The 68,547-nt window shown below is 56.7% G+C and overlaps 2 protein-coding genes across 2 annotated transcripts; both read left to right on the forward strand.

Annotated features, from left to right (window-relative positions):
* The first annotated feature begins 3,123 nt into the window (after window positions 1–3,123).
* On the forward strand, window positions 3,124–24,989 carry F11R (F11 receptor). Its single transcript, XM_036015585.1, has 10 exons — window positions 3,124–3,281; window positions 22,748–22,816; window positions 22,943–23,050; window positions 23,169–23,315; window positions 23,473–23,675; window positions 23,833–23,935; window positions 24,059–24,166; window positions 24,364–24,376; window positions 24,657–24,705; window positions 24,793–24,989. The coding sequence occupies exons 1-10, from the start codon at window positions 3,221–3,223 to the stop codon at window positions 24,826–24,828; spliced, it is 897 nt and encodes a 298-aa protein (XP_035871478.1). The 5' UTR covers window positions 3,124–3,220; the 3' UTR covers window positions 24,829–24,989.
* A 7,826-nt stretch (window positions 24,990–32,815) lies between these two features.
* CD244 (CD244 molecule) lies at window positions 32,816–59,741 on the forward strand. Its single transcript, XM_028503319.2, has 9 exons — window positions 32,816–33,209; window positions 47,583–47,921; window positions 48,007–48,285; window positions 49,481–49,600; window positions 49,946–50,013; window positions 51,961–52,029; window positions 54,527–54,592; window positions 55,749–55,805; window positions 56,848–59,741. The coding sequence occupies exons 1-9, from the start codon at window positions 33,152–33,154 to the stop codon at window positions 56,923–56,925; spliced, it is 1,134 nt and encodes a 377-aa protein (XP_028359120.1). The 5' UTR covers window positions 32,816–33,151; the 3' UTR covers window positions 56,926–59,741.
* The last annotated feature ends 8,806 nt before the right edge of the window (window positions 59,742–68,547 follow it).

A 68,547-nucleotide genomic window follows, 5' to 3' on the forward strand; every position in this document is an offset into this window, starting at 1 on the left:
TCCTTGTTGCCTAGTGACTCCAGCGTTGGCTGGAGCCTGGCCACTGAGCACTCTGGAGTCTGGGTCTGGTGTCGCCCTGCCTGGCCAAACTTGCCCTTCAGTCCTGCTCCCAGCCGGCTGGACTCCGCAGCAGCTGAGGTGCACCCCCCCTCCTCCCTGATCCTGGCCTTTACTCTCCAGTTTCCTTGGTTCCAGTCTCTTAGGAGCCGGTCTGAGTTTCGCAAGAATTAGAAGAATGTATTTGCTGTCCTCATCCAGAGGGCTTTTACGCTGAAGGAGAAGATAGAGAAACAACTGGATAAAATGTCCTCACGGGATCCCATGAAGGACTCCGGAGACAGAGGCCAGGGGCAACACTTACCACCGGCAGGGCTCTTCCCCTTCAGACTCAGCTCCAGTCCACTCTTGCTGACCAGCAATTAAACCAGAACTCGGCAGAGAGGAGGAACTCCATAAATGTGGAATTTATATCACGATGTTCAGCGATTCCTGGGGGGAAATGTGGAGGAAGAAAGTGGGGGATAATACTCAGGAATGGGAGCATGTTATTATGCAAACAGTGAAGGCTGTGAGTCAGAGTTCCATGTTCTGGGTCAGACTTAGCACTAGTGACCAGTAACTGCACGTTACTTTATTTTTAATTGCTCCAATTTGCACTTTCTTATTCGAGAAATGGAAATTAAAAACTTACGTCTTTGGACAGGCGTGCAAGCTTACCAGCATCACACGTGTACAGCCCCTGCCATGTAAAACGTGGCTTTAGAGATGTGTGTGAGTGTAAACAACAAACACCAGAAGGCAAACAAACAGCAGAGATACTTAACAGAAGAGCCGGGCGTAAGTGCGGCTTGAGGAATTTTCACCAAGTGTACGTAATGCGTGTAACCACCACTGTGGTCAGAAATCATACACTGTACGACTTGAATCATTTAAACTGTTGAGAGTTTCTCTATGGCCAAGTGAGTGGCCAATTTTTGTAAATGTTCTATAAACACTTGAAAAGAGTTTATTCTGCAGTTTTGGGGTGCAGTGTTCTATTATGTCAGTTAGGTTTAGTTTATTATGTTCAAATTTGTATCTGTAGGGTTTTTTCCTGTCTGCTGGTTTTATCGATTGTGTACAGAGTTATCTTCAAATCTGTCATTGTGGTTTGGATTTGTCTGTTTCTGACCTCAGCCCTGCCATTTGTATTTTACGTATTTGGGCACTATGGCATCAGACTGTGAGGACTCGGAGCTGTTATGCTCCCCCCTGAAGGGACCCTCTTCTCCGCACATCCCTCTTCGGCCTGATGCCCGGACACACAACCCCGAGACCCTGGGAGGGGCGTGCCTCTGGCGCGGGTGCCTCTCTTCCTGGAGGCAGTTCTCAAAGGGCCGGCCACAGCAGGATCAACGGGATGAGCCTTTCCTCCTGAAGGGCAGTCTGGCTAGCACAGCACCCACTACAGTAGGTTTGTACATGCACCAAACCCCACCTTCTGAAAGGGAAAAGAGTTTTAACATGTGTGTCAGGGCTAAGGGAACATTGAAAAGCATAGTCAGACGAAGTCAGGAATGAATGTCAGCGTTTGGACTCAGATTGCAAATTTGGATTTGGTCTTCCTTGAGACCCAAGCAAAGTGACCACCAGGCTCAGTTATGAAATTCAGGTATCCGACACACACGTGACCCCTGCTCATCTCCCATCGGAGAGTTTCCTCTGAAAAGCACGGCCCACAGTGGTGGTCCCTTCTCCCAGCTCTCCCCTGCGCCCCTCTACGCTCACAGTTACTTAACTCCGTGCATAGATGTCTCTCTCCAAGACTCTACGTTCCTTTGAGGGTAAAGAACAGAAGTTTGCACTTGGGAGGCACCCAAATATTTGTTTCAATTCAGCGATTTGAAGTTTCTCCTTCGGTTACCTACTGTTGTTTCCTGTATTTGTCTTGGAAGTAGCCTGCAAGCCATTTGAAGTCAGGGATTGTGGTTTACAGCTATTTGAATTAATTCCCCTACAGCACCTATAGGTGCTTGATAACCATTGCTTTAAGTTGGGCAGCATCGGAAGCGGATCTTTGGTCGGAGAGATGTGACCAAAGGAATGAGAGCAAAGATGAAAAAAGCAAAGGATCAAGAAATACTACAGTTTTGTATAAAAGTGTAAACTTTTTTTACTTGCAGTGAACCAACGTTCAGGAAGTTTCCCCACAGGCAGCTTGGATATACTATGATCAATGAAAATCAAATCACAGCGGGAACTAGAAACAGTCAAGGTGTTGAGCGTGAGTTTCAGTTAAAAACGATGTAACTATATGAACAGAAAGCTTTCCTACAAACGTAGCCTCTGGACAGTGGAGCTCAGCATCCAAATACTAGTCACAGTGCGAAAGTCGTTCTGAAACGTAGGGCTCTGCTGAGCGATCAGACGCGTTTGGGGACTCACCCGGTCACTCCGCGACACAGGGCACATGGAGGTCAGTTTGTACCGTTCGGAGCATTTGGTGTGCAGACGCCTGAAGTTCTCCTCGAGAAACCTGTCATTCCTCTTCCCCGCACGTCCCCCTCTTTCCCCTCCCCGTCCCCTTTCCACTGCCTGCGGGCTGCTGCCCGTGGGGTCCACAGAAGAACCCCAAGGTTTGGGGTGGTTTCAGGGCACCCTTCACTGCTCCCCTGGCCCTCTCCTACCCCTGTGCACATTAGTGTGAGGTTTGCATTTGCCAAAGGACGCGACCGAGGTTTCCGCTGCGCCGGGTAAGGTCCGTGCAAATCAGCAAGAAACAAGCCAGGCCCGGCTCCGCGTGGGCGCAGTACCACCAACTACCCTAACCCTGCCCCTGCCCCTGCCCCTGCCCCTCCCGGCACTGCCCCTGCCCCTGCCCCTGCCGCTCGCAAGCCGTGCCCAGTCAGAGACCCTGCTTCTGCAGCGCCGCCCAATCAGGGTGCGCTCACCTGCGGAAGGTGAGGGATCCGTGTCCCCGCCAATCAGAGGTGCCTCGGGCTTGGACTTGCGCCCCGCTCCGGGGGGTGGGCGGTGCTGCACCTGGCGGCGTTGAGTCACTCAGCGGAGCGGCGGATGCCTCCTCCAATCGGAACGCGCAGGGTCGGGCGTCGGCCAATCGGGCGCGGGGGGCGGGCCGGCGGGTTCAACCTGCCGCTGGAGCTCAAACCGCGCGGCTGTGCCCGAAGCTGGGTCTGTCCCCCGGCTCGGCTGCCGCCGGCGCGTCGGGAACCCGGGCGTGATGGGGTCCCAGGGGAAGGTCGGGAGGACACAGGTGCTTCTCTTCGCGTCGGTGATCCTGTGTAAGTTCCGGAGTTTCGGGAGGGATCGGTGGGCTGGGTCGGAGGTTGGAGCCAGGCGCGCCCACGGCCGTGCCCGCGGGCGGGGACGGGTCAGACCGGCCGACCTCGCCCTCCGCGTCCCTCCGCCGCTCCCGGCCCCGTCCCCCCTCCCTCCACCCGCCGCTGTGCGGCTGGCTCCCCTCCCCCACGCCGGGAGTCGCGCCCCCTCCTCCGACACCCACCCGGAGGGCGCTGACCGCTGCGCGCACCCGCCGAGAGGAGCCGCGGGGGTCCGGCCGCTCGCTCCCGGCCGCACGGGCGCGCGGGGGCCCTGCCCACCACACCTGCCGGGCCCCGCCTCCGCGCGCCTCCCGAGAGGGCGCGGGCCCCTGGGACGCGCAGCCGCGAGCCTCGCCGCGCGACTCCCTGGGCCCCGGGGTGTCCTGCCCCCGAGGGGACCCCAGAAGTCCGACGGGGCGGCGGTGGCCGAAGGGGTCTCTGTATCCTCCGCTGCTCTGCGAAAGCGTCTGAGCGCGAAGTCCGAGGAGGAGATAAAACTGGAATCTGAGTTTTCACAGGGAACAGCGCTCCAAGTCCCTTTCTCTAGTCACTACCTGAATGAACGATGTTGACCGAGTGGGTGGCCAGGGGCGGAGGAGCCGAGACCCCGCGGGCGACAGGAGGCCCCTGTCCCACGGGCGCGCGTGGGCCGTCTGCTGCCTGGGTGTGGGTGCTTCTGCGCGCAGTTGTGTGAGCATGTGGTTTGCGGGAACTTCTTTCTGCTCAAGGTCCATGTTTTGGGGAGTGTTCAAAGAAAGGAACCATGACAACCCCTCGTGGTAGTGCCAGGTAGATTCGCTTCCCCAAGTTCACTTTCAAGGGGAGGCCGGTTCCCTGCCGCAGTCTGAGCCGGCGACTGTCAGGCGCGGAAGCTCCCTGGGGGTACCCTTCCCCCCTCCCTTTCCTTCCTCACTTTCTGTATCACCGAACAGTCCCGCACTGGCACCGGCACCGGGCACCGGCACCGGAAGGTTGTGAGAGCGCCGCTCCGAGCTCCAGGGCGAGTCCTCTAGTCTCTGCGGGGGATCCAGAGACCAGGCCTCAGAGGCGGCCCCAGCAGATGGGGCCTGAGCTGACCGAGCGTCCTGAGTAGTCACATCTCCAGGGGTGGAGGAACGGACCCTGTGACTAAATCAGGCTACACGGACGGGGACAGTGGTTTGCTTTGTACTGAGGTTGCAGTGGGAGCCGGGCCCCAGGCTGGGGTCTGGCTTGGCTTTGCACTGTTGGCGATCTCCGGCGGGTAGCTGAGCCTTCTCACTTGTAAGAGAACAGCAAGTGGGTCCTAATCCTTCCCGTCCTGGGTAGTAATAGCTGCATCACATATACACGAAGGCGATGTTGGGCATCCCTTTGGGTTTTGTGAGGATGAAAAGCAGGGAGAGACCCCGATAGATCCCGATGGCAACAGTAAAAGATAAGTAGGGTCTTTTCTTGAGTGTCTCGTCGGTCCTGAACCCCCCAGGATGCCAGAAGTATGTGCGGTGTGCACGTGCCCTCCCTCCAGGGCTGCTGCTCCATGTGGGCCTGTCAGCTGGGAGACGGTCCTGTGCCTGGCCCTCCAGCAAAGGCCCAGCCCCATCCTGGGGAATCTGGTGGGGAGGGTGGCCTGAGCCTTTTGCGGCAACAGTGACCCAGGTGACCTAGAGCACCAGCCCACCCCGCCCCACCGTCCCCTGCCCGCCCTCCCACCCCAGCACCTGTGCTTGAAGAGTTTCCAGCTATCTCCCAGTCAGCGTGGCCTGCGGTTAGAACAGACTTTTGGCGGGGAGGGGAACCCACTTTGTAACTGTGTCCATTGCTCTGCCTGCCCCCCCCCAGGCACTCCAGGATTGGGGAGCTGCTGTGGGTGGGTTTGTGCATCCTCCTGTTTCCTGCTGATGTTGCTTCTAGTTTTGCTGTTCAGGGTTAGATTTGACTTCAGCACTGTAGACGGTGAGTCACTCCTCCAGCCTGCGCCCCTCCCCTGGTGAGGTTACTCTCGGGAAGAGCTGTTCCCTTGAAACCAGGAACCAGAAACTACCTACGGACAACAGCCAGAGCTGGGCAGTGAGTGGTCGCGGGGATCCCCATATGTTAGAGCTGCTGGGACTTTTTTACCCCTTTAAAATGAGTTTATTTAGAGTAGGTTAGTACCTTGGCGTGGTTCGGGAATCGAAAGGATATTAGAGGCCCTGACTGGTGTGGCTCCGCAGGTTGTGCGTCATCAGCTGGGCGTCGCTCTGCAAAGGGAAAGGTCACCGGTTGGGTTCCTGGTCCCCTACGAGCAGCAGCTGATCTTGATGTTTCTTTCTGACATCTTGTTTCTGTCCCTCCCCTTTCTCGAAAAATATTGTAAGTAAGCAACGTACTTTAAAAAATGATACTAAAGAGGTGGGGGCGTCTCACTTCCGCCCCGTCCCTGCTCCCTGCACACCTCCCCGTGGTTCCTTCTGCGCCCGTCCAGCGCTTTGTGGTACAGACACAAGCATGTATCAGTATCCGTTCTCTCCCGTCTCTTACACAAGGAGACATATTGTATACATCCTAGCGTATCCTTCATCTTGGTTATTTCACTGAGTGTGTAAGAGCTTAAGAGCTGAGTGTGTAAGCCCTGGAGAGCTTACCATATTGGTGGGTGTTACAGGCACTGGGGCCCGGCCGTTCACATTCCCTCCCAGTCAGCTGGGGGTCGCGGCACCCGTTCTGTGGACACAGAAGTGGCTGCCACCCCTGCTCAAACACAGACTGAAAAGCTACACGTCTTATGTGGTAGATTAGGAAATAATGGAGCTTGTTTTTCACCTTTGTTCGCATTGAGGGAGAGACCTTGGAGATCTCTAAACTCAAGCTTGCTTCTTTTTCATAGTTCGGGAAAGATCTGAGTGACCACTCATCGAATGGGATTGTGGAAGAGTTTTTGGCATTTTGAGGGGATCGTGGGAAGCGGTGTGAGTGGACTCGCACTGGAGTTTTCCAGGCATTGAGAGCTCATCTGCCTGGGACTCCCTGATAAGCAGAGTTTCTGTCCAAAGTCTGGCTTGTGTCTTTGTTTCTCTAGGTGGGGGGAGGACAGGAGGAAGCAGCTGGCTGGCAGGAAGTCTGATCCCAGGGTGGGGGCAGGCAGGCTCAGCCTTCCTTTGGAATGGAGAGAAGGGTGGGGGAGGGGAGGAGCTGAGCTGGTAGAACTGGAAATTCTGCCGAGAGCGGGCAGGAGGGGGATATGAAAGCCCTCCTGGGTAGCCGGGCCCCGTATGGCTCCCTGCCATCCTCAGAGGGCTGCTGACGTCACCGAAGGTGCAGCCAGGGTAGAGGTTCAGACTTGCTCGCCTATTGTTGGGCTGGCAGTGAGTTTTCCTCCTGCCGACACATTCCTTCCCGGTCCCAGCCCCGCCTCCAGGAGCGCGGGCTGGTGGTGGTGGTGGTGGTGGTGGTGGTGGTCAAATGGGCAGGCTGGAGTGGAAGCCCTGCCCCTGGGTTCTGGTCAGGCAGGGCTGGCGAATCCACTTGGGAATCCAGTAAACACGGGTGTTTGTTGCCTGTGTTCAGAGCACCGTGCCAGAGATCAGGGCTATGAAGAAGCTCTGAGGGAAGCCGGGGGTATTGGTAAAACAATTAGCCCACATTAAGGTAAACTGAGTTCACTGCATCTGGTGGCTGCTGGGGCCCTGGGCCCTCCTCCCTGTCCCCCAGCTGCAGCTCCTTGTCGGCTGGAGGGTCCTGTGAGGCCCAGAGTCTAGGGGGGAAGTTCGGGGGAATTTGTAGAGAAAACCAGAGGCTGGCTGGCTTCTCTCTGTCCTTTTCTTCCCTTCTTTCCGTTTTTTTTTTTTTTGGTTTTTTTTTTTTAAACAAATTCCACCAAAATCATAGCACCCTGGCTGGTGTGGCTCAGTTGGTTGGAGCATCATCCTATGACCAAAAGTTTGTGGGTTCGATTCCTGGTCAAGGCACATGCCTCGGCTGCAGGCCTGTGCGTCCCTGGTCCAGATGGGAACGATCCCAGTGGATGCTTCTCTCTCCCCCTTCCTCCCTCCCTAACAGCAATGGAGAAAATGTCCTCAGGTGAGGAAAACACAGTCATAGCAAGAAAGCAACTTAAAATTCCAATCAGTAACAGGGTGGTAGAGAGAAAACAAAGATTTCCTAACAAAGCAGTAGAAAGAAGTAACTTTTTAAAAAAAAAATTTATTTTATTTTTAGACAGGGGAAGGGAGGAAGAAAGAGAGGGAGGGGAGAAACATCAGTGTGTGGTTGCCTCTTGTGCGCCCCCCACTGGGGACCTGGCCCGCAACCCAGGCCTGTGCCCTGACTGGGAATCGAACCCAGAACCCTTTGGTTCTCATGCTGGCTCTCAGTCCACTGAGCCACAGCAGCCAGAGCGAAAGAAGTAGCTTTTCTGTTGTGGGTTTGACCCGCTTGTGCAAGGGATGGTTGCTGGGTTCTGTTCAGTGGGTGCCCCCACCCTCCGTGACCCCCACCGTCCCTCTGGGCAAAGCTGCCGTACAAGCTGAGGAGGATGCGAACATAACTGGGCTCGCCCGTCTCCAAGGAGCCGCAGACGCACGTTAACCAAGTGAAATACAGAGCAGGCCGAGAGTTAGGGCCCCCAGAAGTCTCCGGCTGTGTGGGGCCCCCCGAGGAGAGGGGCGCCCTGCCACATTAACAATGGAGGAAAGATGGTCCGCAAACGTCCAGTCAGCTTTGAGGTTAGTTTCCTCCTGGGGGTGCTCCTTGAAAGTCACTGTTTCCCCCTTTGGTTGAGTATCTGGCTCACTTGGTCGTAAATACATTCAGAAAGAAAGACGCTTGGGCATCGCTGGTTTCAAGGAAGACTCGCCCCAGCGGTTGAGTCGGGTGGACTTGATTCGGACAAACCTCGTGGCCCCACGACGTTTCCGCGCTGGGAGGGTGCGGGTTCTGACGTAAAAGCAGACGTTGCGTAGTTCTCTCTACCAGAGTTGTGTGCAGCGCGTTACTTCGGGGAGGGGGCAGTTGCCAGAGGAGAGGGGGGACTGGCTTGTAAGGTGTATGATTGCCCAACCACTGTGCTGTACACCTAAAATTAACATGAAGTGATGTTGCATCTAGGCTGTACTACAAAAAAAGAACAGAAAAAGTATGTGTAAGGGCCTCCGCAGTCTCCTCTCCAGGATGGTTTCAGCCTTGCCCAAACCATCAGGAAGGAGAAGGGGGAGCACCCCTGGGGCTACCCCGTGCCAGCCTCGCCTTGCCCCTCTCTCCCAGCCCCCCCCCGGGTCTCCTGCGGCCTCTCCTGGGGACCTGGCTGTCCTCAGCACAGCCAGACTCCTCCATCAGAGCTTCCCCGCAAACCCTACGAAGTAATTCCACTAAGTCAGACGCTGAGCCCAGCAGACTGGGGAGCTGAACCAGGCCCTGCGTCTGCCTCCTTGGGAAGCCACAGCGTCACCACGGCCACTGCCCTAGGAGGCCGCAGCGTGCACAGGTTCACTCACACCCTCCGGGTGCTGCCTGGTCCTCTGTCCTCAGGACCTAATAATCCTCCAGGCGAGGGCAGCCCCACACCGAGGCCGGGCACCTGGACCCGCAGAAGAGGAGGAGGAGGAGGAGGAAAAATTCTGCTGGGTAAACACGCGGCGGAAGCCAAAAGAGCGATGTGAAGGGGCAGAGCCCAGCCCGGACGGGGTGTGTGGGACCCTGGCAGCCTCAGGAAAGGGCCAGGCTGGGGAGGGACCGGGAAGTGGGTAGGATGCCAGATCGCAGCCTGAACAGCCTGCCTGTCATGCTATCACCCAGAGCCTAGACAACCGCCCCCATCCCTCCTCCCCGCCCCCTGGGGCAGTCCCAGCCACTGCCAGAGCCCGCTCGCCCCCTGAAAACTGGGCTTTCTGGGTTCACATTCTAGTGTTAATGGACGTGTCCTCCTGGGGGCTTCTAATGAGCAGTCAGGGAGTTTTGTTAAGCTTGCCATTCTTTCAGGTCAATGTAAAGCCAGCTTGTCGAATTTTGCACGCAGAAGTTAATTTGGACGTTAAAACAGATACATTTTGGCTATGTTAAGTAGATCACTTCTAGTTAAGTCTTCCCATTTCTGGAAGAATCTGCAAGTAAGTAGTCTTTCCAGCAGTAGCACTTCCTCATCTCCACCCTCCCACGCCTCCCCCGCCTCCCCTGCCTCCCCTGCCCCTCCACAAGGATCCTCAGCGGCCCAAGAATCTCCGAAATGGGCCAGAGGAGTGAGCTAAGCGCCCCTCATCCTCAGAGCTGAGTGGAGACTTTTGTTTATCCAGCAAAAGTTTTGTTAAGTGCCCCCGGCAGCCTCAGCCGAAAGCCAACATTGACACCCGCCATCCGTTTTTCTCTTGTCCTGGCTCAGCCTGGCTTCTTCTCAGACCCAAACTCTAGCTCTGCCTCCAGGTCTTTAAAACAGAGAAATTCAGCCTCCATCCTTATAACAACAGGGGGTCAGGATTTCCAAGAAACTTACCCAAACTTGTGTGGTGCAGATCGGAAGCCAATGGGGCACAACAGGCCTGGGTTGGTGCCTCGAGCATCTCGGCCTTGGCCTGCGAGGTGGTCCTGGGTGGGCTCTGCCCTGGAAGCCCACCATTCTACCCACGGCGAGCTGTGATAGTCCGGGTCCCTGCAAGTGAGCCAGCAGAGGGACTCAGGAGAGAAAGACCCAGCCCCACGGGGGATCCTGCTAGTATTGTGACCACACAGGGGCCAGGCCCTGAGCGGGGCTGCCCAGGGCCAGCTGTTGTGTGTGGGTTCTTGACGTCGCGTAGGAAAGACTTGACGGCGCGCGTCCACGTGACTATGAGGGTACGTTTATTAAAGTTGGGGGCAGTGAGACCAGGAAGGCCTCGGCAGCAAAGAAGCAACAGGAGAGCCCAGGCCGGGCTGCTCTTGCTCACTGGGAAGTTGGAGAAAAGATGGTTCGGGGGATTGGCCGGGTGCCGGGTGCCAGCTGCCCGTGGCCCTAGAGCTCAGGAGACAGCGTGCCTGTGGGGGGAGGAGTCGGGGAGCACACACTGGGCCCTTGGTCTCGCAGCTGTATCGTTTTTATCATCGGTTGCCTGGGTGTGTCCTTTGAGGGTAGGTGTCCACTGAATGGTCAGTGGCAGGGCAGTGAGTGGGTCTTCAGTCATTGTAATTGGTTCTGGCCTTGTCCGCCCGGTCTTGCTTCTTTTCTGGGCCTGGGGCTGAGACACAACGGAGGCCTAGATGTTGTCTCCAGGGAGGAAAGGGCAGGGGAGCAGAGGTCACACTGGGGGTGAGGTCCTTGTTTTCCCAGGTTGGCCCCCTGCCAGGCACTCCGCCCTGGTGGCCATCTGGAACCTGGCTGTGAATTGCGCAGCCATTGTGTGCAGCGGTCTGTCTCGGTTTCCCTGTTCCGCTGGCCAAGGCCTTTTCCCGGCTTCCTGCCCCCGGTCTCATGTCCTCCTAGTAAATGTGTGGGGCATGTACAGTGTGTGTGGACCAGATACCCTCACACAGCCCGTCTGCGGTGTCCACCGTGTGGTTATGGCAGAATTTCCCTGCTTGTTCACCTTTTGCTGGGCATTTAGGTTTTCTCTTTCCTGCTGTACTAAACAGCATGTAGCTGTCCTTGTACCTTTGCACTTAACTTGGGTAAGTTTCCCACTTTGCTGTTTGTCGCTGTGTGGTTTGGGGTACCTGTGCTACTCCTCACTGTTCTCATCTGTAAAATGGATGCTAACAGTATTATTCATCTTGGGCTTTTTGCGAGAATTTAATGAGATAGTGCTCACCAGGCACAAGTCTTACTGTGTCCCCTCTGCCATCAGCCGGCGGTCCAGGGGGTCCCAAGACTGTGCTCCGATTCCAGACACGGGGACTTAGGCTCTGCTTCAGTCACGGTGTAAGAGAAGCCTGCGGGATAAATAGGTGTGTCTCTACAGTTTGCCGCAGTCGTTACTGTTACTCAGGCACAGAGCGGTTTTCAGATGTCACGCCCCCAGCCTTGCAGACCCACCACCCGTCCCATGTCCCATCGGGGGAGTGGATGAGCCCTTGCGGGACTGACTGCCCCCGCCCCTTCTCCAGCCCGAGCCCACCTTCCCTTCCACCTCCCAGCCTGGGCCTTCCCGCTGCCCTGGCCCTGTTCTCAGCCGCGGTGCCGCAGGGCGGCGTTTCCTGCGGCCCCTTGTCCTTCCTGGAGGTCTTTCAGACCCACACACGCACTTCAGGGTCTTGATGCTGCTGTGGGCCCTGTTTCTTGCTTGTCTGTTAACTCATTTCACCTTTAAGGTTCTATCGAATCGTTCAGTGCGTCCTGGTGTGATGCTGTCCTTGTATTTCCTGTTATTCTTTACCATCTCCTATTTCCTTTTTTTTTTGTCTTTGTTGCTGCCTATTCTGGCATTGTTTTATTTATTTCCCTTTTTGTGGTTTGGTTATTTTCCTTTATTTCCCTTTCCCACTCCATTGGTCATATTTGCATAAATAAAAATGTATTAAATATGCACTTAATACATATTTACTTGCTACACAAATGTAGAACATAGAAAAGCTGCCCAGGGTCTAATTTCTCAGATCTGTGTAGTGTCGAGTATTTGTAATCTCCCGTTAGAGGTTTGTTTTTTTTTTTTTTTAATATTTTATTTATTTATTTTTAGAGAGGGAAGGGAGGGAGATAGATAGAGAGAGAGAAACATCAATGTGCGGTTGCTGGGGTTATGACCTGCAACCCAGGAATGTACCCTGGCTAGGAATCGAACCTGGGACACTTTGGTTCCCAGCCAGCGCTTAATCCACTGAGCTACGCCAGCCAGGGCCCGTTAGAGGTTTGTAAAAAAATCCTCATGGAGGACATGTTGTTCATTGGTGAGAGAGAGAAAGAGAAACAGAAAAACATCGCTCGGCTGCCTCCCGTTCCAGCCCCGACCAGGGATCAAACCCGCAACCCCTTGGTGTGCAGGGTGACGCTCCAACCAAAGGAACCGGCAGGCCAGGGCTCTTAGGACGTTCTGTATGGGCGTGCTGGGTTACCGTCACTGTCTACAGAAGTAGGGTCGGTGCTGGCTTTGGGGCACATGTGCCGAGGTTGGAACAGGGCAGAGAAGGTCAGCGTGGCCCCGTGTGAGGGTGGCAGGCGGATTCTGCCAGCGTTCCGCCCTGGTGGGCGCTCTCACACCCTGTGATGGGAAGAAACGGGAGTCCAGATCTAGTGTATGGCACTCACTAGCAGAATTGTGACTTTTCACTGTACAAATATGTGTGTAAGGCAATCTGCGAGGTGAAAAAGAGGCTGAGTTATGCCTGGTCTCTTTGTGCTAATACAGTGACGTGCATTCCCTTCATAAACCTTAAAAAGTCAAATAAAAACAGGATCGTATTTTGCATATCTTTCTTTTCCATTTTGGACCTATTTCTACGTCAGCTCAAGCCGACCCACCTCGACCTTTGGGGAGGCACTCTGTCTTCCGTTGTGAGAGGTGTCATGTGCTGGAGCCAGATTGCCTGGGTGAGAATCCCAGCTCTGCTGTGCGGCCTGGAGCCAGTTACTTGACTTCTGGGCCCCGACTGAGTCCTGTCGGATGGGAGCAGCAATGACACTGACCTCCCAGCACGGCTGTGAGGGCCAGTGTTTAGACCCTGGTGTGAAGGGCTCAGTGGGGGTCCTGGCACATAGTATGAGAGAGACCAGCCGGCACCATTTTATTCCAGCCAGTCTTCCCTTCACTTGGTTATGCTCAGAAGTGTGTCCAGAATTCAGGTACGATAAATGGAAGGGATAGGAGAAGTCTTTTTTTTTTTTTTTAAGATTTTATTTATTTATTTTTAGAGAGGGAAGGGAGAGGGAGAGAGAAACATCAATGTGTGGTTGCTGGGGGCCATGGCCTGCAACCTAGGCATATGCCCTGACTGGGAATCGAACCTGCAACACTTTGGTTTGCAGCCCACGCTCAATCCACTGAGCTATGCCAGCCAGGGCAAGGGAAGTCTTTTAAAGGTCTTCAAGAGTTCTGTTGATTTTTTTAAAAAAAATAATTATTTTTCTCTTGTTGAGACACAGTTGGCATACAGCACGGAGCTGGTTGCAGGTGTGCAGCGTAGTGACCCGATATTTAACACACTGTGAAAGGGTCACAGTCTAGTGATAGCCGTCACCATGTAGTTACAGAACGTTAATTTTTTTTTACTTTTTAATTTTTTTAGAAGGAGAGACAGAGAGAAACGTCGATTTGTCGTTCCACTTATTTTTGCATTTATTGGTTGCTTCTTGCATGTGCCCTGACTGGAGGTCGAACTCACAACATTGGCACAGGGACGATGCTCCAACCCACTGAGCTCCATTGCCAGTCGACGGGCATTTGGGGTGTTTTCATTATCTCGGCCATCGTAGAAAATGCTGCAGTGGATGCGGGGGTGCAACCTTCTGTGTTAGCGTTTTCCTGGCAAATACCCAAAGGTGACGTTGCTAGAGTGTATGGTGGCTGTATTTTTAATTTTTTCAGGGATCTCCATACTGTTTATCATGGCGGCTGCATCAGTTTGTATCCCACCACCCGTGCACAAAGGTTCCCTGTCTCCACATCCTCACCGACACTCGTCATTTCTTGTCTTCCTGATAGTAGCTATTCTAGCAGTTGTGAGGTGGTCGCTTGCTGTGGCTTTTATTGGCATTTCCCTGAGCACCTTCTCATGTACCTGTTGGTCATTTGTATGTCTTAGGAAAAATTTTTAAATTTATTTTTAAAGATGTTTTTAGGACTTCCAGCCAAGATGGAGGCGTAGGTAGACACACTGTGCTTCCTTGCACAACCCAAAGAAGGACAGCAACAACGTAGAAACAAAAAACAACCAGAACTGGCAGAGAATTGAACTGTGTGGAAGTCTGACAACCAAGGAGTTAAAGTAGACACACACATCCAGACTGGTCGGGGGCGAGGAGAGGAGTCGCAGCAAAGCGTGGCTGGCGGACCCCGGGTGCGCAGGGTGGCAGCGGGTGGACCGAGAGAGGGGGCAGATTGTGGAGGGGCGCGGTGAATCTGCGCCTGGAGGACGGGCTGACCCACATTCTCGTGCAGATAAACCAGGCGACACTGGGGAGCGAGACAGACCACGCAACCCAGGGTCCCAGCGCGGGGAAATAAAGCCTCAAAACACCGATTGAAAACACCCATGGAGGTTGAGGTGCCGGGAGAGACTCCCGGCCTCATAGGAGAGTTCGTTGGAGGGACCCACAGGGTCCCAGGATGTACACGAGCCCACCCACCCAGGAATCAGCACCAGAAGGGCCCAGTTTGCTTGTGGGAAGTGGTGGAAGGGACTGAAATCCAGCAGAGAGCGGAGCAAGTGCCATTGTTCCCTCTCGGACCCCTGCCCTGGGGAACACCTAAGGCTCCGCCCCTCACTATGTAACAGGCACAAAAGAAAAATGGCCCAAACAAAATAGTAGATCAAGGCTCCAGAAAAAAATACAACTAGACCACGAAGAGATAGCTAACCTATCAGATGCACAGTTCACAACACTGGTAATCAGGATGCTCACAGAATTGGTTGAATTTGGTTGCAAATTAGATGAAAAAATGAAGGCTACGCTAAGTGAAATGAAGGAAAATGTACAGGGAACCAATAGTGATGGGAAGGAAACTGGGACTCAAGTCAATGGTGTGAACCAGAAGGAAGAAAGAACATCCAATCAAAGAGGAATGAAGAAACAAGAATTCAAAAAAATGAGAGGCTTAGGAACCTCCAGGATATCTATAAACGTTCCAACATCCAAATTATAGGGGTACCAGAAGGGGAAGAGGAAGAGCAACAAGTGGAAAACTTATAGGAACAAATAATAAAGGAGGACTTCCCCATTCTGGCAAAGGAGAAATAGACTTCCAGGAAGTCCAGGAAGCTCAGAGAGTCCCAAAGAGGTTGGACCCGAGGAGGAACACACCAAGGTACATCATCATTACATTAGCCAAGATTAAAATGAAGGGGAGAATTCTAGAAGCATCAAGAGATAAGGGGGCAGTCACCTACAAAGGAGTTCCCATCACACTGTCAGCTGATTTCTCAAAACAGACCTTGCAGGCAAGAAGGGGCTGGAAAGAAATATTCCAGGTCATGAAAGGCAAGGACCTACATCCAAGATTGCTCTATCCAGCAAAGCTTTCATTTACAATGGGAGGGCAGATAAAGTGCTTTTCAGATAAAGTCATATTAAAGGAGTTCATCATCACCAAGCGCTTATTAGGTGAAATGTTAAAGAGACTTATTTAAGAAAAAGAAGATCAAAAACATGTAGAGCAAAATGACAGCAAACTCACAATTATTAAGAACTACACCTAAAACAAGCAATTTAAGCAAACAACTAGAACAGGAACAGAACCACAGAAATGGAGATCACACAGAGGGTTAGCAACAGGGGAGTGGGAGGAGGAGAGAGGGGAAAAGGTACAGAGGGTAAGTAGCATAGATGGTGGGTAGAAAATGGACAGGGGAGGGCAAGAATAGTACGGGAAAGGTAGAAGCCAAAGAACTTATAATTTTGACACATGGGCATGAACTAAAGGGGGGGAATGTGGGTGGGTGGGAGCGGGTGTGCAGGGCGGAGGGGAATGAAGGGGGGAAATGGGACAACTGTAACAGCATAATCAATAAAATATAGTTAAATAAAAAATACAAAAGATTTTTTAAAATTTATTTTTGGAAAGGAGGGGAGAAGGAGGGAGAAAGAAGGAGGGAAACAGAACAGGTGCCTCGTAAGCCTTGGGGATCAAACCTGCAATCTAGGCATGTACCCTGACTGGCAATCGAACCCACGACCTTTTGGCTTGTGGTACGATGCCCAACCCACTGAGCCACACTGGCTAAGGCAGCCTCAGCCAATTTTTTAACTGGACTCTTGTGGCGGGCGGGGAGGTTGCTTTCAAGTTGTATGAGTTCCTTATATATTTTGGACATTAACTCCTTATCAGATACGTGATTTGCAAACATTTTCCCCCATTGGCCGGCCGCCTTTCCGGTTTGTCAGTGGTTTCCGTTGTGGCCTTCCCTTATGTAGAAATGTTATCGTGGGAAAGTTGGGGCTGGGGTCAGACAGAGTGCCTGTCACGGGTGCCCTAGACCTCAGGGTCACTCTGCTCCGGCTCCTTTCACAAAATGCCGCTGACCGGGTGGCTGAAACTCAGCAGACTCTCACAGTCCTGCAGCTAGATGTCCAGTGTCGGCGCACGGGGAGGGCTGGTGCCTTTGGAGGCCCCTCCCCTTGGCTTGCAGACGCCACCCCCTTGCTGCCCTTCACGTAGTCCTATGTGTGTGCACACCAGCACCCAGTCCGGCCGCGGGAGGGTGTGTCCTTGGGGCTTCATTCTAGCCTAGCCACCACGGGACGGTGCAGTCTTCCAGTGCAGTCACATTTAGAGGCACTGGCTGCAGGGCTTTCGAGGGAGCACAATACAGTCCTTAGCCACCCTGAATCATTCTGAGGGTGACCTCTGCTCCCTGCTGGTCATCGGCAGCTGGCGTCACCAAACCTCCTGCAACTCCTCCCATGCTCCTCCCTCTGCCCCGCCTCCCAGGGGACAATCCTCTGCTGTTGTCACCTGCGGAGGGATGAAGGGGGGGCATGGCCCTGGGCAGGGAACTTTACTTCTGTTTCAAACTATGAAGCAAATTTGAAAAGTAATTTTTAAGTTATGAATCTAAGCTTTTTTAAAAATATATTTTATTGAATATGCTAGTTGTCCCTTTTTTTAAAAATTTCATTCATTTTTAAAGAGGGGAAGGGAGGGAGAAAGAGATAGAGAGAAACATCACTGTGTGGTTGCCTCTGATATGGCCCCCACTGGGGACCTGGCCTGCAACTCAGGCATGTGCCCTGACTGGGAATCGAACCTGCGACCCTTTGATTCGCAACCTGTTCTCAATCCACTGAGCTACGCCAGCCAGGGCAAATCTAAGCTTTTTAATGTATATATAGATTTTATTTATATTTAAAGAGAGTAGAGGGGAGACAGAAAGAGAAGAACATCAGTGGATTGCCTCTCACATACTTCCCTGCTGGGGACCTGGCCCGCAACCCAGGCATGCGCCCTGACTGGGAATCAAACCCACAACCCTTTGGTTCACAGGCTGGCTGGCACTCAGTCCACTGAGCCACACCAGCCAGGGCATGACTCTAAGTTAAAAAAAAAATAGCGGAACACTCTTTTTCCCTCCTGAGAGCTGAACAGTTGTGGGCGGGCGGGGGGATGCTTTGCTAGTATTAAAATTGTTTAAAGATTGGGTTTTAAATCAAGTTTCCTTTCTTCTCCATTTGGGCGTGCGCTGTCTGCCACTTTGAGAAATAGGCTCGTCTTTGTCGATGAACCCGAACGTGCGGATGTGACAGTGAGTGAACAGTCTGCCGTGGGTCGTGCGTTCAGGTTCCGTGCTGCTCAGGGCAGACCCGCCGCAGACGTGCTTCGTGCCGCGTGTACTCGGAACGGCAGTGAACACGCGGTCCCTGCCCCCCCCCCCCCCGGGGTTGAGTGTCTGGTCGGGAGACGCACCTGTGTGCAGGCGATGTGACGTGGGATGGACTTGGACAGGGGTCTGCACCAGGCGGTGGCAGCCCTGGTTCTGGTGAGCGCAGGTCCTTTCCTGCAAAACTGTGGGTGTGCAAGAAGGAGGGGAAAGGGCGCTCCTTGCAGTGGGAGCAGCGAGTTGCGAAACAGCCTGGCTTCTCTGGAAACTGCGGCAGTTTTGTGTTACTGGAGGGTCAACGGCAAGAGCAGAGAGGGTGATGGGGACGATAAGCTTATCACAAGGGCAGGTAGTGCGGGAACCCTTGCCTTCCTGAAGAATTTGCATGTTATCTTTTTTTTAAAGGTTCTGTTTATTTATTTTTAGAAAGAGAGAGAGAAATATCAATGTGTGGTTGCCTCTTTCATGCCCCCCACTGGGGACCTAGCCCACAACCCAGGCCTGTGCCCTGACTGGGAATCGAACCAGCGACCCACTGAGCCTCACCAGCCAGGGCAGAATTTGCATGGTATCTTGTGGCACCATGGGAAGCTTGAAGCTAGCGTTGGGTTGTGCTCTGGGAGGCACAGCGCCACCCAGCCTCTGGAGTGGCCTTGGTTTGAATTGGCACCACCACCCAGCAGCTCTGGGCGTCAGGGTCCCCGTGAAGAATAGGGGGGACGATAACAGTGTTACCCGATGGCAGGGTGTTGCAGGGCGGAGACGGTGGTCCCGCACAGTGTGCTCGCAGCAGTGCCTGGTGCACAGTGAGTGCTCAGCAAATGTGGGTTTTTCCTGGGCAGTGGGGTGGAGGGCGGACTTGAGTGGGGCAAGATTAAATGAGGCAGAGAGGCCAGTGAGAGAACAGTGGCAATTCTGCAGGGCACAAGGGCGCTGGAAGGGGCAGTGGGGATGGAGAGGAGGGGCCAGCCTGAGGGACACCTTGGAGGCGTCATTGATTGTAAAGCTCAGTGTTCGGTTTGCTAGAGTGAAGGACAGATGGTGGTAGCCTGACGGTGGCCTAGTAAACATGCCACCAACCTGGAGAGAGGTCGTGGGTGTTGGCGTGCAGCAGGCAGTGGCCGGAGGGGTGGCCTGAAGCCCTTGGAGACGGTGGGAGGCACGGGGATGGGAGCCTGCAGCTCAGGTGAGAGGCAGTGGCTGGAGCCGGCTGGGTGTGGGCATAGGTCACTTTGGGGCTGCAAGAGAGAGATATGGAGGAGGAAAGGCCCAGGGCAGAATGCCGGGGATCACTCATATGAAGGGATGGGCAGAGGAAGCAAAGGTCAAGACGGAGAATGAGACAGAAGTCTGAGGGCTGCACACAGAAACCAAGGGAGTGGGGTGACTGGGGGGGCGGGGGATGGGCAGGGCCCACGTGTGAGCAAAGGCCACGGGCGGTGACCGAGAAAGCGTGTGCTGCATGTTCATGCTTCTAAGACTGTCTTATTGTTTTTGGGTGTGATCTACAGCCTGTGTATATGTTTAATGTAGTTTCCCCCCAATAAGCCCTTATTTTATGATCAGGGCATCTTAGAATTGAGAAATACAATGATTGGTGACCTCAGTCAAGGCAATTTTAATTCCAAGGTCAGAACCAAAGCCACACTGCAGTGTGTTTGGTGGTGAATGGGTGTGTTGGCTGGGGACGGTGTGTGTAGATACTTTCCTTAAGAAGTTGGGGGTGACCTCTGGCTGCTGTGGCTCAGTGGATTCAGCACTGGCCTGTGCACCAAAGGGTCATCAGTTCAATTCCCAGTCGGGGGCACCTGCCTGGGTTTCAGCAGGTCCCCAGCAGGGGGCGCTTGAGAAGCAGCCACACGTGGATGTTTCTTTTTCTCTCCCCCGCTCTCTAAAATCAATACATAAAAAAAGAAGAAGAAGAAGAAGAAGAATTTTGGAGAGAAAGGGAACTTCCAGCTAGAGGGGGTGCAAGATTAAGTGAATCTGTGCCAGGTTTTCTGTACACGAAAAGGCCAAAAGTCTATTGATTCCTTTGACTTTGTGGCTCTTCTTGTGAACCTAGAGTAAATTAAACATCACGATGGAAAGGCTGAAATTCCCTCCTGTTTTTGTGTACCATGTGCGTTAGTAGGACATTGGTATGTGTGCACAACATGCCACGTACAAGTTCGGGGTCAAGGGCAGCAGGGTGCTGTGAAGAGGCCCGGGGAAACGGAACCGATGAGGAGGTGGGCTGGGAAGCCGTGGGCGTGCCAGCGGGGCAGGATGTGGCGAGGGAGGGCCTCCTGCCTGCTCGCCCGTCCGTCCGAGAAGGGCCTAGAGAAGGGTGTCTGCAAGGCGGCTGCAGGGGCAGGGGAGAGCTGGCTTGGTGGGCGGGACGCATTTTCCGGGCAGAGTTTATGTTTATTGATTGTTTGTGTGTAATTGGAGAGAACGTTGAAGCCAGAAAGTGAAGTGGGTGCGCAGGACGATACGATAGGAAGACACAGCAGTTGGTGTTTCCTGTGGGTCAGGCACATTTCGAAGCACTTTGTGTTGCCGCTTGTAAAACTCTTAGCAGCAGCAGCAGCTGCGTTGTGATTCAGAAACTGTTCTCACCCCCATTTTACAAATGGGCCAGCGAGGTTGAACGGGACCCATGGTGGGTTGCCCGGGTCGCACGGCCTGGTAAGCAGCGGAGGTGGGGTTTGAGTGCAGGCAGCCGGGTCCCAGGGGCCCCTTCAGAACAGGGAGGGGGCTGGGCCAGGGTGGCTGGGGGCCTGTGTGATAGGAAGGGCGTGGTGGTGGGGCTGGGCTGGGGGCCAGCAGCCCTGCCCGGAGGGAGGAGGGCGGCTCGCAGCTGAAGGACCCTGGGGAGAGAGCCCTGGAGCCGGCTTCGGGTCAGGGTGTGTGAGGAGAGGGAAGACACCTGGGGCATGGGTGCAACTCCCGAGCCTGTTCTAGATCCCGTGGTCTGAGAGGCCTTGGGAAGGGGCTGTAGCCACAGGCGGCAGCAATGCAGAACTGACTGCCAAATTCATGTTCAGGGCTTTTTATTAAAAATGTTTTTGGTGTTGCCCTTTATGTCAAAGGCTGGTTTTTAGTCTACTTAGAAGCTGCTCTTTATGTGGGCGGTGCTGTGGCCTGGGTTGCTCTGAGGTGTGAGTTACTGTCGCAAGACATTTATCAGCGACTGCTCCTGGGGTCCAGGCCTGTGGGGAGGGGGGCAAGGAAGCAGGATCGGGCAGCGGAAGTCCCACGAGGCCTCAGCCAGCCCCAGAGGGGGCCTCGGTGTGGAGGCGTGGGGGCTGCCAGTGTCTGCCCCTCAGTGATCAGGCTCGCGTGCCGGCTGGGCCTGGCGGGAGGCATTCTGGCTGCTGTGGGGGGGGGGGGGGGGCGCGGCTGAGGCCTCCTTCAGGCAGCAGCCCCAGCGGCCGGGAGGAGCTCTTCCTTCCTGAAGGCGTCTGGTTCACACATCGGTGCCCGTCACGGGCAGCAAATTGTAAAACCTGAGAATCTCAAAAACACGAAGTTCTGGTCCCTAAAGTGGAGAAAGCTGACTTGGACAGAAGTCAGAGCATTTCATTGTCAGCACTCTTGGTGGGAACTTCAGTTTAGAATGTTACTTAATTTCTGTGTCCGTTACTACATTGAATGATAGACGGGACATTGGAGTGTAATGCCAGGTACACAGATACAGGGTAACATTATTAGAAAGAAATTGTAGGAAAAGTGAGCCCGACTTGCTTGTTTGTAACCCAAGGACACTGTTTCATTGCCCTCAGAGAAGGAAGGAGGGGGAGAGAGGGAGAAACATTGATTGGTTGCCTCTTGTAAACTCGGCCGACCCGGGATTGAACCCACAACCTTCGGTGTATGGGATGACACTCCTCCAGCCATCTGAGCCACCTGGTCAGGGCAAGATGGGCCTGACTTTGAAAAGGATGGCATTTCATTGCATCGCGTGCCTCCCTCAGACCAGGGGCTTTTCTGAGAAACACCATGGTTTCTGAGAAGAGGGGGAACGGGCGTGTGGGGGTGGACTGGGTGCCTGTCTCAGTGGGCGTCTCCTTGCCCAGGAGGGTGGGCCATTCTCTCATCTGTAACACTGGGAAGAAAAGGCCTATCTGGGCTAATTTACGACGTCGGTCAGATTTTTTAAAATGTGTCGACATCTCCTTCCATCCTTCCCCAGTGGAGGAGAGTGGAGGGGCCTCCGGGATCTGGGGCCCGGGGCCCTGTGGGGTGCGGGAGGGGTGGGCGTGGTGCCTGCCTGTATCTGAGAAGGCAGGACTCGCACGGGAGGCAGGCAGCGAGGCTTCCCGAGTTTGTGGCGCGTGAATGAGGGTGATTGTGTGAACGCTGCCCCTGGCTCCCGGAGTTCGGCCGCCGTGGAGGGTTTAGCCCCTCCTGGGCCTGCTCCCACCGTGTCGTTAACGGGCCTCGTCTCTCCTCACCGCCCCTGCACCCTGCCACGCACCTCCCTCTCCCTCCCTCCTCCTCCGGGCAGGAGGGACGCGTGACCCTGGGCCGGTCCCCTCACCGCCTTGGGTCGAACTGGAGCAAGAACACTTGTCCTGCTGGTCTGTCGGGCTTGTTTCAAGGAGCAAACGATACTGTGTTTGCGGAAACACTCCCACATGCCCCAGATCCCCTACAAAGGCCGAGGGCCCCCCTCCACTCCGGGGCTTTGTGCCAGGGCTGGTGGTGAGTCCTCGATGGCTCAGGACCCGGCTGTGACCGTTCCAGAAGCTGCTCTCGGACGGGTGGGAGTCTGAGTGGATCGCTGGGAGTCGCAGGAGGTGGGGGGATAAAAAACGAGAGAAATTGTGTTTGAAAGAAATGTTCTCTTTCCACCGATAGTAGAAGCATTGGCCTGCGGTCGTAGCAAAAAGCTTTGGAAGGAGGTTGCTTGGGATGTTGGTGAGGGGGGGACGCTGGGAAGAGCCAGGCCCCCCTGAGCCCTGCACCCTGGGGCCTCGGCCTGGAGAGGCCTGCCCGCACTGCCTTCGCCGCTGCCCACCTCTGATGGGACCCCCTCTCCTTCCACTCAGGCTCGCTGGCGCGGGGCAGGGGCGCAGTGTACACTTCGGAGTCTGAAGTCAGAGTTCCCGAGAATAAACGTGAGTTGGCTAGGGCTGTGGAGGGGGAGGGGTGAGCAGGCCAAGGCCCCTGGGGCCCTGGGGGCCCTCCCGTCCCGTCCACTTGCTGCTGCCCTTTCCTCCCGCTCACCGTGAGCCTGTCTGCAGCTGCCAAGTTGTCCTGCTCCTACTCCGGCTTCTCCGCTCCCCGGGTGGAGTGGAAGTTTGCCCAGGGCGACATCACCAGCCTCGTCTGCTACAACAACAAGATCACAGGTGAGCCCTGCGCCTCCTCCTGCATTGCGCCCGGACCCCAGGGAGGGGGGCGCCCAGGCTCCAGTCCCTGGTCCCTCCCAGCTCTCCAGCTCGCTCTGCCCTGGTCCCTCCCCCACAGGCCCCTATGAGGACCGGGTCACCTTCTCGAACACCGGCATCACCTTCCACTCCGTGACCCGGAAGGACACAGGGACGTACACCTGCATGGTCTCGGACGAAGGCGGCACCACCTATGGGGAGGTCAGCGTCCAGCTCACTGTGCTCGGTACGTGCCTTCCGGGCGGGCTCGGCGGTGCCACCCGAGGGGGCGAGTGCCTGGCGAGGGAGCAGCTGGGGCTGGTGGCTGGGGTGTCCCTCTCGCCGGCCGCAGCACTCCCAGCAGCCCCCGCTGCCCTGTGACCAGCACCTGCTGTTCCCTCCAGTGCCTCCGTCCAAGCCCACGGTGAACATCCCCTCCTCTGCCACCATCGGCAGCCGGGCGGTGCTGACCTGCTCGGAGACGGACGGCTCCCCGCCCTCCCAGTACCTCTGGTACCGGGACGGGGTCCCCATGCCATCAGAGCCCAAGAGCAGCCGTGCTTTCAGCAACTCCTCCTACAGCCTGAACCCCAAGACAGGGGAGCTGGTACGGAGGGGGAGGCGGGCAGGGTGGGGGCACGGGTGCAGGGGCCCTGAGGGGGGAGGAGAACAAGCTGCAAGGTGAGCTGGGCATTGGGGCCGCAGACCCTCAAGGGCAGGTACTTGGCTCCTCGAGGGGACACCGGCGTGTTTCCGGCCCCCAGGTCTTCGATCCCGTCTCAGCCTCTGATTCGGGAGAGTACTCCTGCGAGGCCCAGAACGGGGTTGGGACGCCCATGATGTCCGACGCGGTGCGCATGGAGGCAGGTGAGCGCGGCGGGCGCGGCAGGGCTGGGGCCCTGCCCCGGGCGGGGGTGGGGCCGCCTTCCGTGCCGGCGCGAGGGTGCGGCTGGTGCTGTGGGTGAGCCTCCTCTCCTCTGTGTCTCACAGTGGAGCTGAACGTGGGGGGCATCGTGGCCGCCGTCCTAGTAACGCTCATTCTCCTCGGGATCCTGGTTTTCGGCATCTGGTTCGCCTACCGCCGCGGCTACTTTGACAGTAAGGACTTGCCCTCGCAGGGCCTCCTTCGTCCCGTCCCTGGGCGCTGGGTTCGGGTTGGGTCCCCCCCGGCTGCGGGGTGGGCGCCCTCCCGACACGGAGTGCGCGTGCGCAGGGCTCCTCTCCCGGGAGCCCCCACCGCCCGCCCCGGGGCCGCCCTGCTGACACCCTCGCTGCTCCCTCTGCTTCTTTTTCAGGGACGAAGAAAGGGTGAGTGAGGCGCTGCGCTGGGGCCGCCGGCCGAGACTGTGGATGTGGGCGGTGTGACGCGGCGAGGGGCCCCGGGAAGGGGCGGGAGGCGGGGGCTGGGCCGCACTGGGATTCCACCTGCTCCCCGCGGCCGCGCGCTGCCCTTCTCCCTGCGCGTGTCCCGCGGGGGCCCCCCCTCCCCCGCCCGAGACCGCGAGGTCTGGGGGGTTCCCGGTGCTGCTGACCCCCGGGAGAGGGGCGCGGGGTCTGAGGGCCCCGCCGGCCTCTGCTCTGTCCGCAGGACCGAGAGTAAGAAGGTCATCTACAGCCAGCCCTCGGCCCGCAGCGAGGTGAGTGGCCGGGCGGGCCGGCGGGCGGGGCCCACCAGCCGCGGCGAGGCGCCTGGGGGCCGCTCAGCCTGCGCGTTCCTTCCCCAGGGCGAGTTCCGACAGACCTCCTCGTTCCTGGTGTGACGCGGCCCTCCTCGGCCCCAGCCGGCCTTACGCAGGTGCTGCCGGACTCTGGCCCCAGATGCCGTGGTTTCACGGGGCGTCGTGCGTGTCTTCTGGCCCGCAGGGCCCCTTTCTCCTTTGTTGGGATGTGTTTTCAATCCCGTGGCCGGGAGCCCCCGCCCTCCGCGCCTCCCTCCTTGCCCGGTGCCGCTAGGGGCCAGCGCTCCGCCGTCCCTGCGGGGAGCCACGCGGGGGTCCTGGCCGTGCCCCCGACTTCCTTTCCCTCGGGAGTGGAGGGGCCCTCGGCTAGGGGTCTTGGGCCTGAGGCCTCGGCTCTCGCCGGCAACTCCGAGGACCGGCGGAAAGGTGGTCTGGGGGAAGCGCCGGGGTCCTCCCGCAGCGCCTGTGCGCACGCAGACTGACACCACCCGTGTCTGTGGGAGAAACGGAGGACCTCTGGTCGTGGACAGCTGGGGGGACGGGCAGCGTGGGTTTCCGAGCTGGAGCTGCGTGCGTGTGTGGTCTGAGCTCCGAGCTGACCTTGAGTGTGTGCTGGGGCTCCCTGGCCCTTCGGTGCGATTGTGTTTGTGCGTGTTTGTGTAGCTGGAAATAAAAACGTGGTTGGTCCAAGCTTCCTGTTGTGCGTGGGGGAGGGAGGCCCTCGGTCCCCCGCTCCGCGCAGACAGGGAAGCGCCCGAAGCCCGGCTTCCCAGAACCCGGCCGCCCCCCCGCCCCGTCCCTGGGCCAAGGCGGAGCTTCCGGGCCCGGCCCAGAGCCCTCTGGCGGCGCCTGTGCGCGGGGATCTGCTCCGGCCACCCCCCTGCGCCCCACCAGCCCGCCGGGGCACTTCCTGAGGCGGCAGGAGGGTGTCTCACAGCGTTTGGAGAACAGCGTCCTGGGCAGAAGCTCACAGTGGCCGCTCCCCTTCTACTCAGTGGGGCTGCTGTTCACAGAAGACGTCCCCGGGACAGGCTCCTGCGGCCGTGCGCGTGCCCGGGGCTGCCCAGCCTCGCACGCCTCCTCCTCGCACTCCGGCCCTTCTTCACCCCGAAGTCCCGTCTCCCCACCGACGGGTCCCCGGCCCGTCGGGTAACCCGCAGATGCAGGCTTTCCCAGCGTCCACGGTGCTGCTTCGTCTCTGGGGAGGGTGCTGTGCAGCCCGACCTGGAGATCCCGGCAGAGCCGAGCTCTCTGCCCAGGATCTATAAAAGGAACAACAAAAACCAAATAAAAAACTCTCGGGGAAGGGTCACACACCAACTACAAAAAATGTGCAGATGTTGATGGAATCGAGTGAGACAATAAAAGCAGAGATCATGAGGCGGTTCTGGGAGAGCCGATGAGTCAAGTGTGTTTCAGAACTGCCGCCGTGCTGGGAGGGGGCGGGGGCGGGAGAGGCCGGGACCAGAGGTGATTCACTGCCTGTGAGTCGGCCCCTCGGCCCCTCGGTCACTCGGTGGGTCGCCTGCAGCAGCCGTGGGACTTCCCTCGGCAGCTTCGCACCTCCCCTTCGCCGGGACACCGGCTGCCTTCCCTGTGGAGCGTGAAAACCAGGTCTGTGTAATAAGTGTTTCCCACACTGAGTTGAAGTCCTGAGGCTCTGCAGTTAAAGGGTGGGCACCCTCAGAGTCTCTCGTCCCTTCAGAGTCCTGTTAGTCTGACTGAGTCACAAAGTGGAGGTAGGGTTCCTCAAGGCTTGGTGACTGCACAGCTCTGACCCTTGGCCTGTGCCCCTGGGGTGGCTGCAATGGGCGTGCCCCGCGGTGACGAGGAGACAGGCAGGGGCCGTTTCCTGCAGCTCGGTGACTTGTAACGTGGGCCCACAGACACCAGGGATGAAGCAGTTGAATGTTGAGGGTGTTATTTATTGGCCTGTTGGAAGGCAAGGTCAAGGCCAGGAGGGTACAGGGGAGGGTCGGTCCATTTCTCAGGGAACAGAATGTTCTGTGCAGCAGGGCGATAGCTTGAAGGGAATTTTAAAAGTACAAGTTCCACTTAAAGATGTCTTGCCCTGGCTGGTGTAGCTCAGTGGATTGTGCACTGGCCTCTGAACCAAGGGTTGGCTGGTTCGATTCCCAGTCGACACGCCTGGGTTGCGGGCCAGGTCCCCAGTGTGGGGGTGCGCAAGAGGCAACCACAGAGTGTTGTTTCTCTCCCTCTCTTTCTCCTTCCCCCTCCCTAGAAATAAAATCTTTTTTAAAGAAAAGAGACGTTGAATTCTCTAGCTCTTCTAATTAGTGTCTCTTTTTTGATCCTAGATGTAAGACTCATGTGAAATGACAGTTCTTGTTGGGTAACTTGCTGCATGGTCTTGCTGTCCCTGTGTCACAGGAGGGAGAACAGCCCAGGGATGATCAGGACCTTTTCCGAGTTCCTGCAACAGAACTGGGCAGGTGGTGGATCTGGGATTCCAGGCAACTGGGGTGTGGCGGTGGGGCGTCCCTGCTCAGGGGCCCTGAAAGCAAAAGACCAGAGTAGAGAGAAACAAGTTAACTTCTCCATGCAGGTGGGAATTTGGGTATCAGGAGGACATGGGGAGAAATGATGTGGCTGGAGTTTCCCCTGAACTGTGAGTAAGTCTCGTTTGCATCCCAACGTAGTTCCAGGACAGAAGTGAGCACTTGATGAGGGCGGGGGGGGGGGGGGGGGGGGGCTTTGAGTGCTACCTTCTAGAACGCAAGTTGAACTTCACTGCTTGTGCTAGTGACGTGGGTGACAAGGTAAAGGCAGCGAGGAGTTAGAAGGAAGGGAAACTTCATTAGCTTGGAAAATGGGACTTGAAGATCTCAGTGGGTGGGGACGGTCAGCCCGTCTCTGAGACACGCTGCTGCCCGTAAGCAAGCCCTGTTCTCGGCGCCTCTGCGAGGTGCAGTCAGCCAGCCAGCTGGGACGCACACAGAGGAAGTGGTCTGGGTGGGGAAGGGACTGAGAACTGTCCGGCAGGGACTTTCACAAGAATCAGTGTCAGCTCTGCGGAATCAAAGACCCGGGCGAGACAAAGGCGCAGTCCCGGCGCCGGGAGGCCAGTGCGGTGATGGCCGCGAGGGAGACCCTTGGGACCAGGGACTGGGTGTCCACAGGAGACTCCACAGCTCAGAGCTGGAAGGGGGTGTCGTGTAGGGGGAAGAATGCGGTTTGGGGGCAGATCTCGTTCCACTCCAGCCTTTTTTGTGCCATTGGCAAAGCCCCCCCAGTCTGTTTCTCATATAAGAATCGCTGGCGCTACCCACCCTCCGAAGCAAATTTAGAAGCCAATCGGGCAAGATCTGTGAAGCGCACTGTGAGAAACTGCCCACACCGTAAGTCCTGCCTGTGCTCACTCTCAGACTGGATATCTTAGTCCAGGAGTTTGTAAACTTCAGTGAGCAGCTGGAGAATTTCTCAACTATTACAAAAGTTTAGCGAACCGAGAAGTTCCGTGAGAAAACGTACACAACCCCGTGTTCGCGGCTCAGTGAAACACACGGGAGTGCAGCCCTTGCTCACTTGTCCGAAGGCGTCGGATGGCCGTGTTTCCCCGGCCACCAGCCGTCCGTGCTGGTCTGTTGCCCACTGGTTGCCAACCCCACACACTCACCTGTCGCCGGGGTCACAGGGGCCAGATCTCCCTGGTACTCCGCAGACACGTGTGCCCTCGCTTCACTTCGGCACCTTCTTGTTCCTCAGTGTCTTCTCAGCTGAGGAGGGGGAGCTTTGCCCCTGGTGTCTACGGGGCGGCCCAAGATGCCGCCAGAAAATTAACGGTTTTAGGCGCTGGAGACCCTGCAGTTCTCCCATTGGAAACCCTGTGTCCAGCCTCAGCTGTGCAAGAGCGAGGCGTGGCTGTGTTTCTGTCAGGCTTCGTGTGTGGACACTGACATGTGGACGTCGTCATCTCTGCATATCTTGAAATAATTGATTTCCCCCACAATCATTTAAAAATGCAAGAGCCACTCCTAGATCCCGGGCTGCACACAAAGCACCGTGGCTCAGAAATCGGCACGGTACTCGTGGTTGAAGTCAGAAGAAAGTGCTCGGGGTGGCAGACGCGCCGCCAGGTGCGGTGATGCGTCATCGAAGTGCACAGCTGGAGCCGGAGCCGCCCCAGAAACTCGGTACAGAACAGGAAAGCAGGAAACCTCATTTGGTTTTGAGCCTGACTTTAAAATTCCTTTGATCCAGGCCTTTTGACATCCCTGGGGAGAACGGAACTCAGGACTGAGTGGGTGGGGGCAGCTGGACGAGGGTGAGGAGGGTGACGAGGATGAGGGCTGGGTCACCTGGGCCAGGAGGGAGGAGGAGTGGAAGGAAAACCCGGACGTCTGTGGAGGGCGATGAGGACAGGCTGTGAGGGCTGTGGAGATCCACCCCCAGGGAGGCCCTTTGGAGCAATGGGGAAATCCAGTTTCTGCCTCTAGTCCCTTCTGCGTGGACTCTTCAATTATGGGAAGTAATAACAAAGCAGTTTCCAGCAACCTGTGTATTTGCTTCTTAGCTGATGTCACCAACAGCCCGGAGGCTGGGAGGCTTGTGTTTGCCGTGCTTGCCCAGTACAAAGGCGTCTGCCCTTGATGCATGGTGAACGAAGGAGGGTCCAGTCCAGACCTGTGTGAATCAGGGCCAGTGAGGAGCCGACACATCGGCCATCACCAGCGTTATCACCCTCTGTCACCTGTGTGCCAGCCAAGGGCGGAGGGAGCAGGGACAGAGGACCCCAGGCCCTGGAGTTGTAAACGTTGCTGCCTTGATGTTTGGTGCCGGCGGGGAGCCAGTGCCGCAGGCCGCAGGCTCAGGAGGGGATGAGGAGGGTAAAGGTGGCCAGGCCCCAGGGTTCGAGCTCCTCCTGCCCCAGCCCAGCTCACAGCTGAAGGTGGCCACGAAGGACCATTCTTCCCCAGGAACACATCACCTGTGACAAAAAGGCTACGGCTGAGAGGTCCCCTCCCCAAAGAAGCCTGGCGCGGGCATCATGGGGGCGCGGCGAGGGAGAGTACCAAGGACAACTCCAGGGTGCAGGGCTGTCTTGCCCCTTTCACCGAAGTTTTGGCAACACTCCCAAGAGGCTTGTGGCCCCTGATCCTGTTCTGATGGGGTTCGAGGCAGGCAGCCCCCAAACGTGCCGCTCTGGCATATGGGTTCTTTTAAATTAAAGTTACTCAAGAAACAGCCAGTGCAGGAAGGACGCTCTGTCCTCTGCCCCCTTGAAGCAGGAGACACACCTGCTCCGTGAAAGGCGCCCTCCGCGAGGGGAGCCGAGACGGGTTTCTCTCCAGAGTGGGAGTCAGGCCAGAAGCCAGCCTTGCTGCTTCTCTGCCGCTTGGCTGTGCCCCGAGCCCAGGGTGGCTTGTCTTGTCGCCTCTTAGCAGGTTTACTGTTTATTCGTCTAAAAGGCATGAAAACTGCCTGCTTTGGTCACTTTGGGGAGTCTCGTGTTTCTGTGAGCTTCCATACGTGTGAAATTTAAGTCTTTTCTGTTTGTGTGGCTCGACCACAAGGGTTCCTTGGCTACCTGCCTCAGAGCCCAGTGGAACGTGAGCAGCAGTTCGCAGCCCGGAAACTGGTTTTATTCATTAGTTGAGGGAATGGCACCAAGCCCGGAGTCGCAGGTGCATTTGTGCTCAAACACCCGGCTCCCCGATGGCTCTTAGGGGACGGTCATGTGGGGGAAAGGTCGCTAATCACGGTGGCCCAAGGAGTTGGGGCTGTGGACTGCAGTGCTTGGGTGGGGCGGGGGAGGGGTGGTTGGGGACTGTCAGGTCCTGCTGTCTGCCATGGTGCCGTTCTGTCTGGTTTCAAGAGGATGTGGTCCCCAGAGGGGTCTGCGTTCATGGGCCTGGGCCGAGACACAGCTGAGGTCAAGATATCATCTTTAGCTTCACCTAAAACTCTGTCTCTGTGGTCACCGGACCTGAGGCTTTGTTCTTTTTTTTTTTAAGATTTAATTTATTTATTTTTTATTTTTTAGAGAGGGAAGGGAGGGGGGAGAGAGAGAGAGAAACATCAATGTGCGGTTGCTGGGGGCTGTAGCCTGCAACCCAGGCATGTGCCCTGACTGGGAATCGAACCTGCGACACTTTGGTTCGCAGCCCGAGCTCAATCCACTGAGCTACGCCAGCCAGGGCGAGGCTTTGTCCTTAAGACAGTTTGATGCTGAGCAGAATCTGGTGTCCCAAGGGTGTAACGATTAAGGAAGGGAGCGGATGGACAGCGAGGAGGAAGGCTGTGGTCAAAGAAACGGAGTTTCCGTGCAGTTACATTTCTCTGTCTTATGTCGATTCGAGGGTTAGATCAGCCGCAGCAGCTGGAAGTGCAGATGGAGAGGTTTTCCTCCCTGGCCATTCGCATGGCGTCTGGAGTGACCGCGTGTGTGGCAGGGGAAGACAAAGCTGCCTGCAGCTCCCCAGATCGGTGCGCCCGAGTGGCGTACATCGGGTGGGGTAGCCTGTCAGCCCCCAGTGCCTGTTTTTGGAAGCGAGTAGCCCATGAGGCACCGGTTGGCATCTGTAAAGATGCTCAGGCCGAGAAGGGCTGGCACAGCCATGAACGCGGGCCCAGCTGCCCGCTGCTACGAAAGCCAAGCTCTCCAGGCAGGTGCTGGCCGCCAGGACGACTGGGGACTCTTGTCTCAGAGCCCGTCTCCCCCTCAGTGCAGGCAGAGGTTTTACGAGGAAGGAGAGGGGAAGAGAACAAAGAGATGGGGGGGGGGGGTTTGCAAGGTTCTCCATGTGCCGAGAACAGTCCTTTCTGCTGAGAAAGGTGACGGTCCAGTGTGCGTCACCCTGGCTTTGTCACCTTGGCTGCGTGGTTGAAGGTCAGCAAGTCTCCGGAGCCGGGATGCCAGGAGGTCGGGTCTGTCCCTTCTGAGGTTAGTTTCCAGCGTCCTTCCACTAACAGGCTGTCCACCTACCCGCCACACGTCAGAGCCAGCACTGGCAGAACAGTGGGAAAGGACAGTGGGGTGGGCTACAGTTTTCCACGGTTGCAGCACGGATGGTGGGTAAAGCCGTCACCGGGTTGTTGTTGTTTTTAAAGGTGTCAGAAGATGGGCACTCTGTAGAGCTCGAGGCAGCAGCCTTGGGTGAGAAGCCAGGCTCTGGTTTCCTGGACGGGGCCACAGGTTTAGGAGCCACGAGCTCACGTCACTGAAACGTTCCGTAGGAAGCGCCCGCCGGGTTGGAGGGCAGGCTGCTTAGTATTTACGCAGTGACAACTGCCCTGGAGCTCTCCTTGATGCTGTGGGTCGTGCTGAGTGCTTTGAACGCTGGGACGCGGTTAGTCCTCACCCCTAAGGGGAAGGTGTCAGCGTCATCCCCGGTTTCGGAGGAGGAAAGAGGCACAAACGTCCAGTGCCTGGTCCACGCAGCACGAGTATGAAGCCAGCCCAAGCTCTGGAGCCCAAGTTCTGCAGAATGGGCATGAAAGAGCCATTGGGAAGCTTGGTGTCCTGACTCCGAATGCAGGATCAGCACCGCCACCTGCAGGCCCCCCCACCCCCCCTTCACCCCCAGCCACGCCCCAGTCCAGCTTCGCACGGGTGGGTGGGCCCTGGGGGTGGATGCCGGGAAGGGCGGTGGAAAGGGTGGTGAGGAGGGAAGTGGGAGTGTCTGCTGCCAGGGAAAGCAGAGGAGAGGAAGTGGCCCCTGCCCCTGCCCCTCCCTGGGAAGAGGAAACAAAGGTCAGGCCCTCCGGTGAGAGTAGGGAGGAAGGAAGAGATTTCGGGAGGGAAAGTGAAAAAAGAAGAAGGGAGGGAATGTAGAAGTGCCGATGGGGAACTGGAGCAAAGCGAATTCTTAGGAAAGTGTTTCGGTTCGCAGAAGCTGTGACGTCAAGGTGAGAGTGCCCGGAGCTGCAGGCCTTTCCAGCACCCAGCTCCTCTCCTCTCCTTCCACAGCCCCCACTTACCCAGGGCTGCAGCTCTCAGGCACCCCTCCCACCCCCTCCCTGCACCCTCACAGAGCCCTGCGGGTGGGACAGGTTCGGCCAGCGGCTGCGTGGTCCCCATGCAGGCTTCCCCGAATGCCGGGGAGTGCAGGTCGGAAAGTCCTCGGAGCCTGCCTGCCTTCCCACGAGCCGCTGGGCCAGGGAGAGCGAGGCTCAGGATTTCGAAGGTGGTTTGTGAGTCACTGGGAGCCCCGCCCACTTGAGGCGAACTGGGCGAGTTCGGTTGGTGGAAACTGTCGGGTCCAGGGCCTGTGGTTTCTCTGCAGCCTCTCAGCTCTCAGTCAATGAGAGAGGCTCCGCTTGAGGAAACTGCGGCCGGACCGGCAGCGGGCCGAGCTGCTGCTGCTGCTCCGTGGCCGCTGCGCCTGTGCACACAGCACGTCCACGGACAGGCAGCGCCCGCCGCCCTCCTGCTGTGCCGGGGATGCTGGGGCCGGCCCTCACCCTCGCCCTCCTGGTCCTCGCTGCACGTCAGAGCCAAGGTGAGGGGCCCTGTCTGCACAGGGAGGGGCCGCGTCAGCCTCAGGGAAGCGGGTCGGGTCCCGTGCCTCTGGACGGGTGGCTGCTGCTGTCACCTGGAACGAGGCTGACAGCGGCGGACCCTGGGTGGGACCAGCAAGGCTAGCAGAGGGCCCGGAGGAGACAGACCAGCCGCCCGTGGTCCGATGGCCTGGGGCTTCGCTTTGTTTTGGTGTGTGGTGAGAGGAAGTGTCCTGCCTGCCGGCTGTGGGAAGGACCAAGGCAATAGCTGCTCATCACCAGCGGGAAGGAGAACCAACGGGCCTCGGGCTTGGGTTCCCTAAGGGAGTTGGGTGGCTCTGGAGCTCAGGAACAGCAGGTTGTTGTGCCCGAGGAGGCGTCCAGGACGGAGGTGTGGACAACAGCCCCAGAGGCCCTGCCTGCCTGGCCTGGGGCCTCCTCCGGCGGCACCAAGGACTTAGGGGCCAGAGAACTGCTAGGGAGAGGCTGCCTTGGGTTGGGGGCGAGGGAGAGGGGCTCACTGGGTGTAGAGGGTGGAAACCGAGGTATCGACTGGGGTCTGTTAGGAGGCTGGAGTCAGGTGGGCGGGATTGGCAGTCTTGCCTGGGGGGTGAGAGGGACAGAGGTGGAGGCTGAGACGAAGACGACGAGTCTGTGCGGCAAGGGACGAGCCCTGTCCTCCCCCGCGTCCGGCCAGCACGGGGTCCCTGCTGTCTCCGCAGGGCCGCACAGGCGACGCCGGGCCAGGGGTCGGGGCACGGCGGGGAGGGGCTTGGGCAGAGGGACCTGCTTGCTGCCTCCCCCGTGGGGCTGGCCTGGCTCGAGCTGATGGAAACCGCTCTTTGTCCGTTTTAATGTTTCAAACTTACAGTTTGAAACAATCTGGGAGTTCCAGAGTCACAGTAAGAATAGTGCACAAAATTCTCGCATTTTCTTCACCAAATTCGTCAGTTAACATTTAACCACGTTTGCTCTCTTTCCCTTTCTCTGTGTGTGTGTATCTGTGTGCATATGAGCAGAAAATAGTAATGCTTTTTGTCGAAACGTTTCAGAGTGATGCCTCTTTACTCTTCTGATCGTTTGGGCACGTGTCGTCCAAGAGCAGGAACATTCCCACGTCACATCACATCCTCACGTTCCGTGTGCCTAGTACTGGTGCTACCAAACACGGAGCCCACATTTAAATATGACACATTATCCCAACGATGTGCTTTATGGTATGCTTTCCTGATTCAGAATTCGGTCAGGATCATGTATTGGATTCACTTGTTATGTCCTTAGTCATTTTTTCATTTTTATTTTTACTTATTTATTTATTTTTAAAAAATATTTTATTTATTTATTGTTTTAGAGAGGGAAGGGAGGGAGATAGAAAGAGAGAGAGAGAGAAACATCCATGTGCGGTTGCTGGGGATTATGGCCTGCAACCCAGGAATGTACCCTGGCTGGGAATCGAACCTGGGACACTTTGGTTCCCAGCCCGCACTCAATCCACTGAGCTACGCCAGCCAGGGCTTTTTACTTATTTATTTTAGAGAGAGGGGAAGGGAAGGAGAAAGAGAGGGAGCGACACACCCGTGTGTGATTGCCTCTCGTGCACCCCCTACTGGGGACCCGGCCCACAACCCGGGCATGTGCCCGGACTGGGAATCGAACTGGTCACCCTTTGGTTCGCAGGTTGACACTCAACCCACTGAGCCACACCAGCCAGGGCTATCCTTAGTTATTTTCAGTTCACAAAACTGTCCCACAACTTTTCTTCGTGACAGGGACATTTTTGGAATACACGCCATTGTTTGTGCAGTGACTCCTCCGTCTGGGCGTATCTGCTGTTCCCTTGTATGATTCAGGAGAAATGATTTTTGCCGTGAACACCACAAAGGTGATGCTTTCTCCCCATTGCCTTCCATCCGGAGGCAGGGTGACAGTGAAACAAACATCTCCTTCACGAGGGGGCTGCTGGAGAATGCCGTCAGTGTGAGACACATGGAGGAGGCTCACGCTCTCCATTTGCAAAGGTCTCCCGCAGGCGGCTGCTGACTTCATGCGGAGCAAAGCCACAGGCGATGTGGTGGTCTCCGGCGCCGACCTCCCCGACTTCCTGCCCTTCCTCTCTGCCACCTGCTGTGTTTCAGCCACACGGGCTGCTGGTCCCGAGCGCAGACTCCTCCCTTCCCCATGGGGCTTCCTCCCCGAGCTCCCCAGGGTTCCCCTCAGACGCCACCCCCTCCGCGGCGTCTTCCCCAATAACATGTCAGCCCGCCACCCTGCAGGGCCTCGCCGGCCCCTCTGCTCCCTTTCCTCTGCAGTGGGCACCTCCATCTTACCTGCTGTCCTCCGCTTAGGGACTGATTTTCTGTTCCCGGGCCTCTGTCCCTCACAAGGGCACGATGTCCCGGAGGCCGGGGCTGCGGCCTGTTTTGTTCGCCGCTGTGTCTTCAGCATCTGGAATAGCATTTGGCACAGACGGACTTTCTGTTAAGATTTATTGAATGAATGAATGAAGCGAGAGTTTATCTCTGCCCTGCAGAGTTTCACTGGGGAAAACCCGGACCACCTCTGTGGTCTTGGGGATCAGAACTAACCCCCTGTTTCTCAGTTTCTCTCTTTTATTTTTACTTTTATTTTTATTTTTATTGTTTTATTATTTTTCAATGTATTTTATTGATTATATTATTACAGTTGTCCAGTTTTCTCCCTTTTATTCCCCTCTGCCCTGCACACCCCTCCCACTTGCATTCTGCCCCTTTGGTTCACGTCCATGGGTCGTACATACAAGTTCTTTGGCTTCTCCATTTCCCGTACTATTCTTACCCTCCCCCTGTCTGTTTTGTGCCTGCCATTTATGCTTCTTATTCCCTGGACCTTTGCCCCCGTTCTCCCCTCCCCCTCCTCGCTGATAACCCTCCATGCAATCTCCATTTCTGTGGTTCTGTTCCTGTTCTAGTTGTTTGCTTAGCTTGTTTTTGTTTTTGTTTTCAGTTCAGTTGTTGATAGTTGTGAGTTTGTTGTCATTTTACTGTTAATATTTTTTATCTTTTTCTTAGATAAGTCCCTTTAACATTTCATAGAATAAGGGCTTGGTGATGATGAACTCCTTGAACTTGACTTTATCTGGAAAGGACTTTATCTACCTTTCCATTCTAAGTGATAGCTTTGCTGGATAGAGTAATTGTGGATGTAGGTCCTTGCTTTTCATTACACAGAATACTTCTTTCCAGCCCCTTCTTGCCTGTAAAGTTCCTTTTGAGAAATCAGCTGACAGTCTGATGGGAACTCCTATGTAGGTAACTGTCTCCTTTTTTCTTGCTGCTTTTAAGATTCTCTCCTCATTTTTAATCTTGGGTAATGTACTTATGACGTGCCTTGGTGTGTTCCTCCTCGGGTCCAGCTTCTTCGGGACTCTCTGTGCTTCCTGGACTTCCTGGAAGTCTATTTCCTTTGCCAGATTAGGGAAGTTCTCCTTCATTATTTTTTCAAAGTAGTTTTCAACTTCTTGCTCTTCCTCTTCTCCTTCTGGCACCCCTATGATTCTGATGTTGGAACTTTCAAAGATGTCCTGGAGGTTCCTAAGCTTCTCCTCATTTTTTTGAATTCTTGTTTCTTCATTGTGTTCTGGTTGAATGTTTATTTCTTCCTTCTGCTCCAAACCATTGATTAGAGTACCAGTTTCCTTCCCTTCATTGTTGGTTCCCTGCACTTTTTCCTTTATTTCACTTTTCATAGCCTTCACCTTTTCCTCTATTTTGTGACTATACTCAACCATTTCTGTGAGCATCCTGATTACCAGCGTTTTGAACTCTGCACCTGATAGGTTGGCTATTTCTTCATTGCTTAGTTGTATTTTTTCTGGGGCTTTGATCTGTTCTTTCATTTGGGCCTTTTTTTTTGGGGGGGGGCGGTCTCGGCATGCCTGTTACTAGTAAGGGGTGGAGCCTAAGGTGTTCACCAGGGAGGGGCAACCCATGTTGCTGCGTTGTGGCGCTGCCAGTGGGGGAGGGGTCTGAGGGGAACAGTGCCACTTGTTCAGCTCCCTGCCAGCTTTCAGTCACTTCTGTCTCTACCCACGAGCAAACTGGGCCCTTCTGGTGCTGATTCCTCAGTGGGTTTGTGCACATTCGAGGACCCTGTGCGTCTCTCCAACAAACTCTTCTGTGAAGCTGGGAGTTTCTCCCACCACTGCAGCCCCTACAGACTTTTTCAGTCGGAGGTTTGAGGCTTTACTTCCCGCACTGGAACCCTGGGTTGTGAGGTCTGTCTCGCCCCCAGTTGCTCCTCCCAGTTTATCTGCACGCGAATGTGGGACTGCCCGGTCCACAGTCTGCTGCTGGGCCACAAGTCCTCTCTGCCCGGCTGCCTGTCTCTGCCCCTCCTACAGGTCTGCATGAATATTTCTTCTTTAACTCCTTCATTGTTGGACTTCCATACAGTTTGATTTTCTGTCAGTTCTGGTTGTTTTTTGTTTTTAAATTTGTTGTTCTCCTTCTTTTGGTTGTGCGAGGAGGTGCAGTGTGTCTGCCTACGCCTCCATCTTGCCCAGAAGTCTCTATTTTATTTATTTATTTTAAAATATGTTATTTATTTTTGGAGAGAGGGGACGGGAGGGAGAAAGAGAGGGAGAGAAACATCCATGTGCGAGAGAAACGTTGATTGGTTGGCTCTTGCGTGCTCCCAACAAGGGGCCTCGCCGGCAACCCAGGCGTGTGCCCTGACTGGAAATCGGAAATCGAACCGGTGACCTTTCACTTTGCAGGGCAATAGACTGCAGGTGGTCGGGGGTCAGTGCAGCTTCTTGTATTTCAAATGAGGGCGGCAGTGGTGCCTGCTTCGTGGGGATGTGTGAGGACTGGGTGCGGCAGAGACGGCAGCGCGCAGAGGGCTGCGGACAGCGAGTTCACACGTCCCGTCCCGCCCCCCCCCCCCCCCCCCGGCCCCGTGACGGCTCATGCCCTGCAGCCCCGTGGAGGCAGGACAGACACTTCTGTCACCTCGTGTCTGAGTCACAGTCAGGAAGAGGGCTGTTCCGCACCCCTCCTCTGTTTCTAACTGAACAGAAAGTGAGGTAGAACATCGGAAGACGATGGAGCTTTATTATGTGGCTCTTCTCGGAGGTTTCTCATTGTCCTAACCGGGATCGTGGGGAGACCTCGACACTTTTAACTTAAAGGACATGCATTGTGTAACATTATTACATCACATTGTGAAATGTTCTAATTGCTTTTACAGCCACAGCTCCCAATGTTTTCGTGCCCTTTCCCTGGTCTTTTTTAAAAAGTGTAATCGTTACTGTATTTTCCCCATTACCACTTAGTCCCCTTATGCCCCCACCCCAGCAATCACCCGCTGCTGTCCACGTCCACGAGCCCTTTTTCCTTTCTGCTCGGCCCCTCCAGGCCCTCCCCCCGCCACCGGCTGTCATGCTGCTCCCATCTGAGCCTGCCCCCATTTTCCGTGTTCAGTTTGTTCATTAGATTCCAAGGACTTTGTTCTGAAAGATGGTGTTTATTTATTTATAAATATTTTATATATTTATTTTTAAATATTTTATTTATTTATTGTTAGAGAAAGGGGAAGGAAGGGAGAAAGAGAAGGAGAGAAACATCCATGTGTGAGATAAACATCAATAGGTTGCCTCTTGCACACCCCCAGCTGGGGACCAGGCCTGACCGGGCCTGACCGGGAGTTGAACCGGCAACATTTTGCTTTGCCATCGATGCTCAACCAGCCGTGCCACGCTCGCTGGCCAGGGCTCCCTGGTGTGTTCTGAGCAGCTGCACTGGCACTGGGAAGGCGGGGAGGGTGCAGAGGTGGATGGCCCTTTTGTTCATGGAGACAGCATCTGTCACACGAATCTCCACATATAATTACAGCTGTGCAACAAAGTATCCAACACAGCAGGAGCTCAAAATGTGATAGTTGAGTGAATACATGAATTTGTCAAGCCCCTTAGAAGCAGATTGGGATGATTTGGGGGATCAGGTGAGCTGGGGAGTGGGGCCTTCAAGTCACTGCCCACAAGAGTGGGCCTTGGTCCTAAAATCCACTTAGGACCCCCAATTCTGAGGACACACTGGAGGCTGCGCATGCCCAGGGGCTGTGGGCAAAATAAGGCCCAGGCAGCAGTCTCTGGGCCCGGCTGTCAGGGCTGCCTGCCTGCCGTTCACGCCAAGGGTGTCGGGGCTCTTGCTGCTCAAGGGGAGCCTCTGCCTGTGGCTGCCCGGTGGCGGCGGTCCAGGGGAGGGAGGCTGGGTCCCTGCCCTTCTTCAAAGTGTGGACGGTGAAGTGGCTGGGGGGTCTGGGAGGGGAGAACTCAGGAGGGAGCCCCGGTCTGCAGAAGTCACGGCAGGGGCAGCTGAGCCGTTGTATCATGGCTGCTTTCTCAGCGGGGCGTGTCGTGTGCAGGGGAGCTCGCAGAGTTACAGCTGTGCGTCTCAGCGCGTCATTGCGAGGTGCACGCAGCTCTGCAGAGACCTCACATCTTCCCCGGCCCGTGTCCCCCTCCCTCTTCCAAACGCTCACCCACTGCTCCAGCCCCCAACACCGCAGGCTAGCTTCGGCTGCGGGGCAGGGCAGCTGTGCGGCAGGCAGTCTTGGGTTTGGCCTTGTTTGCTCAGCATCTGGTGAGATCGTCTGTGGTGTTGTTCGTAGCTGACCTTTCCCCATTTTACGCAACTGACTGTTTCCATGGCCGTATAAGACTTCAGTGTCTGGCCCCGTGAAAGCTTACTCCCCCGTTCTGCACTGGAGGTGGCGGTGGGTCAGTTCCGGGTTTGCTGTCCCACGGTGCTGCTGCAAGCGCTTTGCACGCGCCTTTTTTTCTTGCACAAGCGCTGGTGCCTCCCCAGGGCGGTGTCCCGGGGATGCAGAGCACACCCCTCCAGCAGAGGCTGCCTAACTGATTTCTAAGTGGGTGAACCCTGCACTGCCTGCGAGCTCCCCGCGCCTCTCCGGCCAGGGCCGCCTCTCCCGAGGGTCTGCAGACGGGAGAGGGATGTGCCGGAGCCCCGGCACCGCCCCTGTGCGGCGCCCCTGGGCTGCTGCCTGAAAGTCCCCCATGGGAGCCGCTTCCGAGGGGTCACCGAGGCGCACTCTGGAATTCAGCCAATCAGAGATTAACTAAACAGCCTCACGAAGCCCTTATTACACTCCAAAAGCTGTGCAAGATTTTCTTGGAGAACAAGTCTGAAACAGATGTGGATTCTGATCTTCAGATTTGTTCAGACAGGGGACAGTTGTCTCGGGAAATACCGAGTATCAGGCAGACAGAGCGGCTGAGGCTGCTCCACGGGCAAGGCGTGCTTGTGAGGAAGGGGACCTGTGTGCACCCTGGGGAAGGGGCCTTGAAGGGTAAAGAAGGGACGGGACAAGGGACGAGGGAGGACAGTCTCCGCAGAGGGACCCGCCTAGACGGCAGTGGGAAACACAGGGGTTCAAATGGAACCCCGAAAAGGCCAGGCACCTGCGTCTGGGAAAGAGCTGGGAGGCGGCTCAGTCGCTCATGCAGAGAGGGCAGGCCAGGTGGCTCGGTGGGCGGCGGGGTCGCCTTGCTTGGGTAGAGGAGTCCAAGGGTTCCTGTGAGGGTGGGGGTGCGGGGAGGGGGGGCTGCGTGGAGGAGATGAAGTGCAAGGCAGGCGCAGGGGAGGGGACCCCTCCCCCCGGAACTTCTGGAGGATTCTGCCCTCACTGGGGCCTCTCTGGGGCCCCGCTGCCCCTGCTGCCCCCGCTGCCCCCACATTTTGGAATCGGCCTGGGCCCTCGGCACCCAGAGCCGGGCAGAAACCCCCTCTGTGGCCTTCACCTCGAGCCTTTTCGAATATCCCTGAGCTGAGGAAAACCTCAACATCCTTTCGTAGGCTGGTGGGAGGTACCCGGCTCCGAGGCTCCCTCCGCCCAAGGTCAGGCCTGGGCACCCTCCCGCAGGGAGCTCAGGAGCACAGGCAGCCTGGAACGCACTCCAGGCTCGGTCAGCCGGTCTCCTTGCCGTCCCCGGTCCTCCGTGCTGGCTGCCCACTCCGTCTGGGGTGGCCTCGTCCTTCCGTCGTCACAGCCCACTTCCTGTCGCAGCCCAGGCACTCAGCCCCTAGAAGAGGGGCTTTGAAACTGCCCAGCAGTGGCTGTGCCTGCCCCGGGCCACCCCTGTCCACCCTGGGCCTCTCTTGACCAGGCAGCAGGCCCTGTCCTCCCCCCTGACCCTCAGCACTCACCGCCTGTCGCTGCGCGCACGGGGACGGTGTGGATGCTTTCTTGTCCTGCCGGCATCTCTTCTCTCTCCCTGTGTCAGGTGGGCCCCTCAGGGACAGGGGCTGCGGCCTGCCAGCGTGGTCCCAGTCCCCAGTCCCTGGTGCCTGGCTCTGTGCATCCTGGCCACCCCCAGGGCGGCCCCAGCCCCTCCCAGCCCGCCTGACTCCAGCCACTCACCCACCCTCCCACCCTGTGCCCTTGAGGCCGCAGAAGGGCATTTCACTGTGAAGAACAACTCAGGGTCCAGCCCCTCGGAGCTCAGCTGGGCCCTCAGTGTCCGGGGAGCCCTGGGAGGGGGCAGTGGCCCACAGCTTCTCCCATTTCCCAAGAGCTGATTCCAAACCGCACCTGTCTGTTCCACGACCACAGCCTGTGCCAGCCCACACCCTCCCCCTCTGAGAAGGGCTCCGCCAGCCCTGCCGCCCAAAGTCCCTGATGTCGGGGTCGCCGTGAGGGGCCCTCCAGCGTCAGCTCACCTCTCTGCAGAGCTCGGGGCGGCTCCTTCCGGTGGGGGTTCCCTCCCTGGCTCTGATGCCTCTGCTTCCCCAGGGGCCTCTCAGGGCCCGCTCAACCCTGCTCACACCCCTGCCCTTTCTGCGGGCTGCCCATCCTACTTCATTTCCCCACACCTGCAGAAGCTACTGGAAAACCACTGGGCCCTCCAGCTGTGCCTGCTCCCTGTGTGTCTCTGCTGCTGCCCCGGGGTCCTCTGCAGGGCAGCCTCCCGCCTCCGCAGACCCAGGCTCACAATGGCACACGCGGTTTTGGCTATGATTTCCTTAAAAAGGCCCCATTTCACTGTGACTGGTGCAGCTCAGTGGATGGGCTGCCATCCCACAGACCAGAAGGTCAAGGGTTCGACTCCCAGTCAGGGCATGAGCCTGGGTTGTGGGTTCTGTCCCCAGTAAGGGGCTCGAGAGAGAGGCAACAGGTTGATGTTTTTCTCCCTCTTTTTCCCCCTCCCCCTTTCCCTAAAAATAAACATATACAATCTTTTAAAAAGAAAAGAAAAGAAAAGACTCCGTTTCAGGGGCAGCTGCAAAGGAGCATTGCTCAGAGAGTCACACTGGTTCTCCACTGAAATTCTCCAACTTATTTCCCTGAACATAATCAACACAATTGTTGTAATCTTTGTGGTTAATACGTATCATTAAGCGGCCCCTCGGGTCTGTTTTTGTGGCTTGTGTTTTCTTTCCTTTTTTAAAATATATGTTTTATTGATTATGCTGTTACAGTTGTCCCATTTCTGCCCCTTCATTCCCCTCCGCCCTGCACACCCGCTCCCTCCCACCCACATTCCCCCCCTTTAGTTCATGCCCATGTGTCATAAGTTCTTTAGCTTCTACCTTTCCCGTACTATTCTTGCCCTCCCCCCATCTATTTCCTACCTACCGTCTCTGCTACTTATTCTCTGTACCTTTCCCCCCTCTCTCCCCCTCCCACTCCCCTGTTGCTAACCCTCCATGTGATCTCCATTTCTGTGGTTCTGTTCCTGTTCTACTTGTTTGCTTAGTTTGCTTTTGTTTTTGTTTTAGGTGTGGTTGTTAATAATTGTGAGTTTGCTGTCATTTTACTGTTAATATTTTTTATCTTCTTTTTCTAAAATAAGTCCCTTTAACATTTCATAAAATAAGGGCTTGGTGATGATGAGCTCCTTTAACTTGACCTTATCTGAGAAGCATTTCATCTGCCTTTCCATTCTAGACGAGAGCTTTGCTGGATAGAGCAATCTTGGATGTAGGTCCTTGCCTTTCATGATGTGGAATACCTCTTTCCAGCCCCTTCTTGCCTGCAAGGTCTCTTTTGAGAAATCAGCTGACAGTCTGATGGGAACTCCTTTGTAGGTGACTGCCCCCTTATCTCTTGATGCTTCTAGAATTCTCCCCTTCATTTTAATCTTGGCTAATGTAATGATGATGTGCCTTGGTGTGTTCCTCCTCGGGTCCAACTTCTTTGGGGCTCTCTGAGCTTCCTGGAAGTCTATTTCCTTTGCCAGAATGGGGAAGTTCTTTATTATTTGTTCCAATAAGTTTTTCACTTGTTGCTCTTCCTCTTCCCCTTTTGGTACCCCTATAATTCAGATGTTAGAACGTTTACAAATGTCCTGGAGGTTCCCAAGCCTCTCCCCATTTTTTTGAATTCTTGTTTCTTCATTCCTCTCTGATTGGATGTTCTTTCTTCCTTCTGGTTCACACCATTGACTTGAGTCCCAGTTTCCTTCCCATCACTATTGGTTCCCTGTGCATTTTCCTTCATTTCACTTAGTGTAGCCCTCATTTTTTCATCTATTTGCAACCAAATTCAACCAATTCTGTGAGCATCCTGATCACCAGTGCTTTGAACTGTGCATCTGATAGGTTGGCTATCTCTTGGTCGCTTAGATGTATTGGCTCTGGAACTTTGATCTGTTCTTCCGATTGAGCCTTTGTTTTTTTCAGTCTGGTTGTGCCTGTTACATAGTGAGGGGTGGAGCCTTAGGTGTTCACCCAGGCAGGGTAGCCCACTAGCTGTGTTGTGACACTGTCTGTGGGGGAGGGGTCCGAGAGGGAACAGTGGCACTTGCTCCATCTCTGCTGGATTTCAGTCACTTCCACCGCTTCCCCCAAGCAAATTGGACCCTTCTGGTGCTGATTCCCGGGTGAGTGGGCTTGTGTACATCCTGGGACCCTGTGGGTCCCTCCAACGAACTCTCCTGTGAGGCTGGGGGTCTCTCCCAGCACCTTAACCCCCACGGGTGTTTTCAGTTGGTGTTTTGAGGCTAATTTCCCCGCGCTGGGACCCTGGGTTGTGTGGTCTGTCTCCCTCCCCAGTGTCGCCTGGTTTATGTGCGTGCAAATGTGTGACGGTGGTCAGCCAGCGGCCTTGCGCGTCTCACTGGGCCTGTCCGCTGCCACCTCGTGCTGCTGGGGTCTGCTTGCCGCTGCCTGTGTGCCCGGGACCGCCAACCACCGCTTTTTCCTGCCTCGACGCCTCTCCGCCAGCCGCCAACCCGCCCCTCTTACCAGTCCGGATGAATGGTTGTCAGACTTCTGTACAGTTCAATTTTCTGTCAGATTTGGTTGTTTTTTTGTTTCTAAAATTTTGTTGGCCTTAATTTTGGCTGTGCAAGGAGGCACAGTGTGTCTACCTATGCCTCCATCTTGGCCAGAAGTCTTGTTTTGTTTTGGTTTTTGGATGTGTTTCCTCTTGTTCAGCCCATTTATTTTTTTTTTGTTTCATTTTGCATATTATAATGAAAATTTTTGGAAACAGTTTGATGGCCTGATTGATGGGTTTCTAAAAAGATTTTAATTATTTATATTTAGATAGAGGGGACTGGAAGGAGAGAGAGAGGTAGAGGAATATCAGTTGGCTGCCTCTCTCACACCCCCAATCGGGACCTAGCCAGCAGGCCAGGCCTGTGCCCTGACTCAGAATGGAGCCGGTGACCTTTCAGTTTGCGGGACGAAGGCCAATCCACTGAGCCACACCAGTCAGGGCTGGTTTATGTTATTTTCCTCCAGGGATAATTTAGATTTGCCTCTAGAAGGCAGCCAGGTAGGAAATAATAGATTCTAGAGCACTTTAATCTGAATCAGGGCAGAGATGATTCAAAATTGGGTTTGAGTTTCTGGGAGGGCGGGTGTATTTGTTGCTTTCCATGACCAGCGCGGAGTGGGGGTTCCTGAGTGGGGTGGACAGGAGACGGAGAGAAGACACGACACAGACGGTTTAAGGAAAAGCGGGCACCGGCTGGGACGTCGTCCTCTGATGGAGAGACAGTGAGCCCTGAACACGGGCTCCGCGTTTATTTCATGGGGTTGGGTTAGGGTTAGGGCTAGGGCTAGGGTTAGGGTTAGGGCTAGGGTTAGATGCGGCTCGAGGACGTTTTGCAGACTTTGGGGGACGCCGCAGGCACGGATTGTTCCCTTCCCAGGCTGTCTAACCGACAGGCATGTCTGGGGCAAAGGTTGCAGTCACGTCCAGCTGAAGCTGGCGGTTATCTATCTCCTGGGTCCTGGCTGTTGTTGCCGCTGGCTCGCTCCGCCTTGCAGATGCAAGCAGCCAAGTGCAGCCTTGTTCAGCTCTCAACCCTGGCTGTGACGCCAGCCTTCACCGCCCCCCACAGTTGCTCTGAATTCTCCGTGTGCAGCTGTCTGTGAACCAGCCGCCGGTCTGCTGGGTCTTAGCTGCATCCCCTCCTGGCGGGAGGTCCTGCCCTCTTAGCTCCTCGAGCTGATTGGAAGCCCCGCCCAGTGGGCCAGCGGTCAGCTGCTCGTTACGGAATCAGAAGGTGCCTCCTGGGAACAGCGGGAGAGGGTGCAGGTCTCATCGCTTTAAGTTTCCTTCCTTCAGATCCCGGCCCTTAATTTTTCGCTGCTTTGTTGGCTCCCTGAGGCCTAGCAACGCGCTCTTATACTTTGCCCATTTTGTCCTCAGATGCCCTCCGTGGGAGTGTTGGGTAGCACGTGTTTACCTGGTCTCCCGTGACCGGAATTAAAACTCCCTGGGTGGTTATTTCTCTCGGGCAGCAAGTGTGTGCAGTGGCACCCGAGCAGGACCGGTCCCAGACCGCCGAGGCAGGCAGGGGCTGTGGCTCTGGGCCCAGGGGCTCGGCAACGACGGGTGGTTGATGACCGTGCACGTCCGTGCTGCGGGTGTGTTGGTGGTTTTTCCGCTCACCTGTGTACCTGGGATGTCTGTGCACTGTGTGCTGTGTCCTGCTCCCGAGCGCAGCCCGAGCCCGCGGAGAGGAGGACGGGGACACCTGGCGCCGTGTCTGTCTCTGGCTCACTCGTGGGCAGGCCCACTTCCGGTGCCGGGACAGGAGCAGGGGCCCCTGTGTTTCAGCCTCAGGGTGTCCCGACCAAAGAAACCCCTTCCGCCCACCAAGCAGCAATGACCGGCCCTTTCGTTGTCTGCTCAGTGTCTTGCGGAAGGCTGGCCGAGCACTCCCAGAATGCACGTGGGCATCTGAGGAGCCCCCACCCTCCCTCTCGTCCCAGCAGCCTCCACCGTACAGGCTTGCGTGTCTCCTGCCTCCAGCGGCGATGCCACATTACTTCCAGGCCCGAAACGGCCACAGACACACCCCCTTCTCTTCGCAGAGGGCCCTGGCCGCCCCACAGTGGGCAGCGACCAGCAACCTGTGTCACCCTGGCATGCACATTCGTTCCCATCATGATCCCCGGAGAGGGAGGGGCTGGGATTTGCATTCTTTTCCCCTTTCTAGTTTCTTCTAGGGAGCAGTCCTTGTGGAGGCTTCCTAGTGACTAAAAAACTGGAGAACATGCCCTGGCCAGGTGGCTCAGTTGGTTGGAGCCTCATCCCGTACACTAGAAGGTTGCAGGTTCAGTTCCCAGTCAGGGCAAATACCTGGATCGAGGGTTCAGTCCCTGGTCAGGACGCATATGAAAGCCAACCGATCTGTCTCTCTCTCTCTCTCTCCCCGCTCTCTGCCTCTCTCTCTCTCCCTTCCTCTCTCTGAAATCAATCAGCATATCCTTGGGTGAGGATTTGAAAAAAGAACTGGCCAGCATCAATGAGGAACGATGGCAGTTTACTGTGCCAGGCTCTCTGGGAGGGTTATGAGCCCAGCCCTCTGGCCGGGCAGAGGAGGGAGGCGTGAGTCCAGCGCGGAGTGTTCGTCCTACTGGGCGTCACAATTCAGAAGTCCTAGTGGTGACTGCTGGCGAGTACTGGTCACCTCAGTGCTGCAGGGGGAGTCACGTCAGGTATGATGTTTATTTAGGACACTGTGGTTAAGAAGTCAGCCTCTAAAGCCAAACTGGCTGGGTTTCAAGCTCATCTTTCTCACGGTTTAACTCAGGGTAGCTACTTTGAAGTTCCCACTAAATCTGTTTCCTCACCTGTGAAATGGGGATGAGAACCTTGTAGGTCACTGCGAAGCAGAAGAGTTAAAACACAGAAAGGGTTTAAAACCTGCTTGTCCCTTCGTAAGTACTCAAGAGATGTCAGCTCTTACTCTGGGCTTGTGGGCCCCTTCAGAGCCTGGGGAGATGGGGCCCGCAGAGCATGTCGGGTTCCCCGGCTCTGGGGTCCTCACGGGCCCCATCCTGGTGGCTCAAGGGAAGTCACGCTGGCCACATGCTCTGGCCTGACGCCAGCCCTGCCCTCCCCGTTCTCTTTCCTAGCGTCCTCCGAGCCTCCGACCCCCAGGCTGGTAGCGTCGGGAGCACAAGTCCAGCTGCGCGTCTCCCACAGCGCCGAGACGAAGGCGGTCTCTATCATATGGAAGGTGCAGCTGCGTTCGACGCCACATTTTATGGAGCTCTTTCGGAAGAGTGCTCCTGATTTGCATCATGAAAAGTGGAAATGTAGTCCTTGTTTAAACAATACGTGCTGTTTTATAATGGAGAACCAAACTCTTGTCATCGAGAAAGCTCGGCCCCAGGACAGTGGCATCTACCTCCTGGAGGCCACCGACGAGGAGGGAAATTCTAAGACATATCGCTTCAACGTGTCTGTGTTGGGTGAGTGCCCGGACGGCTGTCCCTGCGCCTCTGGCTCCGGCAGGGCTGGGTCTGCAGCGCCTTCCAACCAGATCTCTGCTTCCAGACCCTGTGCGGACCCTCCTGCTGCAGGGACAGCAGGAAGCCCTGGACGGAGGGGTGTGCCAAGTGACTCTGTCCTGCTCCATCCCTGGAAGTGGTGATGCGAGCTATGGTGACGTGAGCTACACCTGGTACCGAGGGAGCGAGCGGGTCCCGGGCCCGGGGACCCTGTCCACGCTGGAGGAGCGGGTCGTCGGCGGCCCGCACACGTACACTTGCCAAGTCAGCAACTCTGTCAGCTGGGCCAACCAGACGCTCAGGCTCAGCCAGGACTGTCTCCCGGGTGAGTGCGGTGCTTGGGGCGCAACAGGGCTGAGGTGGTGGGCCCCGGACCGGGCTCATGTGCGGGAGAGACGGGGGGGGGGTGGGGGGCGGGTGACAGCCCTGGGCTGGCCCCCTGCGGTGCTGGCCTGGAGGCACACAGGCCCCTCAGCCAGGCCCGCCTTCCTCTGGGAAGCGTTTGCGTCCCCGTCGAGACTCTCCTTCGGGAACAGGGGCGTCTCTCCCTCACGCAGCCAATGCTCAGCTGCCTGGGGAGCTGGGGAGCGGCGGCCCGGCCCCAGCCGCCGGCCCGTTTCTCCTTCGAGGCGGACAGAGCCCTGCTCCCGCCTCTCGAGTGACACCTTCCCCGAACCATGGTGTCCTCTGGGAGGGGCCTGGCCAGGCGCCCACAGCCACGTGCTGGGTCCTGGCAGCGCCAGGGCATCGCCGTGGCACCTGGCGGAGTCCTTGGTTTATTGCTCGTGCCTGTCCTGAGAGCTCCCTGGAGCTCACTTTGCACCAGTTTTTATTAGATAAGTAAGACTCAGTGCGGCAGCAGCACAGGCAGGAGCGGCCGGCCGTCCCTGTCTCCAAGGGCCTGATAGCCCGGCCCGGACAAGAGGAAGCAAACAAGCAGAAGCCGCGTGGAGACCAGGGCACGTCTGCGGGTCTCGTCAGCCGAGGCTTCGTCTCTCACAGGCTCTGTGCTCCCAGGCAGATTCAGGAACCTGCCTGAGCCCCTGCTCTTCTCTGGGGTGAAGTGGGAATGATAATAGAGCTGCTAGTTGGATGAGACACTGTTTGTAAAGGGCCGAGCCCGCGGGCACCGAAACGCGTCCCCCGTTTGTTGGCTGAAGAAGCACGAGAACAGCGGAAGGCGAGCGGGGAGACTTGCTCCAGAAGGCTGTCGAGTTAGAAACAAAAGCATGGGCCGCGGTCACAGTCGCTGTGTTTTGCATTTGTTAGATCACATGACGAACCCCCGTGTGGCGATGACAGACCTCCTCTTCCTCAGTGAGAGAGCAGAGGCTCGGAGAGGGAAGCTGGCTGCTGAGGGCTCTGAGCCAAGCTCCTGGTGTTGCTCCGGGGAGGTCGTCCCCGGGACCAGGGAGACCCCAGGACGGCGCAGTTGCAGGCTGTGGGGGGCAGCCGCGGCAGCAGCCAGGCCAGGAGGCAGGGAGGCCTGGTCCTCACGCCCCTGCCCTCGCATCCCTCAGAAACCGGCCTCCTGCCCTTTTGGATGATCATCGTGAGTCTCGCCGCTGTGCTGCTGCTGGGCATGGGCGCTGTCACCTGGGTCTGTGTGCAGAGGAGGAGGAGGAGGAGGAAGCGGGCAGGTAGGCGGAAGGCCCCTGAGAGCTGCTGCCCCGGCTGCAGCGGCAGGAGGACCTGGGATGTGCGGGCCGCGGGCGGAGGGACAGTGGTGGTTGCCAGGCGTCCGCTCCCAGGCCTCGCCCTCTGCGTCCCCGAGGTGCGCAGCCAGCTCCCCGCCATGCAGCTGCCCCGCAGTGGCCGGTGCAGGGGAGACGGTCAGCTGGCCGCTGCCCCTGGGCCCGCTGGGCCTCCTGGGAGGAGCAGTGACCCGCTTCCCTCTAGACGCCCCCGAGGGTCCCGGCCACCTGGGACGGGGCGGGCAGCACGCCTGCCGGGCCGGGCCGCAGCTCCGCTCCTTCCTCTCGCAGAGCCGGGCCCCGCGGAGTCCCTGACGGTTTACGAAGACGTCAACCACCTGCGCACCAGGAGCCGTCACGTACGTGCGTCAGCCTGTGGGCGGCCTCTCCCAGCCGGTCTGGAGATCGCTCTCGGGAGGATGGCCATTCGGGGCAGGGGACACAGGGAACCCACCTGTCCCCTCAAAGTGGCCCTCAGCCCCCCACGTCCCGCCCCCTCAGCACCCGAGCTCTGGCCGTGGACAGAAAGGGGGGGGGCGGGCGAGGGGACCGAGGGAGGGCATCTGGGTGCAGAGCTGCGCCCACCGAGGCGCCCCGTGGTGCCGGTGCCCTCGTTGCCCGAGGCTCAGCGCAGGTGCGAGCCGCTCGTGTGTCGTGTCCGACCACAGATCCTCGTGTCCCCGCAAGTCCCGTTTACTTCTGCGGCCCCTTCGCCGCTGCCCGGCCGGGCAGGGCGGCAGCCTGATGAGCTGAGGCCCGAGTGTGTTGTCGTGGGCCCTGGGGCCCGGGGGCCCGAGTCCGGCCCAGGTGGTGGGGGAGTGAGGCCACCGCGTGATGAGCCAGGCCAGCGTCTCCTCTGTCACCCGGAGGTGAAGGGGGGGGGGGTGCCGCCGAGGGGCTGCAGGGCAGGGTGTGGGGGCAGGAAGGACCCTCCTCCTCCCGCCATTCCTGGGCTTGGCCCGGGTGGCCCGGCAGGAAGTGCACGTGCCTCCTCCCCTGGCTCCGCGGGGCCTAGGGACAGGGCAGCCCCTGCAGCCCGTGTCTGCGCCCAGCAGTGGCATGTTGGGGTGCGACCCTGCAAGCAAACGGACTCTCCCATCAGAACCGACCCTGGTACCAGGCACAGCGACTGCAGACACCGCCAGCCACTGATGCCCACATGCTCGCCAAAAGTAGCTCCCCGCAATGAAGAGCACTTTAAAGATTTTATTTATGTATCTTTAGAGAGAGGGGAAGAGGGGGAGGAAGATCAATGTGTGATTGCCCCCTACTGGGGTCCTGGCCCACAACCCAGGCGTGTGCCCTGACTGGGAATCGAACCAGCAACCCTTTGGTTCATAGGCCTGCGCTCGAGCCACTGAGCCACACAGCTGGGGCCGATGAGGAGCACTTTGGATTAGGGAAATGAAGGAGAATATGGGGGACCATAAATTCATGGAGTAAAACAAGCTGGGGGTTTGGGCCCGTTACTCTGCTTCTGAGCCAGCGGCTCGACGCCTCACGGCCCCGTCCGTCCAGGCCTCCCCTGCTGTCTCCCAGGTCCCGTCCAAAGGCTCCAGCCTCAGGCCTGTGCGACCTGACCTGGGGCCCAGCCGCGGCCTTTCGGAGACACTTCGCGCGGGTCTGGGCAGAAGGGAAAAGCGGTGGAGTGCTGCGTCTTCCCAGACGCCCCCCAACTCCAGCCTCCGGGGGCAGCTGCTGTTTCTCTGCCCCTCCTGGCCGCCCCACACCTGGGAGAGGAGCCCCACCAGAGCCCACCCTGGCGACGCGCTCTCCGGGGAGAAGCCCTTCCAGCCCAGTCCGGGCAGGACTGGGAGAGGGGGACGCGGCCTCTGGCCTTGGGTCCAGGGCTCCACCCAGCACTGCAGCTGCACAGGAGGCTGGCTGGAGGCCAAGGGCAAGCTGACCGCCGGGGCTGGATCTAGATAGGGGGCTTGAAAATGTCTCAAGCCTCTGACGCTGGGCCCACAGCCCTCCTTGGAGCTCAGGGCCTGGGCGCCTGCATGCTTAGCCCAGGGCCGTTTCTGAGTCGGCAAAGTGAGGCTGGTGGCAGGACCCCCCCCCCCCCCCCCCCCCCCCAGTGTCAACTCAGCGCTGCACCTTCCCACCTGGGAGGGGCCTTCGACCTGCTTCTGCATCAAGAGTTGCTCTTTCTCCCGCCCCTCCCCATGTGGGTTGACCCACCACCGCTCCCTCCCAGGCTCCCCGGACCTCCTTGTTGCTCGGTCTCTCCCCACCGGACCCAGACCCTCCAGCCCGAGCCCCTGGCCAAGGGTACCAGGTGTCCTTTCCTATTTCTCCCGCAGGAGCAGCGGCAGGAGGAGCGGGATGCCCCCTCGGCTGGGACCACCATCTACTCCATGATCCTGGCCCAGGTACCCCCGGCTTCCCCCTTCCGGGCTCCGCCTGTCTATGGGGCTTTCTCGTGTCCTCCCCTCCCCCTCCAAAAAGGGGACCCTCACACCCTGGAATGGCAGCGTAGTAAGACCCTGGTGCTCTCAGAGCGCAGAAGGTGGCTGGCTGACTATCGGAGTGGTCTGGGGTCTCTGCAGCCGAGCGGGGCCGGGAGGTGGGATGCAGGACGGCCCCCTTGCTGGGGCCTGGGGCTGTGGCCCTGGGGCAGCTGGTGGCGGTGGAGGCGGAGGCGGAGGCTGTCCGGGGACTCAGCCTCTCTTTTCCCTCCCTGCTGCTCCTGCCCTTGCGCTTCCTGCCCGCGCTTTCTCTGCCCGTTTCCAGGAGAGAGCAGGTCTGTGTGGTTCTCTCTAACCTTCTCTGACGTCGCGACTTAACGATAACGCGTACGAAGTACGATGTCCGTTTTTGCGACAAATCTTCTCTAACAGCCTCGCAAAGCAGTAGGTCTCAGGCAAACCTCATTCCGCAGATGAGGACACACTCCAAGGGCAACTAGCGCTCCCGAGCCGCGTGGCTGGGCGGTGGGGAAGCTGAGCGAAATGGTTTCTGACAGTCCCCGACGGTCTGGGCTTCCAGGAAGTGGCCCCGGAACTGGGGGCCCACCCTCCAGCGTGGCAGCCGCAGGACGGCGGCGGGGAGAGCCCGGGCTGTGCATCCCTTAGGGAGACACTGTCTGCTGGTGGCCAGGGACAAGGAAGCTCTGGACAAAATTATTATCGTTATTTTTAAAGAACTTTGGCCCGAAGCGGCAGCCTCTTCAGCTTGGTGGCCCAGCGGCAGGACAGAGAAAATCATTGGGGAAACAGGGGCAGGCTTCAGAGAGAGAGAGCAGGAAGAGGGGGGAGCGGAGCCCAGGAAGGGCAGGGAGGAGAGGAAGGGCGGTGGGGGGGGGGGGGGGGGGCCCAGGGGCAGGCGCTCTCCACGGGGGGTTCCCAAGCACGGCGTTGCCTCTGGCCGCCCCAGCTCCCTGGTGGTGGGCCCAGTCAGAGCCTTAAAGGAGATGTGTCGACTAGGAAATGTCCAAACTTGTAAGAATGTCTGTGAGTTTATCTGAGCCAAATTGACGGCAATAGCCAGGAGGTAAAATCTCAGCAGACGGAGAAAACGCTGCAGAGGACGGCGGTTTTGCGCCTTATCCTGTGCCCGGGCATCAGAGCAAAGACGAGCGGGGTCAGGTCGGACCCACTGGTGAGGGGGTCGGGGGGCAGGCGAGAGCAGAGCGGGGCCGGGTCGAAAGGGGAGCGGCAGACAGCCTCCCGCTGCACAGGGCCGCACAGCCGCCAGTGAGCGGTGAGCAGTGAGCACGGGACACGGTCTCCTGCTGGGGGCGGGGGGGTGGGGGGGCCTGTGCCCCGAGGGGCCTGCAGAGAGGAAATTTCCTTGACATTCCTGTGTCATCGGAGAGGCGCGGAGATAACAGACGGGCTCAGCTAGGGGAAGACTGACCTTCGTCACGGAACGTACCGGGCTGGGACGTGACCGCTGCCACGACTCACTTCCAGTCCGAAAGTGTCCTTCTGAGGCCGCCCCGTGTGGTGACTCGTGTCCCTGAACTTGTCAGGCTGCTGCGCAGCCGCCCCCGAGCGCGCCGGGTCAGTGCGTGACCCGCTGTCTTCACCAGATGTCCGAGCGAGGGACCCCCCCCCACCGTCGGCCAGCTTTAGTCCCGTTTCACCCTACAGGGGGTTTCTGAGATGTTGTAGGAGAGTGAGATCCCTCCTCTGGAGCTTCTTAGAAGCTGGTTGGCCACCCGCTTGGGGATCGCACGTGCCAGGCCCAGAGGGGGAGGGTTTGCAAACAGGGGAGCGTCACGGTGCCGAGGAAAGAGCGCCGGGGAGTTTGGGTTTAAGTCCGGGGTCTGCTGTGAGCGGCATGGCGTGGGCATTCACCGTTTTGGAGCCTCACCTGTGGAGTGAGGCCACTCGGATTGTGCAGGGGTGTCGGGGGGGCGGGGTGGTGCACAGGTGCGGAGCCCGTGGGCAGCCCCCAGCGGCTGCCTGGCAGCAGAGAGGAACCAGCACTCGGGCCGTCCGGCCTTCTGGCTCGTCCGGCTTCTTTCCACAACAGTCAGACGTGCTGTCTGGGCCCCGGCCGGGCAGCTGCGGTGGCTGGAGCACCGTCCTGATGCACCAGGGTCGTGGGCTTGATTTCCAGTCAGGGCACATGCAAGAGTCAACCGTTGATATTTTCCTCTCATCTCTCTCTCTCCCCCCCGCTTCCCCCTTCTCTCTCTCTCTGAAATCAATAAAACTTATCCTCAGGTGAAGATTAGAAAAAAGAATTAGCCAATGGGTGCAAAAATAAGTGGAACAACAAAGCGAGGTTTCTCTCTGGAATCAGTAAAAAATTGGAAAGCTTAGGTTTGGGCAGGGTTGAGGGGGAGGGGCAGAGTCACTCCCTTCCTGGGGGAGGGCTACCTGTGTGCTTCTGAAATGATCATATTCCCCTTCTCATTAGCCGTCCAATTTCACGTCACAAACAACTGAAAATACGCTGTATTCAGCTGTGCAGTACTCCGGGAAGGTGAGTCTCCCCTCCTGGGGTGCGTGGGAGCGGGTGTCCGTCTGGGGTGTCTGTTTTGTGTGTGTAATGCAGGCGTGTGTTTGCAGAGTGTGCAAGCACTTCTGCCTGAGCTACCTTCCCTTGAGTGTCTCCCAGTGCTGGTGTGCAACGGCTGTGTGTAGGTGTCCCCAGGCCGACCAGGAAATGCCTTTGAGTTCAGCGTGGAGGGAAACGGCAGCTCTGAGACCGGAGCAGAGTGCATTACAGGGTTTCTCAGAGTTTCCGTGGGACGCTGAGGACAGTCACACAGAGGGAAAGGGAAGGTGCTTCGTGCAGGGGACCCCCGGGGGCAGGGGCCCCTCCAGGCCTGGAGAGGTTCCAGTGCATGACCTCTGGCATGGAGCTGGGGGGCTGCACGGGGTCCGGAGAGACGCAGCATCCACTTTCCCGGAACCAGACAGAGGTGCTGGCCAGCCATGTCACATGGAGGCCTCCCACCCTGATCCCAGCTGGGCTCGCGGGGGATCGCGTGCCTGGAACCACAGAGCTGGGCACGCCGCCGCCATTGTCATCTGCCCCTCGCAGGTGCGAGGGGTTGGGCAGAACGACGCGCCCGCGGCCGGAGCCACGGTGCAGACGCATGAGCTCAGCTCGGTGCCTCCAGAGGCTGGGAGCCTGTCACTGTGAAGCACTGAGTTCACGCGGGTTGGGGTCACGTGTCTGTACCCAGCGCAGGAGAGTTCAGGGTGCGATTTCAGACTTTTCGTTCACTTGGATGAGAGATACTGAAATTGTAGTTGCAGCAAATGGTCACAGAGATGGTCACGGGCTTTGCTTTTATGTTGTGAGGACCCTTCAGATGCCTGCAAGTGCTTCTGAATGGCACCGTGTGTGTGTGTGTGTGTGCACGTGAGTGTAGGCGAGTGTGGCCTGAGGGTGTGGGAGTGGCAGGCGGGACTGATGGCTCAGAAACGTGAAACCGTAGGCCAGTGTGTGCGCCCCGTCCCTGGAAACCGTACCCGCCATCGTTCACTCCTGGGGTGGGCGGTGCTGTCCCCTTCTGGGGGGGACACTTCGGGGACTTCCCGGGCACTGAGTCTCTCCGGAGCCTGTCACGCCAGTGGGGAGCGGGACACTCGTTAAGCTGAGCGAAGGCCTCTGACCCTCTGTGTTTCAGCCTGGCTCCAAGAAGCGGAAGCAGAACCCTGCCCTGGCCAGCACGGTCTACGACGAGGTGAGTCTCCGGAGCTCCTGCGGGCGCGCTCAGTGCCCACGCACGGCTCAGCCGGGGGCGGGGGGGCGTGCACCTGCGTGAAGTCGTTCACAGAGCCTTGGCGTCTCGAGGAGTTCAGGGACATCTAGTCCAGTTTTTTGTGTCAGAGATGAGGAAGCCGAGGTCCAAGGGCAGTGGCAGTCTGACAGGAGGTCACACCACATGTCGGAGTTTGGCTCTTGCTGGGCGGGGCGCCTGACTCTCAAATTAGGGCCGTCCCCAGGCTCGTTCTGCAGCTGTGACTCACACCCCAGATACATGGACTTCCCAGTGTGTTTGTGGGGCGGGGGTCAGGAAGGCAGAAGTGAGTCTAAGTGGCTTTCTAAAGCCAGCAAGTAATGGAGAGTCACCCCGGGAGACCCGCGCTCTCGGCCACTGACGGGAAGAACACTGCACAGAAGTGTCCCTGAGCCTGGTGGCCGCACTGATTTCCGTCAGACCATTGAGGGAGCAGGAAGTAGGGTCTCCATGGCCACGGAAGGTTCCCTGTGTATGTGGTGGCCTGACAATATGGCTTTATGTGAATTACCTCACTTAATCCCCACGGAACATGGGGAGTGGGTACAATTATACTTTCCATTTGGACCCACAGAAAAGAAGGCAGGAGAGCACCCCACTTACTCCCCATTTGCCTCCGGCTGTGCCCAGGTGTCCACCTGTGGCCTGGTGACAGTGTTGCCACTGGTGCCAAGGGAGGGGCAGGCGGGTGCCTGCTGGGCTTCTTGGCTTCCGACTGTAGCCCCACATTAAAGCCACTGGACCGTCCGGGGTTGCGGAGAGCACCCAGGGGTCCCAGGCAGCCCAGGGCGGGTCACGAGGAAGCTGGGCACGGCGACCGAAACCGGAGCCGGGAGCCGGAAGCACTGGAGTCAAGCCCCTGCTGCACTTCAAACAGTCGCTTGTGCTTCCTTTTCTTGTTCTGTGACATGGAGATAACAGTCCATACCCACAGGGTTGCTGCATAGTCCCTAGCGGGAGGGCCTGAACTTATTTTCTTCTGTAGGTTGGAAGGTTGCACGCTAAAGCTCGGAGCCCTGTGCTGAGCCGCAAGGAGCTGGAGAACTTCCGTGTGTACTGCTAGTGGCCGCGGAGGCTGTCTGCCAGCCTCTGCTCTGGGCATCAGCGTGATGGATGGTACCACCCGAGCCTCGGAAGAATAGTTCCTAGTCTGGGGATTTGTCCATGGACTGTACTTGGTTTCGAAAATGATTTCTAACAGCCATTAGAAAGCACGGTTGTTAAGTGATGTCTTTCACTTTACAGATCATGCGAGAATGGGTGGACAGGTGGGGCAGCTCATGCAGGACCACAAGCCAGTCCAGGTGCTGGAACCCTGTCATGTCCGGTGCAAAGGGTTAGGGTGTTTTCTTAGCATCCAGGTTCCCTCCTCCTGTCTTCCTGTCACTTGTGTCCCCTCTTGTCCCATCTGGGACGCTCACATCTGCAGACCCTGCCCTTGCCCAGGCACACCTTCCTAAGAGCAGGAACAGCCAACAGCAGCTCAGAGGAAGAGCAGCAGCTCCTCCGTGAGGGTGGACCCAGTGGCCGTGGGCAGGTTCCCCGAGGGGGCCAGGCCTGGGCTTCACTCAAGTCCAGGGACAGAACTGCCTCCACTCACATAGCACAGCCCTGCCTCCGGCCAGCTGTTCGCAGGGGAGCGGGAAGGGCGGGCGTGGGTGGTGCAGCGCCAGCCCGTCTCTGAGTGGGAAGCCACCGGGAGCACAGGCGTCCCAGTAACCGGCTGTGAGGCCTGCAGCCGCCGCTGGGGATGGAACAGGGTGATTTTTTCTTACTGTGCACTTTTTTTTACTGCTGAGTTTTTATAAAGCCATATGTGTGTGTTACTCTTGATATATTTTTAAGTGCTTAAAGCGTCTCTTCCATATAAACCTCCCATTTATTTACCCGAAAGAACTTTCTGTGTTGTCAGGCCCCCTCCCCAAATTGCGGCTCAGCCCAGAAGCCCGGCGGCGAGTGGCACTGCCACCTGCGCAGACCTGTATTCGTGGCACCGTCGCGGGCACTCGTGCCCCACGTGCCTGTGCATCGCAGGCGCTGCCCGGGGCTCCGCTCTTCCCACTCGGCCACGCGTCCTCGAGCTCATTCCGCAGCAGCTCACGGCACCCGTCTGTCCCTTCCTTTCTCCACAAACGCAGCCGGTTTGCCTTTGCACATAGTGTCATGCATTAACCGGGTCCCCACCCAGTGAACGCTGAGGTCGTTCCCAGCCCTTTGTCGTTAAAAATGCTGCCGTGGACAGGATTTCACATCGGTCTCGTGTCCGTGAGTGAGAACCTCGGTCGCAGTGATTCCAGCAGGTGTTCCTAAGGCAGCGTGAAGGTCCAGTTCTCCTTCTGCAGCCTCCGGCCAGCCCCGGCCGCACTGGGAGGTGCCGCGTCTGCGGAGAGGTGAGGGGAAATGTCACGAACCGGAGAGCACAGCGCTTGTTGTGCCGCCCAGGCCAGAGGCTTCGGCTCTCGAGAGCTCTTGCCACAGGCTGAGGTTTTCCTGTGAGAGCATCATCTCTGTGATCTTTTGGATTGGTGTTTGCTTACTTTTTGATACTTCAACATTATCTTAGCTCTCTAAGAGTGTCTACACCTATAGAGAATTTTAAGAAAAATTTATGAAGAGACAAACAATACACCTGGAAGCAAGACTTCAACAGGCTGAGATAACGTGTTTCTAAGAATAACAGTTTCAGCTTACTTCATGCCTTGCAGATGAAAGGAATGTAAGAAATATTACATGAAGGAGGGAGAAAGCAAGAGGTGGGTTGGATTACAGGACACTTAAGATGATGTGCTGTCCTGAGAGTGTCACCTGCTTCAGGAGGGGCCTTGGTTCTGGACTTTGAACTCCGTTAGAATCAATCTTCAGTTTAAATACCTGTAAAATGGAGTTAACAGGCATTCCCCTGTCATCTATGAAATGGGAGCAATAGGTAAAATGAGGCATGCGAGGGGCCCAAATTAGGAATTATGTCGAAACGAGCTTATACCGGGGATCTGGAATTTCATTTTATTTTTTTCTTTATTTTATTTTTTAGAGAGGGAGGAAGGGAAGGAGAAAGCGAAGGAGAAGAACATCGGTTGATTGCCGCGGGTGTCGTGGCCCACGACCCAGGCAGGCGCCCTGACCAGGAGCTGGACGGCGAGCCTGGATTGCAGGCCCCGTTCAGTCCACTGAGCCACGGCGGCCAGGGCTGGAAGCTCTTGTAGATGAGGTAGAGCGGACGGAGCCCTTGGGCAGGAAAGTGCTCTTTGCTGCCATCTCATGGGGATTTTGGGGATAACACAGTGGACATGAGTAATAAACAGGTTTTTTTTCTATCGTGGACATCTTGGGGAAAACAGCAGAAAACGTTTTTCTCTGCGTCTGTCTAGTGTGCCACTCGTCAATAGCACCCGAATGGAACTCAACAGGAAAAGCTGTTCTCTGCTGCCATCTAGTGTCCACCTTGGGAGTAACACGAGTGCAAGCAGTGTTCCTGCACCAGTAAACTCGATGTGTTCCTGCCTGTGAATTTACGTTTGTCGCGTGCCGCGGGAAGCAATATTTTTGCTACATTTAGAATAAAAGAAGTTCAAATAAGAGGTTTTCAAATTACTTCTAGTCTTTCCGACTGGGTGGATATTAAACTATGTCTCCCAAATAGCGGTTATCTTTTCATTGTAAGCTTTTGAAATATTCAGACAAGCACCATGTCAAAGCTTTCCTCACGTTGCCAACTGCGGGCACCGATGGGCCTTCGTCCCCACAGACGATGCAGATTCTCATTCGGGTTAATCTTAGGCAGTTTCTCTGTTTCGTTGATATTCTTTCTGTGTCTACATATAAAGGATGTTTATTTCTGCATGTTATTCCCCCTCACTGTAATAAATTCCATTCTTTGTAGTAATTAAGTTGCTTTTCATGATTTATCAAGGTAAAAAAACTACTGTACAATAACATTGCATGACTTTAGCTATGTAGAAACATGTAAAATGGGTAAAACGTAGAAGAAACCATGAAGAAATGTGAGGAGTTAGAAAATTTTGTTGATTATAAGTTAATTAATGATTAAACAGAAGTAGTAACAGGATGCCTGTTTTTACATGAGTTCAGGGCTTGGACCCCAGGTCTTACAGAAATCAGGAGCATTTTGGAAGTGAAATTGTGCCCCCTCCAGGTTATCTGAGGAACTCACGATAAGGCAAATGTCCACATTTTCAGTAAGATTTTAGATAAACTTTGGAATCTAAAAAAGCAAGGGTATTTACTTCCAGTGACGGCGCAGAACAGTCATTAAGGAGTGACGTGTGAGCAATGACCAGAAAGCCGTCCTCCTCGGACGCCGGCAGCCTTCACCGCCGTGACTCAGTCTCCCCAGGTGCGCGGTCCCTTCCGCCCGCTGCGCCTGGGCAGGTGCCCGCTCAACCTGGACGCTTCCACCGCGTCTCCGCCGGATGCCGGGCCCTTCGCTGCCAGTTAGGTCTCGGCGTCCACGCTGCGTCTTCAGAGAGAGGTTTTTCTCTGATCGCTCAATTTTCCGTCTGAATGTTCTGTGTTTTCTTCACAGCACTCACCTCCGTGTGAAGTAATGTGTTCATTTCCTACCCCGGGGAACAGCGAGCCCCACGAAGGCAATCCGCCCCTCTCACCAGAGTGCGTCCTGTATCGCGCCCTTCTCTCGTACTTCCTGAGTGGACGCGCTCCTTCCCGCGTTCCCCGTGCGCGGCGGGGGTCGTGCCGGCCACCCAGACCCGAGCCTTTCTCAGACTCCGTGTGGCCCCTCCTCGTCCCGCGGGTGCCCCCTCCGCCCTCTCAGCGGCCGCAGGACCCGGACGCGCAGGCAGAGGCGCCTGCGTGGGGGCGTCGGCAGGGCTGCGCGGGGGGCGAAGGTCTCCGAACCGAGAGCGGAGGGAGGTGTCGCGATGCCCGTCCGGGAACTCTGGTAACTTCGCTGGGAGGAGCGACCAGGATGCTGCCCAGTGCGGAACGGAGGGGCCGGGAGGGGTGATCGCCGGGCTGCGACCCTGGCGGGTCGGGGTTTCGGGGTTCGGGGGCCGAAGCCTCGGTGGGAAGGGGAGCGTGGTGCGTGTCTGGAAGGAGGACTGGACCCTGGTGCGCGGTGCTGGGAAGAGGCGGGTACCGGACAGGGTGGACCGGGGACGCCTGGGGGAGGTTTGAACGGTTACGCTGGGGGCGGGAGAGGGAAGGGCCCGCGCGGAATTCGGGTGAAACGGAGAGAACGGAAGTTTGGGGACGGGGACCTGCGGGTGGGTGGAGGTGCCGGAGATCGTGAGAGACTCCAGGAGGGTTTGTGGGGAGAGCCATGGGGTGGGAGACGGGACACGGGGCGGCGCGCTCACACAGCTTTGGGGGTCCCTGTCCCCCTCGGGAAGGGGGAGAGCGGACTGGAGCGGCCTCGCCGCAAGCGACTCTGGGAGCCAGGCCCCCAGCCTCTCACCGGCGAGCGGGGCTCAGGAGTCGGGGTTTCGCGGAGGCGGAGAGCGGAGCGGGAGCGGGCTGAGGCTTTCCATGCACGCTCTCTCCAAGGTCGCCTAGCTCACCTCTCCTTCCTGGTTATGAAAAGAAGAAATAACGGAAAACCGGCGGCCGGGGAATGTGGTGAAGGAGCGAAGGACTTTTCCCGTTTTCCACGGTGCGAGGACAAGGAGCGGGTCGCGCTGCGCGGGATCGCACGTGCCGATGCGGAGGCTCCGGACTCCGGAGCTAGGGACCCGCGCGCACGGGCGGCCTCCGGGCAGCAGGCTCATTACACGTGCGCTTTTCTCTCCGGACCTTCCTTTGGCGCCAGTAGGGAGGGTCAGCGTTCCTACGTCGGAAACGTCCCTGGTGAGAGAAACGTCCCTGTCCGAGCGCACGCCGCCGCAGGGGACGTCTGGGGCTCACTGTGTGCTCGGCCGGGGGAAGGGCCGAGATAGAGTTCGGGGACAGTTCTGGTCCGATCAAGTGACATGATTGACGGAGAGGGTCTTCCTTGCTGTAGCCACGGTGACCAGTTCTCCCTGAAGACCAAAGTCAACGTTGATACTGTAACCAAACTGGGCGGGTCCCGCATGGGCTTGAGAAGTCAGGTAGAAGGTGTCGGAGGCTTCTTACGTTTCCCTCCGGTCGTTAACCTGGAACCTTTCTTGCCCGGAGCTGCTGAGTCTGGGAGTCCTCGGAGCTGGTGCTGTTCTGCGACTCGTCGTTACCGCGTAACTGGGGCCGCGGCGCCGGCTGCCTTCGCCTTATTTCCCAGCGGTGAGCCACGTGGAGACGAGACGCCGCTTTTCCCGGGGGCTGCAGTTTCCAATCCCAGTGTAACTACTTCAGGAGAAGTCGCTCCGTTGCGGCTCCATTTCTGCCGGAGTTTCCCCAAGTGTAATGGGTTCAAGCAGGACGGCTGGAAGGGGGCCGGGGGCAGCCCCTGAACTGTGGGGTGCGGGCTGCAGGGTCCCTCCGGCACCCCCGCCGCCTCTCTGGCCCACGCGGCCCTTGTGCACCTGTAGGGGTCGTGGCCTCTCCCGGCGCCCAGGACAGCTCTGTCCTACCTGGAAGCCACCAGAGATGGCGCCTGTGGCTTCCCGTGGCACCCTTTTGCTGAGATGGTTTAAGTGGCTGCAGCAGCCCCGCAGGAGGGCGGCGTCTCCTGGGACTTGGGGCGCTGGAGGGAGCATCAGTCTGCAGAGGACCAGCAGAGGTCGGCTGGGTGAGGAAAACTGTGGGTTTATTTTCAGGTTTTTGTGTATATGGTGTAAGGGAGCCTTTGGGTGAGGGTTAGGCTGATGGAACACAGGGTTTTTGTGTTTTACTACCAAGTTATAGAGGAACTAAAAATATTTGACACTATTGGTAAACTTTTGTGGAACATTAAAAATTTGTGCTATGAATAAAATTTCTGTAGAAGTGATTGGATTTGTTTATAAATATCAATCTACAGAACACTGGCATAACAGAGAACTCACAATTTCTTACTCTTAGCTTCAATGAGAAATTAAGATTAAAAAAAAGTTAAGAATAATTAAAGGTACAGAAAGAAGCACCAGAGAAAAGAACAGTGTATACAAGAAAAACAAGCTATGTTGTGACTGAATACAATGGTACAAGGTCTGAGTGTGTGTTTTTCAGAGAAAGGGAATTAGTTTTGTCCTAAGAGAGGCTGGTTGCTCTAGAGTGAGACAGAGGAAAAGCAGGACCACAGCGGAGTGTGAAAAGGAAAGTGGCAGAAGATCTGTGGAGGGAAACGCAGAGAGGGGGAGTTTTTTATATGGCAAAGCTGGCCGTGATGGGAACACATTTCATTAAGTAAATGGGTGCAAATGTGAAAGGTCAGCTGATGTAGAAGTGCAGTTTGGTTCTGTTTCACTTTGTTAAAAGCACAAAGTTTCCCTGTGTCGGCCGCACCAGATGAGATGGTGTGAAACATTTTCTGCCCGTAAAGCACAGATACAATGTTTCCTTGAAACATGTTTCCGTTTCCCATTGTTTTAATCAGGCCTTTGATGACTCAGGAAGACAATCGTGTCCCTCCTAAGAACCAAAGACGAGACAACCACATGTGGGCCCAGAGCCGATGTGGCTGGACCCTGCTCTCCCAGGGGAGACCCCTCCCAGCACTCACAGGACTCAGAGCAGCAGTGACTGGACCCCCCACCCTCACGCACAGGACTCGGCGCTGACATCCCGGCAGCCCCAATCTCTCAGGCTTATCCCCTCTACACAGTCCCATGAACCGATGTGACAGGACCCCTGCTCTCTCAGGGGGAGCCCCTCCCCCAATCACAGGGCTCAGATACGAGGTGGTGTCAGGGCTCCATATTCTCTCGGGTGAGACCCCTCCTCACACTCAGAGAACCCAGAGCTGATGGGACAGGTCCCTCTGTGCTGGCAGAGTGGACCTGCTGGCTCTCAGACGCCCACTACCTGGAAATGCTCTGCTCTGCTGCCATCTAGTGCACACCCTGGGGATGGCACCTATTTACTCAGCAGCTGCTCGGACCGTTTTGCAAGGACGCTTGGAATCTCCAGGGCACCTCACACCATCCCCAGCTCAGCAGGTCTTACATGCCCATCCTTGTTGGGCCCAAAGCTCACGTGACAGGGCCCATTACTGCCGCTGGGGGGACCTTTCCCCAAACTAATGTGACAAGACCCCTGTTCTCCCAGAGAGGGACCCCTGTCCATAACCACAGAACCCAGAGCTGAAGTGACTCGACCCCTTACTCTGGCAGCCGGGCCCCTGTGCATACTCATAGGCCCTGAGCTGATGTCACGGGACCGCTGCTCTCTCTGGGGGAAACCCCGCCCCATGCTCCCTGAACCCCCTTAACTGGAGCAGATGTGACACCACCCCTGTTCTCTCTGATGAGACCCCTCCCAGCACTCGGACAATGCAAGCTGTGACCACAGGACCCCGCTCTCCCAGGTGGGCTCCCCAGTCATGCACAGGGCCCAGACCTGGTGTCACAGGCCTTGCTGTTCTCTTAGGAGGGACCCCTGGCCGTACCGATAAGACCCTGTGCTGAGGCAACACGGCTCCTCACTCTCTGGTAGGAGCGACACCTTCTTACAGCCACAGGAGCAAAAGCTGCAGCTGTCGTGCCCTCTACTGTCTCCAGTGTGACCCGGCCCCCAAGTCACAGCACCCAGAGCTGATGTGACAGGACCCCCTGCGCTCCCTGGGAGGGACCCTGCACACACTCGGGGGCCCCAGAGCCAAGGGGATGGGAACCGCTCTTCTCCCTGGTAGGACAGTTTTCCAGATGCACAGGGGACAGAGCCTGTGTGACGGGCTCCCTACTCTGTCAGGTGGGAGCCCTTCCCACGTCCACGGGTCTCGGCTGTCAGGCAGGACGCCTGTCTTTCCCAGGTCGGGGTCCTCTTCACTGTGACAGGACCCCACTCCTCGCAGGGAGAGGCCCCTTCCCACACACTCAGGACCCAGAGTTCAGATGGCAGGGCCCCCTACTTTCTCAGTGAGGGGCCCACCCCACATTCACAGGACCCCAAGGTGATGAGACAGCACCCCAGACTATCCCATGTTGGACCCCCACACACTCTCTGGGACCCTGGCTGATGTCAGAAGACCAGGTGTCCTCTCGGGTGGGGCCTCTCCTCCTGCTCACAACACCCAGTGCTGACTCGGAACCACAGCTTCCTCTTCCTGGTGAGGTTTTCTTCCTGCAATTCTGGGACCCAGGGCTGAAGTGACAGCACCCCCAGCTCTCTCTGCAAAGCCCCTGTTCCCGCACCCACAGCGCACAGGCGATGGGACAGGACCCGTCACACCCACAGGCGGGGATGTTCCCCGAAGTCACAGGGCCGGTGCGGCTGAGCCCTGTGCTCTGGGAGGGGGGTTGTCTTCAGGCTCCCAGGACCCACAGCTGAAGTGACAGGACCCCCTGCTCTCTCAAGTCAGACCCCTCCCCACAGTCACCGGGATCAAAGGTGAAGGGTCAGGACACTTGCATTTCACAGGGAGGGGCCTTTCTCAACCCTCACAGGACGCAGGTGTGCAGTGACAGGACACTCCCATCTCTCCTGTAGTCCTCTCCACACTCAAGTGGCCCAGGCCTGAGGTCACAGGACCCTTACACTCTCAGGTGGGACCCCTCTCCTTGCTTATAAGACCCAGAGCTGACTTGACACGACCTCTTATGCTCTCTGGTGAGGACCCAGAGCTCATGTTATGGGGCTCCATCCTCTTTTAGGAAATAGTACTTCTCCCAGCAGTCAGAGGACCCAGGACTGGCTTGTCAGGACCCCCTTTTAACACTCTAATACACGCCGCCATCTAGTGAGCATTTTTGGAGTAGCATCTGAGTTGAGGCCAGCAGGAAATGCTACTTTTGTCGCCGCCTTGTGGACATATTGGGAACAGCACCTTTTTCATAGCATCTGCTCGTATCATTTTGCAAGGTCACTTTGAAGCCCCTCTGAGCCTCCCGCCATCACAGCCTCAGTACATTGTATGTGCCACGTTTCCGTTCTATGTCTAATGCTGTTCTGCACGTGGGGTTCCTGACTCTCTCATGTGAGTGAGGTTCCCATGCCTATGTATGTCTCAAAATAGGTTGCTTCATTTGCTGATCTGTGTTACACCTGTTGGATTATTAGACCAGCCCAAAGATTCTTGAGGCTAGAGGAAGGATTGTTTCTACACCACATAGGCAAACAGTCAGATATTTAATAGGAGGTGAAATTGGGAAGTACATGTTCATAACCATTTACTTAAGTAAGATTTAACAATTTAACTGAAGTAACATTCTCAAAACTGAGTGATTATGTCGATGAAGTATGGAACAATGTACTAATGTAGCTTGTTGATATAAAACTTTTTGTTTTTAAAACAAGCTCCTGGTCTGTATTCAACATACTGATAGTGTCAGGATGGGCAGGGTAGGACAAGTTGGAATCTAGTTACAATTAGCATTTTGGACTACAAATATGGCCGCCTCTTGGACTACAAGGAATATGGCAACTGAACTCTGACCCAGAAGAGGTGACTGACATCAGACCAGGAGCCACCAATGCTAAGTTGCTTCTTTGTTCACCAAGAACCAATCCTTGGCTCCCGCACGAAGTCAAGCCATATAAAACTCCCAGCCTTTCCCTTCTTCTGCGTGTCTTTTCTTAGCCCCTTCTCCTGGCAGGGGAAAACGTCGCCCGGGAGCACAAACTTCCAAAATAAAGCTCATCTGCCTGTTTCCATGGCTAATTGGCTGTTTATTTCCTCGGTGGGGTCTAAGAAAACCTTACAGATAGCTTTCTTCTAAAGTTTTTATTTATTTATTTTTAGAGAGGGAAGGGAGGGAGATAGAGAGAGAGAGAGAAACATCAATGTGTGGTTGCTGGGGGTTATGGCCTGCAACTCAGGCATGTATCGTGTCTGGGAATCGAACCTGTGACACTGGTTCGCAGCCCGCGCTCAATCGATATAAAACTTCTATGTAAAGTTTCAGAGGTGGCCATGAAGAGGGCCAACATTTTGCACTTGGCACATTGATTTTAAACTGGCTTTTAGGAAAGGGAAGACTGGAAAATTACGTAGGAGTGACATCTGATTTTTTTCTAAGAGGTTTTGTAGGAGGGCACAGCCAAAAGGTCCCCAAAAGAAGGATTGGTAATGGAGTCCAGAACTCAAGGTGTCCAGGTGATGTTAAGATGTCCTCACCCCCACCCCCCAGGTGTGGGTTAGGAGAAGGGACAGGTGGAGCAGGGCCATTGAGAGCTGTTTCGCATAGCAACAGCCTTGCAGCTACCCTCTGGTGTGGTCATTTAACATATCTATAACCTTTAACTGGTTGCATAGATATGTTAAATACCTGTGACCAGCTCTGAGCCAGGGGAATGGAAGTAACTTTCCCACCAAGATGTAACTGGGGGACAGGTTCCCCCAGAGTTACAGCGCCTGTGTGGGAGCTCAGAGAAGATTGGCTCCATGACATGGGGCCACGCCTGCCCAGACTCATGATGGCAGCCCAGTAAACCTGGAAGGATAGGGGAGTGCTGGCATGTGAAGCCGAGTGTGGGAGGAGTCGGAAATGGGGCTGCAGAGGAAGATTGGCATGGGGATTTAAAACCCAGGCTTGGTGGCCATTGAGGAGAGAACCATGCAGCTTTAGCAGAGTGGGGACTCCTGCAGCCGTGCAGACACCGTCCGCGATGCAGCCGCCTGTGGCTCCTCTACCGCCTGGCTCCGAGCCCCAGCCGGCTCTGCAGCCGCAGCCACGAGAAGGGGCCACCTGTAAGTGACTAGGGAGCACCGGGTCACTGCCCGGCCGCCGCAGCTACCGCCAGGCCTCCGCATGCTGCGCCGGCATTCCCACCGCTCGGGCTCAGCCAACCTTGCAGCCACCTGCTCTGGCCAGGACATGATGAGCTCCACGCTGGCCCTCTGGGTGCTGCTGCTGCTGCTGCTGCTGCTGCCACCGCCGCCATCGCTCTCCCAGAAAGGGGGATCACCCCCCACCCCCCGCAGCCATGAGAAGAATCACCACTTGGCTTTAGCTGGAGATCCTGGCAACACAACCAATGGTGCTGGGAACTAAGGAAGGCCTGCCAGCTGAGCACAAATTACTAGGAAAAACCGGGAGCTGCCTAAGACACGGACTTCTATTTCTTTTCCTGAGATACGGTACCCCAGACTGGGCAAAGGGGGGGGGGAGAAGGACTGTGTGTGTTTGTGGGTGTTTCAAGGACTTTGGGATTTTGACAAAGACATTAATCATTACTTTTAGTCTGTATAACTTGAATAAATAACTCTTTTCTTTTTCACCAGTCTCTAGCATGGAGAGCTATAATTCTCCGGCTTAGGGAAAGGTGAACCTAGTACAGGGGACCCCAGGAGAAACGGGGATTAATTCCGTAGCATTGTGGGACCCTCTTCCCTGGTGGCCAGTCGGGGAGGATCATGGGAAATCACAAGATTACTTGTATATACTCAGTAAAAGCCCACTAAAACTAGCCAGAAAGGATCCTCCCTATAAGAATAGAGTCCCTCCAGCCCATGAGGTCAATCTCTGCTTGGAGTTGGCCTGCTCCCATGTTCTCTTCTATGAACTCTGGGTGTTCGGTTCAATTCTTTGTCCCAATCATTAAGAACCTGGTCACCTGTGCCCACCTGTGACAGTTTAGTTTCCAAAACTGGGTTTAGGAAGAGAGCTTCAGCACAATCGCCTCAGCTTTACCCAGTAATACTCCTAGCAAGAGC

Source organism: Phyllostomus discolor, chromosome 14 (assembly GCF_004126475.2).
Source record: "Phyllostomus discolor isolate MPI-MPIP mPhyDis1 chromosome 14, mPhyDis1.pri.v3, whole genome shotgun sequence".
Taxonomy (NCBI): domain Eukaryota; kingdom Metazoa; phylum Chordata; class Mammalia; order Chiroptera; family Phyllostomidae; genus Phyllostomus; species Phyllostomus discolor.

Bases quoted from the DNA above. Each gene is read 5' to 3' on its own strand.
- CD244 (XM_028503319.2), top strand. From the start codon at position 33,152: ATGCTGGGGCCGGCCCTCACCCTCGCCCTCCTGGTCCTCGCTGCACGT. The intron at 47,922-48,006 runs GTGAGTGCCCGG...CTCTGCTTCCAG, and splicing joins CTTCAACGTGTCTGTGTTGG to ACCCTGTGCGGACCCTCCTG. The intron at 48,286-49,480 runs GTGAGTGCGGTG...CGCATCCCTCAG, and splicing joins CAGCCAGGACTGTCTCCCGG to AAACCGGCCTCCTGCCCTTT.
- F11R (XM_036015585.1), top strand. From the start codon at position 3,221: ATGGGGTCCCAGGGGAAGGTCGGGAGGACACAGGTGCTTCTCTTCGCG. The intron at 23,676-23,832 runs GTACGGAGGGGG...TCCGGCCCCCAG, and splicing joins ACCCCAAGACAGGGGAGCTG to GTCTTCGATCCCGTCTCAGC. The intron at 23,936-24,058 runs GTGAGCGCGGCG...TGTGTCTCACAG, and splicing joins CGCGGTGCGCATGGAGGCAG to TGGAGCTGAACGTGGGGGGC.